General features: G+C 38.3%; 5 protein-coding genes across 7 annotated transcripts; all 5 read right to left on the bottom strand.

Annotated features, from left to right (window-relative positions):
* Positions 1 to 7,109: 7,109 nt before the first annotated feature.
* Positions 7,110 to 12,625, bottom strand: LOC143031382 (uncharacterized). 3 transcript variants are annotated; one of them, XM_076195120.1, is made up of 6 exons: positions 12,268 to 12,625; positions 11,465 to 11,561; positions 10,205 to 10,578; positions 9,407 to 9,630; positions 8,746 to 8,932; positions 7,110 to 8,051 (listed from the first exon to the last, which is right to left on the bottom strand). In XM_076195120.1, the coding sequence occupies exons 1-6, from the start codon at positions 12,491 to 12,493 to the stop codon at positions 7,912 to 7,914; spliced, it is 1,248 nt and encodes a 415-aa protein (XP_076051235.1). In that variant the 5' UTR covers positions 12,494 to 12,625; the 3' UTR covers positions 7,110 to 7,911. The 3 variants fall into 3 exon arrangements, with proteins under 3 accessions (XP_076051235.1, XP_076051236.1, XP_076051237.1); XM_076195121.1 differs by having other exon boundaries at positions 10,328 to 10,578; XM_076195122.1 differs by having other exon boundaries at positions 10,427 to 10,578.
* A 2,667-nt stretch (positions 12,626 to 15,292) lies between these two features.
* On the bottom strand, positions 15,293 to 18,115 carry LOC143030670 (uncharacterized). Its single transcript, XM_076193847.1, has 3 exons — positions 17,752 to 18,115; positions 16,948 to 17,044; positions 15,293 to 16,059 (listed from the first exon to the last, which is right to left on the bottom strand). The coding sequence occupies exons 1-3, from the start codon at positions 17,975 to 17,977 to the stop codon at positions 15,591 to 15,593; spliced, it is 792 nt and encodes a 263-aa protein (XP_076049962.1). The 5' UTR covers positions 17,978 to 18,115; the 3' UTR covers positions 15,293 to 15,590.
* A 2,661-nt stretch (positions 18,116 to 20,776) lies between these two features.
* LOC143030668 (uncharacterized) lies at positions 20,777 to 23,596 on the bottom strand. Its single transcript, XM_076193846.1, has 3 exons — positions 23,233 to 23,596; positions 22,430 to 22,526; positions 20,777 to 21,543 (listed from the first exon to the last, which is right to left on the bottom strand). Exons 1-3 carry the CDS (start codon positions 23,456 to 23,458, stop codon positions 21,075 to 21,077), a joined length of 792 nt encoding a protein of 263 aa, XP_076049961.1. The 5' UTR covers positions 23,459 to 23,596; the 3' UTR covers positions 20,777 to 21,074.
* A 17,204-nt stretch (positions 23,597 to 40,800) lies between these two features.
* On the bottom strand, positions 40,801 to 46,913 carry LOC143031380 (uncharacterized). Its single transcript, XM_076195118.1, has 4 exons — positions 46,782 to 46,913; positions 46,147 to 46,531; positions 45,069 to 45,862; positions 40,801 to 41,882 (listed from the first exon to the last, which is right to left on the bottom strand). Exons 2-3 carry the CDS (start codon positions 46,513 to 46,515, stop codon positions 45,497 to 45,499), a joined length of 735 nt encoding a protein of 244 aa, XP_076051233.1. The 5' UTR covers positions 46,516 to 46,531; positions 46,782 to 46,913; the 3' UTR covers positions 40,801 to 41,882; positions 45,069 to 45,496.
* Positions 46,798 to 69,253, bottom strand: LOC143031381 (uncharacterized). Its single transcript, XM_076195119.1, has 5 exons — positions 68,812 to 69,253; positions 51,231 to 51,397; positions 49,451 to 49,682; positions 47,129 to 47,398; positions 46,798 to 46,970 (listed from the first exon to the last, which is right to left on the bottom strand). Exons 2-5 carry the CDS (start codon positions 51,375 to 51,377, stop codon positions 46,933 to 46,935), a joined length of 687 nt encoding a protein of 228 aa, XP_076051234.1. The 5' UTR covers positions 51,378 to 51,397; positions 68,812 to 69,253; the 3' UTR covers positions 46,798 to 46,932.
* Positions 69,254 to 72,089: the final 2,836 nt, after the last annotated feature.

The raw sequence follows: 72,089 nt of genomic DNA, 5'->3' as shown, positions 1-72,089 counted from the left end.
TAACATCTCATTATTTGTGCAACGTGCACTTAAAGAATTAGACTTAAGAAGGTGTGTAAGAACCGGTTACTGTGGTGTGATGTCACGTCACCTCTAGGCGCCAGTCTTGGTCCGATCTAGAAAGATGTACACACCCCACGCCTAGCCAAACAATGTAAGTCTTAAAACTCTTTGTATTTGAGGTTTAGAGTATTCTAGTGCATCCTTTGTAATACCTTTTTCTTGTGTAGCCTTTAGCCTATAGTAATTATAGTACTTTTACAGTTTTCATCAATTCCAACGTATTATCGAACGATGGATCAGATCTGCATTAAATACGCATCAAATATCCCCGTGATTCTATAACCTTCAGTCCCAAGTCTGTCTACGTCACGGATACTAGATGCAAGTGCCATTTGACCTGCGCAGCCCCAGTTTTGGCAGCGCCAAAATTAATGTATTTCCTCGTTATTTACTTTTTTATCTACCAGTCTCTGCCCATGACGTCACGGCGCATGTGCAAAAGTCAACAAACCCGAATTATTTCTCCTTCTTGTCTTTTTCTCTTTTCTTTGTTATTTAATGTTATGTTTTATCTTTTTTTTTTTTTCCTATCAATCTATTTCTTCTGTCTTCTGTCTGTTCGGTATGGACAAGCCAGGGAAAATGAGACTCACAATAATAATAACAATAACTAAGGTTTAATGGTTAATACGCTCGGAGGGAACGGACGTAGTCTCGTTGGGAGAAGTTCCAGAGTGATTGCTGGCCTCATCGAACGTCGTGGCTGTGGGCGAAGAGCCACACACAGGAGGGAATGAGACGACTTGCTGGCGGCAGCTTGCTGGAGAGAACTGGTCCCGAGGCAGCTTGCTAGGGAGAAATGGTCTCAAGGCCTCTTGCTGGAGAGAACTGGTCCCGAGGCAGCTTGCTGGGGATAAATGGTCTCAAGGCCTCTTGCTGGAGAGAACTGCTGCTTGGACCTTTTAAAGGAGGCTGGCGGGAACGTTGGGAGCTTTCAAAGTTCCTGATTGGCTGACCAGCGGCGCGTCACCACACCATGACGTCACGTCGCAAAAGACAATAACAACAAACCCGAAGGCGACATACGATTAACCTAAAATTCAAAATGAACTCGTTCTTTCTCCTTCTATTCTTTCTCTCTTTTCTTCGTGATTTAATTTTTTTTTATCTGCCAATCTCTGTCCATGACGTCACACTATAATCTTACAAAATACATACATTTTAATTGTTAAAATGTGTTGCTTTTATGGTGAACTAACAAATGAAAAACTTATCGAATTGGAAGAGGAACAAGTGGCTGCAGAGGAGAGAAGACAGTCAGAGGACGAAGAAGAAGAGTTGCCATTAAGGAAATTCTCCACTATGGGATTATCAGAAAGCTTCGCTACAATGAATCAATTCCCTAAACAGTTGGAAGAAATTTACCCCAACTTTGAACACTATACAAGGATTAAAAGGATGATAAATGATGCAGTGCATCCATATTGTAAAATTTATGATGAGAAAAAAGGCAATCAATCCAAACGATGTTTACAATGTTCTGCATGAAACGCATAACTCTACCAGTGACTCCTACCATTGTCCCTGCTGCCACCTTACCAACCGTTACCCTGTAGTAGTTTTAGTTCGGAACAACGGCAGGACAAATGAAAATCAACACAAAATATCTAATCTCTTTCTTTTGGTAATTAGCCACAAGGTGCGACACTAGAAGCGTCACATGAGAAATATAGGTGAAGCTCGGACTAAGGCCACTTCTTAGTGGAGCTGATTAGTTGTAGATGGACGGGGAGCCTAACGTCAGCGAGGCGGGCGGTAGCAGATGATGACGGCGAGGCTCGATGGGACGGCTAGAAGATTGGACGAGGAGATGTTGTTGTGTGTGCTGGTCGGTACTGTTCTGCCCATCTCGGCGAAACGCCGACCTTTTAAGGGAGGCTGGCGGGAACGTGGGGAGCCTTCCAAGTTCCTGATTGGCTGACCGCTGGCTGGCAGGGACACCCTTGCGAACTACGCTTGCCAACTACAGGAACTTGGAAAGGCTAGTTCCGAAGACTTCTTTGGTCAGTGTGTGACGGGTCGTAGGATCCATCACGTCACTACATACATAAACATAAGTGTTTTAAAATACTTATAATTTACCAATAGCTTTAAGAGTGATATTATATATTCTTTATTATATTATTATAAGTAATATTCAAGCCAATAATATTACACAAGCTCGTCATCTCGATGTTTATTCACGATGTGGTTGTGTGTATGTGAGATTCTCCCTACGTGCACAGAGTGAACTGACATGGTTTTTCTTTAAATTTAGATATTGGTTGGTTGATCATTCTCACTCTTTCAGTACGGGAAGAGAACAGGATCATTTCTTTAATTTAAAAGAGTGCCTTTCGACCCCATAGTAATTTACTGACCCCTTTCGACCCCATAGCAATCTACTGACCCCCTTTCGACCCCTTGGCTATTTGTTGACCCCTTGGATGGTCTCATCGACCCCTGGGGGTCGATATCGACCACTTTGGGAACCCCTGATCTAAGTAGTCAAAGACCACTTTCATTGATCTTAGTAAATTGACTATTTTGTTGATATATGTGATGCCATGCCATTGCTGATAATTACTCCTAGGTCCCTTTCCGAGTTGACTTTTCTTCTTTTGTACCAATTCTACATTATCCCGATATTCTATTTCTACTTTTTCCAAATTCCATTACACTACATTTCTTGATGTTGAAGTTCACACTTTTGACTTCATTCCCAGATTTTATCTAGGTCTTTTTTTTTTTTTAGTGATTTACAATCCTCCTCTGTACTTACTCTTTTTAGTGTGTGTGTGTGTATTCACCTCCTCGAATCTGCTGCAGTCTCTGTCGAGAGAGTCAGACACCACCCTACGGCAGTGAGCTCAGAGCTCATTATTTGTGTGTGTGTGTGTGTGTGTGTATGAATGCATGTGTTACGATGATAATACAGCACCCTCGTAACGATTGTTTGTGAATGTGTTTTGCATGCGCACATATCTATGTTACAATTTCTTAGTGAGTGCTGTGTACCCCAAATCCTTCAGGGTTGGACGAAATCCATCCCAAGACTCAGAATGCAACCCATCTGTTGACTCGTGTAACCGTACCTTTACATGGTACAGGGCTAGAGGCACCTGAAACTATGGCAGAGAACGAAAATTCAGGAGGAAAGGAAATGCAAACAGTGTATTAAGGAGGGGAAAGACCTGTTGCACTTCATGATTCACTGCCAGGAACTGTAAGTAGAGAAAAATAATATAATGAATTGAAAGGAGACATTAAGAAGGAAGAGCAAGATGCAGGGAATTTTCTATTCGAAAAATATTAAACATAATAGACGAAAAGGAAAAAAAAATGCACTAAATAAAAAGGGTAAAGTTTTCGAAGTGAACAGAGACAAATAAGTATAGACGACGAAAACAAATAAAGAAAATCGAATAAAAAGGAAGCGTGTAAGGATGCAGGTAATTATGACAAAACTGAAGAACCTGAGAAATAAGGAACAATGTGAAGCAATATCTGAAAGTAGCCTAGCAGGGTTGGAAGAATAATTTGAAGTTACTTGGACATTTCGCTTGTTTGCGAAAACGTCGTCATAACTCTAAATATCGAATTTTTCAGGAGAGGCATTCTAAAGTTTAAAAACGCTCTAAATATCATAAAAAGCCCTCAAACACCATAGGTGGGACATTTTTTGGAGCATCAAATACGCCTCTAAAGTTCATAGAAGTTGAAACAATCATAATCTTTACTAAGTCTAAAATATTTGTTGGAACAAGTTGGAACATGTAAGGTTATGTCGTTGGGACATTTAGCACTCCCTAGCGGTCAATTTTTGAGCTACAGAATGATATGATATGATATGATATGCCGGAGCGGCACGAAGATCGTAGCCAATTATAATGAAAACCACATAGGTATTGCAGACGGTCGTGTTAGTTACAGTCTACGTGGTTACATTGATACCTGGAGGTTGCATGCCATTACGGTTGTAGCTGTTGAGATGTTGGATACTTTGAAAAGACTGCTGTAGGTCAGTAATGAGATCAAATTAGATATTGTTATGTTGTGAGAAGCCCAGTGTTTCAAAACTTGTGGAAGAGGTCTGTGGGGACGGAGGTAAACTTCCTTTCGGGTTGGGATACACAAAATGCAGAGAAAACATTTCAAATAACAATAGCCCTCTAAGAACTATCAAATAGTTTACATTAATGATGTTTTATAACACTTTCAAGAGCTAATTGAAGCGAAATATAACTCATAAAATTAAGTAAAAATATAAAGTATACCATTCAATTTTTTGACAATCGTAACTGGTGTTTCAATTATCAGTTTGTTGTACAAACAACTGAGGTTAATTCAGAACAATAAGAATTAATAATATAGGTAAAGATTGTAGGTGTGAGACCACAAATATCATTGTAATATACCAAGACATTCGCCCATCTCAATTTTCTAAAAATTATTACCAAAATATTAATTTGCATTACTTATATATGGAGTTTGAAATGCTCAGAATAATAAGAACTTGGCAGTGATATAGGTAAGAATGGCAGCTGTGAGCCCTAGCCTGGTAAATACAAAGGTAACCACCCATCTTTATAAAAAAAAAATAGTATAGCTTGAATATTTTGATATACACACACCAATATCCTTAAATGATGTGTAAATTTGAATAATATATTTGTTTTTCACCATATTCTCTTTTAGTGTATTGCATGAAGCTCATGCAGACCAGTAAAATGATATATTTTTAAGCTGAGTATCACATATGTGCAAATGATTATTGCAGTTTTTATTAGTGGTGAGAACCCAGTTAGATTGTGGATCCTACAGATATTGTTTTCACCAACATCAGTTAAAATGTTTTTGCTGAGTACATTCCCATGCCATGTGTATTCTTTTCCATGCTGTGCTAATTGTTTTGACTGGAATCCAATAAAAGTCAGTAAAATTGATATCTATCATAAGGACATCATTATTAGAAGAAGCATATATAGCAATGTGCTTGGGTATCATTGAATGGCCAGAATAAATTACAAAGCAAAAAAGCTGTCTCCAAAGTTGTCATTGCAAGTATCCAGGGGGTCAATAAATGCTTGGGGTCAGTGAATACCCAACCTAACATTTTGGAGGGATTACTTCCAACCACCATCAGCTGCTCCACACGCATGTCCAACAATTTCTCTCCACTTTTATTTCTTCTTGGCATACTATATATTCAAACTCCATCATCAAATTCTTTTTTACCAACTCACACTCTCAAGTCACCCAACACCACCACTGAACAGTTTATTCTGAAATTACGCATACAATCCAAGAAATCACCCCAGAGGCTAGAGTAGGGACCAGGGACAAGTAAAGTGAGAGAACGGCCATCCAGTTTTACATTTCTGTGTGCTGTATTGTACTATGCATTATTAAAATGTTCCTGTAGCTTTTTATATCTCAGTATCAAATAAAAACTTTTGTATGGTAAGTTGAACAAAGGTCTTGCTTAAATGGGTGATGCCTTTATTAGTGTACTGTTTTAACTTGGTGGGCACCCAGTAAACATGCCCGAAATGGCCCGCTTTATGCCCATTTCTGGTTTCCCTCTTAGCCAAAAGTGGGCCTATTCAGGCTTGCCATTATGCCGTAACGGTACCATTTTGGAACCTTAATGGCACCGGCAGTGTTTGCACACAGGCTTTTAAACGGGCCGGTTATGGCTGCCGTCATTGGTCAACGAAGGGACCAGTTCTGGCCCCTTTCAGGTTTTCCTTAATGGAGCCGGTTCAAGTCCAATAACGGGCCGGTTACGGCAGCCGTAACTGGACCACAACGCGCCGGTTCTGGGCCTTTTTGGGATTCCCTTAACGCAGCCATTTATATACAGGTACGGCCCAGTTATGGCAAATGTTATCCCCCCCGGCAACGGTTTCACTAATTGCCGAACAAACCGAACAAAATAACAAAACCCAAACAAGGACGGGTTTTGCTCAAATGCACACTTCTATATATATATGGTTGCATTATTTGAACTATTTTCTTTAAAATGTGTGATTTCCATGTAATATGATCAAAGAGAAGTTACGTTTTTATCCTCTGCAATTTTACCGACCCCAGCTACGATTCGTCCAGCCCGCCGTCTATGATCACTGGTGGTATGGATCAAACTACACTCTTTTAAGTTTCTTACTGCTGGGTAGAGTGAGAAATAAGGAGGTGAGGAGGAGAACAGGGGTGAAAAAGGAGCTGGGAGATAGGGTTGATGAAAGAATATTAGGATGATTTGGACACATGGAAAGAATGAGTGAAGAAAGACTAGTAAAAGAGGTATGGAAGGCAGATGTGGAGAGAGTGAACATGAGGAGACGTCCTAGGATGAGGTGGATGGATGGGGTGAAGGGGGCTTTGGGGAAGAGGGGAATGTCTGTTGAGGAAGGAAGGGAGAGGACGGAAGACAGAGGTGAGTGGAGAATGGTTGTATATGGATGATGTTGTGATTGCATGAGGAGGAATGGGCGGGGGTGGGCGGTGAGGTAGTATGTGTGAGCAAATTCTGACGCAGCCCGAAGGGATTTCTCCCCGTCCCCTCCTTATATGCAAGGGGGGACGGAGAGGGGGGGTCGCCGATTAAATGAAGCGGCCTTGCTGTTGATGTGCTGTGTCTTGCGACACTGCTTCTGACCCAGGGCGGTGGGCAAGGTGCAGGGATGACCCGTCATCCAAGAGGTGCTCAGATGAGTGGGAGGGTGGGAGGGGTGTGGAGTGTATTTAGGGATGAAATGGGTGGGAGTGTTTTTATGCCTTTCCCTTTTTGGCTACCTCCCTTGTAAGGGGGAAAAAGCCTTGGTATATGTATGTATGTGTTAAATTACATGAAAATCACACATTTTAAAGAAAAGAGTTCAAATAATTCAACTATATGCAGTCTATTATACTAATAACACAACAGTAAGAAACTTAAAAGAGTGTATAAGTTTGATCCATACCACCAGTGATCATAGACGGCGGGCTGGACGAATCGTAGCTGGGGTCGGTAAAATTGCAGAGGATAAAAACATAACTTCTCTTTGATCATATTACATGGAAATCACACATTTTAAAGAAAATAGTTCAAATAATGCAACCATATATATATAGAAGTGTGCATTTGAGCAAAACCCGTCCTTGTTTGGGTTTTGTTGTTTTGTTCGGCTTTTCTCGGTTTTGTTCGGTTTGTTCGGCAATTAGTGAGACCCCCCGGCAATGGCTCATTCACGGTTAACCACAAATATCACCGGTGCTGAGAAATCATATTTTCTAAATTTGCTAAAATTGTTTGAATAATTATTATATATACACGATGCCAAAATTGAATGTACAAACTATAATTATCAGCGACTAACACACACACAAATGATTAGTCAATGTTTATACAGCCTTTGTCTAAAACTCAGTCCGTTATAAACAGACATAGTAAACATGGCGTTTGTCTCTGATATTAATAAGCTTACATTTTGATATTTTGCATATCGCATATATCCGAGACATACACAAATTTGGAAACAAATTCTCAGCACCCGTTAAATTGGCCATATATTTCGGCAGAATTTCATTTTACATGTGATCATTTTAATTTAGTGTTTGGAATTAGGCAAATGCATTAGAACCAATTGTCATTTTCACAAATGTCTAATATATAGTAATAGCTGTCGATCACGAGTCCAACATGTGATCCAAAGACCAGGTGAATGAATACACAATAACAAAAAATATTAATTTAACAAATATTATTTTATTTGCAATTGTACAGAAGAACTATGTATGTTGTACATTATCTGACTTCTAGGTGTCGACTGGGTCTGATTTAATGGCATACTTATTTTAAACTAAGACCAATTAAGACTTCTATTATCAAACGGATGTAGCAGAGTCCTGCTCTCTCCTTTTTCTGCCTCCACATCTGTCTGAGGCATTTCTCAGATAAATCATGATTTCCCGCTCTACATGGGCTTGCACAGCACCTTCAATGCAAGTTAAACGGAGGATAGCACCTAAAAAATGGAAAGAATTAACTATGTTAATAGATATTTAAAAATCAGTTGAACAAATAGAATTGATAAGACATTCAGAACCTCTAAGTTAGTATTTTTCCTTAAAACGAGTGAAGAAAGCTGAAAAAGAAATAGACTTCGATCTACATAAAAGTTCAAAACGTTTATGGGGAATTATAAGTTTTTTGTACTAAGATTAGGTTTCAGTAAGTACTGCTTGCTAACAAGCTTGCAAGAAATGCATAGTATTAGAAATAGATCCAATTCGACGTTTATTTATTTAAATGCCTACTAAAGTAAGACACAAGGGATATAACAAAAAAAAAACAATCATGCAGAAACATGTGAAATAGACAGAGTAAACACCTATAGCTAATAACTTCAATAAATTACGTTAGTGATCATTGTGCCCAAAACCATATTTCAGCACCCTAACAAGTAAACCAAAATAGGGTCGATATTATAATAGAATCTTGACATTATTAAAAACAACCCCACAATGGCCCCCATATACCCGGGTTATACGTTTAATATAACAAGGGGCATCTGATGCACTTTCAACAATCTCAAACTGTAAATAAGAATAAAAAATTATTAACGAAAATGATGCTATTCATTCCTCATACATATCACTAGTATTTCGATATCAATATTCATTAAAAAATAGTTCTCTTAGACGAAAGATAAAACATACCAATCCAGACTGTAGACAGCGTTGTGGATTTGAAACCCCGTTTTGCCTCCGCATCATCCTTGCTCTTCCAGCCCTTTGTTCCAATCCAGTTGAATTTGACCTGGAGCAGGTGGCTTAGTAGCGAAGAGCCCATCCTCCTGACGCAGTCCCGTAGGTCAAAGCCTCCAATCAAGCAGAGCTTGTTCTCCTGAAGTAGAAGAGGTATTACACAGAAATGAACTATGAATGACAAACTTAAGCAGAGACAATTATTAGAAAGAGAAGCCGGGTTAGGGAGCAGGATGGAGCCTAAAAAAGTATTTAAAAGTCGAATAGCAATAATAAATTAAAAACAAAGAGACGTCTACTACAAAATAACTGCAGCAACAAAATATGCCCTCTAAAATGACACAATCGTAGTTGGGTCAGAATTACCAGTAACAATCCTTAAAATGCTATTGTATGTACTCGTGTAAAACATGACAATAAATAAGGTACGTTCTACAGACACTAGACAATATAAGAAACTTTGGTAAATACAATATTTGGACAGAGTCATCATAATTTTCTAACAGAAGTAATTGGCAAACGTTTAAATGCATCTGAGTGGTACTCCTTTTTTGTCGTATATTAATCTAGATAATTTCAGAAAAGCTAGCGTACATTGAAAAAACATTCTTACCAATATCTTTTGGTGTGTTTTATCTTCATTTAACCAGCCCTCGAATACGTCAAACTCCTCTAAGGAGGTGAGTGGCAACTGCATTGGAAGCTCAGCGTCATCAACCTTTCCGCTCGTTTTATTGAGCTTCTGCAGCTCTGCTCTGCAGGCTCTCACCTCAGCACGTAGCTCCTTCAGATCATGTTTCAATTCCATTAAAATGGTAAGAAACTCTACATCTCGCGCTGCAAAAAGGGTAAAATACGCAAAATGAATACCATAAACTTTTTATTTTTAAAATTATCTTGCATCTTACACAAAAAAATATTAACATTGTACTAATCTCATCCGGTTAGCATAAAAATAAATTATTTCACAACTTTTGAGAATGAGAAGTACATTCAAAACATTCATATGACAGAAATGATAAGCAGCCCTTAATTGAAATTAAGTAGAATCTATATTATCATCCATAGAATCTATATTATCATCCATTAGAATCTATATTATCATCTATAATCATCCAGAAGGGCTAAGATGGGAGGGAGGGTGGAAGGGAGTTGGGTGTGGGGATGGAAAGGGTGGGAGTGATTTTATGCCTTGTTCTTTTTTGGCTACCCCCCCTTAAAGGGGGAAAAAGCCTTGGTATATGTATGTATATTATTTGGAAAAGTTATTAACTGGCATAGCTTCAAACCAGTAAAAGTTACCACCAGAACTAATGCTAAGAATAATTTTTTAAAACAAAGCAAGAAATTTTAAATAGATTATTTTTTCGATAGAAATTGACTGAAATAGGTTTAACAGATAAACAGATACCTGAGTTAACGGGTGCTGTTGAAACAGGTGCTGTTGACGCTCTAATTGGGGTACTGGTTGGAGCTAGGCTGGATGTATGAATTAATATGTCAGACACACCTCCTGCATTGTCGAACATGATACCTGAGCTAACGGGTGCTGTTGAAACGGGTGCTGTTGACACTCTAATTGGGGTACTGGTTGGAGCTAGGTTGGATGTATCAATTAATATGTCAGACACACCCGCTGCATCGTCAAACGTGTCGAATTGTGGAATGTTCACTGACACAACTGATGGCATCTTTTGGATTGCAGGTGCTTTGGCCAACTTTCTTTTTGCTTTTGGAACATAGTCCTCTTCCTCGTCGCTACTAGGAGGGTATCTTGATCTAATCCTGCAAAAAATTCAAATCACCCCTATAATAAAGAACATGATTTTCACCATTCCTAAACAATACACAAAAAAACGTTTCTACATTAATATCCAATAAGGAAAATCACATCTGAAATAAGTAATGAAGCTGGGTATGCACCAAAAATATGGGCACACAAGTTCTAAAATTCATACAATGAATGAAGTCAATAATAAATGAAAAATGTATACCTATGAAAAGCAAATTAAAATCAATGTAATTCTACTGAATATTTTGGTCCACAATCATAGTAACTAAGTACACCTTACCTACTACAAGAACACAACAATAAAATCCGAATATTATCCCATTATATATCTCTTGTATATGGAGTAATATAACCAACTACTAAATATAAGGAATTATTTAAGGTCAGATATAAGCATAGGATTTTACAAGCAATACAAAAGTTACCCATCACCAATCACCTCCCACTAATTTATACTCACAAATAAAAAAATAACAGCTTCATTATCCTGCAAAATTAGGATAATATACTTACAATATATAAGGGTTTCAACCAAAATATTTCTGATAATATATATATTATCCAGAAAAGCCGGCACAAGATAAATCAGGACAGAAACTTTTCATTCATTTATTACCCTTTTTGAGGATGTCCTGTTTTGTATATCAAATCTGCCTATTATATATAGTTATTGCTCCATCTCAGTTCTTTATGTAATTCACATTGATTAAATAATAGATTGTAATATCTCTTTTTGGTTATGGTTTTGTCAATTTATCTCCCCTCACACTTCTCCTTCACTCTATTATGTAAATAATCATATTTTTGCTCGGAGTTGCAGATCGCAGCTATCTGCCAGCTATACCTGATAAGCTAAAAGTACATGAAACCAATTTATACCTTCTTGCTCCTCGTCCAAGCTCCTCTTCACCTTGGCTGACAGGGTTATCTGTCTCTTCAGCCTCCCTTGCTTTCCGTCTTCCATCTTCATATGTATCTGGAGGGCAAAAAATACAAAAAACCTCATATGAGTTTTATTGGAGAAAAATAATTTAAGATTATAGGAGAATTCTATGGAATTATTTCAAAATTGTTCAAAGCCAATGTGATAAAGAGGCACATGTTTTTTAACTGCCTTATCAATTACAAAACCTGAGAATATTTCAAATCAAAAGATACCATAACCCAAAAAATGAACACAGATACTTTGTAACTTACTATCAGCAGTTTTAAGAACAAAAGAAAAAATCAGCAAATGAACTGAATTCAAAGGGGTGATATAATAAATAAGGAAAATAGCTGTAAAGTAAAAAAAAACCCAATCAAAAGTTTAGTGGACACTTTATTATTAGAATTAGATCAAATGAAATCTTTGCAAATGAATGTATTCTAACATTCATTTACCACCAAAGAATATTTACCTTCAAGTCTCATCAAGAGATATAATTATGGGGGGAAACAATTATCTCTTATCATTTTAACTGACTGAATTTATTTATCAATTTACATATGATATATTTTCAGCATTTAAAATGTCTAAAAATAAGTTTTATACTCAATTGCAGAATCGGCAGCAACTACAATTACAAAAACTTAACTTGAATGTACCAAGGAAAATCAGAGAGGGGATATATTAAGAGTTAATCAGCCCATATGTCACAAATTTAATTATGTCATTCCAAGAATGATCAGATATTACGTACCTGCCGCACAGATGACACGCATCTTATGCCTCTCCCATGTGTGGTCTGGCACCACCCTATCTTTTATCATCTTTGTAATTGCTGTCAATGATTTACTCTTTGGCCACCACGTCTCATCCTGCCCCAGGATCCATCCACTGGGGACCATCTCAACAGTATTATTATTGGTGAATGCAACAATAACATACATTCTGTGGCAATTAAAGGCTAACATTAGCATAGGCATAGGTATTGTTTACAGCATAGAGAAAATTTCAAGTGGCAGCAAATAGTATTATTAATAAATCAAAATATATGATATAGTATCATAAAATCAATAATGACAGAAATATCTGAATGCAGATAAGTTCTAACCATGTTCAGAAAACAAATAATTATATTCATAGCTTACATTTTACAAGAGTTTAGTTTAACCTTGTTTTAGGCATTGACATTTGGTTAAATTGTGTATTACGTGAAATCATTTATTTGAAACAACAACCCTATCTATTTTTAAAATGATAATGTTTCTAGGCATCACCGAGTGAAAACTTACTTTTACTTTTAACAATAAACATTACTGGTAAAAGTGTGTATCTAACATTTGGATATTTTCTACTGCATTTGCACTGAACACTTCCATTTAAAGTTAAAATACCCACTAATAGTACATATATTTTTGTCTTTCTAAACACAGTTTAATACCTTTAATTATTACTATATTCTCAAAATATATAGAATGATGTAGATTAATTGTTTGGGTTCAAGCTAAATATAAGGTAAATACAGGCTTGAGGGGTAATAGGGCAAAAAATACTATATTAATCCATAGTATTATATTGGCATTTGACAGTTACAGTTCACTGGTAGATCGAAAAGTGGGTTTCAGACATTCTCAAAACATGACTATTTTATAATTTTTAGTAATACCTGATATGCATTATCCCAACCTTTGGTAAAATGATTCAGCCAAATGGTATAACACCATATATATTCATATAAATCTTAATAGAATAATACTATCTCATGAAACAAAGAATATATAAATTAAGACAAAATCCCAATTTCAATGTTCTAATGTAATTTTACATAAAAGATAAAAATGACAGCTAAAATGAATGTATTAGAGGAATTGCAGCAAAGTTGGCACAATTGGGCAGTAAGACATACTTGCCTGATATGACTTTAACATTTGCTACTAACAATTCACTGTGTAAATTAGAAACAGCATGAATATTCAATTTTGAAGATTCTACTGGATAATCAAATAATAAACCTTGAGTCATGAAATGTTTATACACCACAAAAATTTCATCATTTTGGCTAAAAATATTTTGAACCAAACATACTGTGCCTTGAATTTGAAAACAGTTGTTGCCTGTTTTTCTACTTATGACAAATTTCCCATTATGAAATTCAGTATACTGTTTATATTTTGAAAGTAGATACTGAGCTGGGACAGGTCCTTCATAATGTTGGCCTTTAGGATGAAAATGTGCAGCAACCTGAGGCTGCATTATATTTGAAATTTCTGTTAATCTCCTAATTATTTGGGGTAATGCACCACTAGGTTTTCTTAACATTCTCTTCAAAGCTCCAAGAAAATTCTCGAAAGGGAAGGATGAAAATGAATCTAGAGGTCCATGCAACTTTACATCATCAGGAAGATGCATTAGAGAATGTACATTATAGGTCACAAACTCTGAACCATACAATCTCGTGAAATGCTGAATAAATGACAATAGAAGCTGCTGTGCATAATCACAATGAGTTGAAGCTAGCTTGGGATTGGCTAAAATATGAACAGCAGCAGATAGAAGCATGAAATTATGATATATTTCTAGAGGAAGTCTGTCAATTAATGAAACCAAGCCTGTATATAACAGAAACAATCTATATTCAGTAGCTTTCCATCGATCAATATCATCTAAGCCACGAGGTTTTCTTGAAAATTCTCGAGGGATAAATTGTCTTAAACTTTGAAGTCTTTCAGATATACTATCTTTAACTTGTCTCCCTATTCTTACAGTCAATGGTCCTTTCAACCAAAGCCAAATCAGCTTCTTCATTACTCCTAAACACACAAGGTGCATGTAATCCAAAGGCACTTGAGACACAAGACCAACACCTAATCTTTTAAGAGGGGATTCTCCTTTGTGGTGGTCTCTATCATGCATTTCATCAAATGCTATGTCAGTGCGCAACTGTGCATTAGTATCTGGAAATGTTATTTTCTTCTCAAAAACACCAGACTGGTCACACTTTTCACATCCAGCATAGCCAGTGTGCCCTTTAATACATTTGATAAAGGATCGTGCTGGAGCATCACAAACAAAAGCCTTTATAACTACCTGATAGGTCTTATCTTCATATTTTATTCCATTTACCTTTAACTCTATCATTTCATCAATGAAATAAGAAAGAAATTCTTCAACACTACCTGGCTTTGAATCACCACAAAATATACCAATAGCAAAAGGTTGTGATTTTGCTGTTCCTGGAATTAACCCCAGAATAGGCCAAAACTGAGTTTTGGCACTTTTAAACAGTGGTAGACCATCAATGTTTATTTGTAACTTTAGTACGACTTGCTCCAGTAAATCACTACGGTATGTCAGCTGATTTAATATACCAGTAGCAACACCAAAATGATAATACTCACCACCTTGTATTTGCACAATTTTATCAATCTTCCCTATTTTAATTAGTGTTCTTGGATCTTTAGGGAGGTATGGTAGTTCTAGACTCAAAATTTTAAGTAGTTCTTTTAGTGCAATATGAGTTACATTAAACTGTACTGCCCATCTGGACAATAAATCCATCAACTCAATTTGAAAAGTCTGGTAAGAAACTCTACATCTTGCGCTGCAAAAAGGGTAAAATACGCAAAATGAATACCATAAACTTTTTATTTTTAAAATTATCTTGCATCTTACACAAAAAAATATTAACATTGTACTAATCTCATCCGGTTAGCATAAAAATAAATTATTTCACAACTTTTGAGAATGAGAAGTACATTCAAAACATTCATATGACAGAAATGATAAGCAGCCCTTAATTGAAATTAAGTAGAATCTATATTATCATCCATAGAATCTATATTATCATCCATTAGAATCTATATTATCATCTATAATCATCCAGAAGGGCTAAGATGGGAGGGAGGGTGGAAGGGAGTTGGGTGTGGGGATGGAAAGGGTGGGAGTGATTTTATGCCTTGTTCTTTTTTGGCTACCCCCCCTTAAAGGGGGAAAAAGCCTTGGTATATGTATGTATATTATTTGGAAAAGTTATTAACTGGCATAGCTTCAAACCAGTAAAAGTTACCACCAGAACTAATGCTAAGAATAATTTTTTAAAACAAAGCAAGAAATTTTAAATAGATTATTTTTTCGATAGAAATTGACTGAAATAGGTTTAACAGATAAACAGATACCTGAGTTAACGGGTGCTGTTGAAACAGGTGCTGTTGACGCTCTAATTGGGGTACTGGTTGGAGCTAGGCTGGATGTATGAATTAATATGTCAGACACACCTCCTGCATTGTCGAACATGATACCTGAGCTAACGGGTGCTGTTGAAACGGGTGCTGTTGACACTCTAATTGGGGTACTGGTTGGAGCTAGGTTGGATGTATCAATTAATATGTCAGACACACCCGCTGCATCGTCAAACGTGTCGAATTGTGGAATGTTCACTGACACAACTGATGGCATCTTTTGGATTGCAGGTGCTTTGGCCAACTTTCTTTTTGCTTTTGGAACATAGTCCTCTTCCTCGTCGCTACTAGGAGGGTATCTTGATCTAATCCTGCAAAAAATTCAAATCACCCCTATAATAAAGAACATGATTTTCACCATTCCTAAACAATACACAAAAAAACGTTTCTACATTAATATCCAATAAGGAAAATCACATCTGAAATAAGTAATGAAGCTGGGTATGCACCAAAAATATGGGCACACAAGTTCTAAAATTCATACAATGAATGAAGTCAATAATAAATGAAAAATGTATACCTATGAAAAGCAAATTAAAATCAATGTAATTCTACTGAATATTTTGGTCCACAATCATAGTAACTAAGTACACCTTACCTACTACAAGAACACAACAATAAAATCCGAATATTATCCCATTATATATCTCTTGTATATGGAGTAATATAACCAACTACTAAATATAAGGAATTATTTAAGGTCAGATATAAGCATAGGATTTTACAAGCAATACAAAAGTTACCCATCACCAATCACCTCCCACTGATTTATACTCGCAAATAAAAAAATAACAGCTTCATTATCCTGCAAAATTAGGATAATATACTTACAATATATAAGGGTTTCAACCAAAATATTTCTGATAATATATATATATTATCCAGAAAAGCCGGCACAAGATAAATCAGGACAGAAACTTTTCATTCATTTATTACCCTTTTGGAGGATGTCCTGTTTTGTATATCAAATCTGCCTATTATATATAGTTATTGCTCCATCTCAGTTCTTTATGTAATTCACATTGATTAAATAATAGATTGTAATATCTCTTTTTGGTTATGGTTTTGTCAATTTATCTCCCCTCACACTTCTCCTTCACTCTATTATGTAAATAATCATATTTTTGCTCGGAGTTGCAGATCGCAGCTATCTGCCAGCTATACCTGATAAGCTAAAAGTACATGAAACCAATTTATACCTTCTTGCTCCTCGTCCAAGCTCCTCTTCACCTTGGCTGACAGGGTTATCTGTCTCTTCAGCCTCCCTTGCTTTCCGTCTTCCATCTTCATATGTATCTGGAGGGCAAAAAATACAAAAAACCTCATATGAGTTTTATTGGAGAAAAATAATTTAAGATTATAGGAGAATTCTATGGAATTATTTCAAAATTGTTCAAAGCCAATGTGATAAAGAGGCACATGTTTTTTAACTGCCTTATCAATTACAAAACCTGAGAATATTTCAAATCAAAAGATACCATAACCCAAAAAATGAACACAGATACTTTGTAACTTACTATCAGCAGTTTTAAGAACAAAAGAAAAAATCAGCAAATGAACTGAATTCAAAGGGGTGATATAATAAATAAGGAAAATAGCTGTAAAGTAAAAAAAAAACCCAATCAAAAGTTTAGTGGACACTTTATTATTAGAATTAGATCAAATGAAATCTTTGCAAATGAATGTATTCTAACATTCATTTACCACCAAAGAATATTTACCTTCAAGTCTCATCAAGAGATATAATTATGGGGGGAAACAATTATCTCTTATCATTTTAACTGACTGAATTTATTTATCAATTTACATATGATATATTTTCAGCATTTAAAATGTCTAAAAATAAGTTTTATACTCAATTGCAGAATCGGCAGCAACTACAATTACAAAAACTTAACTTGAATGTACCAAGGAAAATCAGAGAGGGGATATATTAAGAGTTAATCAGCCCATATGTCACAAATTTAATTATGTCATTCCAAGAATGATCAGATATTACGTACCTGCCGCACAGATGACACGCATCTTATGCCTCTCCCATGTGTGGTCTGGCACCACCCTATCTTTTATCATCTTTGTAATTGCTGTCAATGATTTACTCTTTGGCCACCACGTCTCATCCTGCCCCAGGATCCATCCACTGGGGACCATCTCAACAGTATTATTATTGGTGAATGCAACAATAACATACATTCTGTGGCAATTAAAGGCTAACATTAGCATAGGCATAGGTATTGTTTACAGCATAGAGAAAATTTCAAGTGGCAGCAAATAGTATTATTAATAAATCAAAATATATGATATAGTATCATAAAATCAATAATGACAGAAATATCTGAATGCAGATAAGTTCTAACCATGTTCAGAAAACAAATAATTATATTCATAGCTTACATTTTACAAGAGTTTAGTTTAACCTTGTTTTAGGCATTGACATTTGGTTAAATTGTGTATTACGTGAAATCATTTATTTGAAACAACAACCCTATCTATTTTTAAAATGATAATGTTTCTAGGCATCACCGAGTGAAAACTTACTTTTACTTTTAACAATAAACATTACTGGTAAAAGTGTGTATCTAACATTTGGATATTTTCTACTGCATTTGCACTGAACACTTCCATTTAAAGTTAAAATACCCACTAATAGTACATATATTTTTGTCTTTCTAAACACAGTTTAATACCTTTAATTATTACTATATTCTCAAAATATATAGAATGATGTAGATTAATTGTTTGGGTTCAAGCTAAATATAAGGTAAATACAGGCTTGAGGGGTAATAGGGCAAAAAATACTATATTAATCCATAGTATTATATTGGCATTTGACAGTTACAGTTCACTGGTAGATCGAAAAGTGGGTTTCAGACATTCTCAAAACATGACTATTTTATAATTTTTAGTAATACCTGATATGCATTATCCCAACCTTTGGTAAAATGATTCAGCCAAATGGTATAACACCATATATATTCATATAAATCTTAATAGAATAATACTATCTCATGAAACAAAGAATATATAAATTAAGACAAAATCCCAATTTCAATGTTCTAATGTAATTTTACATAAAAGATAAAAATGACAGCTAAAATGAATGTATTAGAGGAATTGCAGCAAAGTTGGCACAATTGGGCAGTAAGACATACTTGCCTGATATGACTTTAACATTTGCTACTAACAATTCACTGTGTAAATTAGAAACAGCATGAATATTCAATTTTGAAGATTCTACTGGATAATCAAATAATAAACCTTGAGTCATGAAATGTTTATACACCACAAAAATTTCATCATTTTGGCTAAAAATATTTTGAACCAAACATACTGTGCCTTGAATTTGAAAACAGTTGTTGCCTGTTTTTCTACTTATGACAAATTTCCCATTATGAAATTCAGTATACTGTTTATATTTTGAAAGTAGATACTGAGCTGGGACAGGTCCTTCATAATGTTGGCCTTTAGGATGAAAATGTGCAGCAACCTGAGGCTGCATTATATTTGAAATTTCTGTTAATCTCCTAATTATTTGGGGTAATGCACCACTAGGTTTTCTTAACATTCTCTTCAAAGCTCCAAGAAAATTCTCGAAAGGGAAGGATGAAAATGAATCTAGAGGTCCATGCAACTTTACATCATCAGGAAGATGCATTAGAGAATGTACATTATAGGTCACAAACTCTGAACCATACAATCTCGTGAAATGCTGAATAAATGACAATAGAAGCTGCTGTGCATAATCACAATGAGTTGAAGCTAGCTTGGGATTGGCTAAAATATGAACAGCAGCAGATAGAAGCATGAAATTATGATATATTTCTAGAGGAAGTCTGTCAATTAATGAAACCAAGCCTGTATATAACAGAAACAATCTATATTCAGTAGCTTTCCATCGATCAATATCATCTAAGCCACGAGGTTTTCTTGAAAATTCTCGAGGGATAAATTGTCTTAAACTTTGAAGTCTTTCAGATATACTATCTTTAACTTGTCTCCCTATTCTTACAGTCAATGGTCCTTTCAACCAAAGCCAAATCAGCTTCTTCATTACTCCTAAACACACAAGGTGCATGTAATCCAAAGGCACTTGAGACACAAGACCAACACCTAATCTTTTAAGAGGGGATTCTCCTTTGTGGTGGTCTCTATCATGCATTTCATCAAATGCTATGTCAGTGCGCAACTGTGCATTAGTATCTGGAAATGTTATTTTCTTCTCAAAAACACCAGACTGGTCACACTTTTCACATCCAGCATAGCCAGTGTGCCCTTTAATACATTTGATAAAGGATCGTGCTGGAGCATCACAAACAAAAGCCTTTATAACTACCTGATAGGTCTTATCTTCATATTTTATTCCATTTACCTTTAACTCTATCATTTCATCAATGAAATAAGAAAGAAATTCTTCAACACTACCTGGCTTTGAATCACCACAAAATATACCAATAGCAAAAGGTTGTGATTTTGCTGTTCCTGGAATTAACCCCAGAATAGGCCAAAACTGAGTTTTGGCACTTTTAAACAGTGGTAGACCATCAATGTTTATTTGTAACTTTAGTACGACTTGCTCCAGTAAATCACTACGGTATGTCAGCTGATTTAATATACCAGTAGCAACACCAAAATGATAATACTCACCACCTTGTATTTGCACAATTTTATCAATCTTCCCTATTTTAATTAGTGTTCTTGGATCTTTAGGGAGGTATGGTAGTTCTAGACTCAAAATTTTAAGTAGTTCTTTTAGTGCAATATGAGTTACATTAAACTGTACTGCCCATCTGGACAATAAATCCATCAACTCAATTTGAAAAGTCTGGTAAGAAACTCTACATCTTGCGCTGCAAAAAGGGTAAAATACGCAAAATGAATACCATAAACTTTTTATTTTTAAAATTATCTTGCATCTTACACAAAAAAATATTAACATTGTACTAATCTCATCCGGTTAGCATAAAAATAAATTATTTCACAACTTTTGAGAATGAGAAGTACATTCAAAACATTCATATGACAGAAATGATAAGCAGCCCTTAATTGAAATTAAGTAGAATCTATATTATCATCCATAGAATCTATATTATCATCCATTAGAATCTATATTATCATCTATAATCATCCAGAAGGGCTAAGATGGGAGGGAGGGTGGAAGGGAGTTGGGTGTGGGGATGGAAAGGGTGGGAGTGATTTTATGCCTTGTTCTTTTTTGGCTACCCCCCCTTAAAGGGGGAAAAAGCCTTGGTATATGTATGTATATTATTTGGAAAAGTTATTAACTGGCATAGCTTCAAACCAGTAAAAGTTACCACCAGAACTAATGCTAAGAATAATTTTTTAAAACAAAGCAAGAAATTTTAAATAGATTATTTTTTCGATAGAAATTGACTGAAATAGGTTTAACAGATAAACAGATACCTGAGTTAACGGGTGCTGTTGAAACAGGTGCTGTTGACGCTCTAATTGGGGTACTGGTTGGAGCTAGGCTGGATGTATGAATTAATATGTCAGACACACCTCCTGCATTGTCGAACATGATACCTGAGCTAACGGGTGCTGTTGAAACGGGTGCTGTTGACACTCTAATTGGGGTACTGGTTGGAGCTAGGTTGGATGTATCAATTAATATGTCAGACACACCCGCTGCATCGTCAAACGTGTCGAATTGTGGAATGTTCACTGACACAACTGATGGCATCTTTTGGATTGCAGGTGCTTTGGCCAACTTTCTTTTTGCTTTTGGAACATAGTCCTCTTCCTCGTCGCTACTAGGAGGGTATCTTGATCTAATCCTGCAAAAAATTCAAATCACCCCTATAATAAAGAACATGATTTTCACCATTCCTAAACAATACACAAAAAAACGTTTCTACATTAATATCCAATAAGGAAAATCACATCTGAAATAAGTAATGAAGCTGGGTATGCACCAAAAATATGGGCACACAAGTTCTAAAATTCATACAATGAATGAAGTCAATAATAAATGAAAAATGTATACCTATGAAAAGCAAATTAAAATCAATGTAATTCTACTGAATATTTTGGTCCACAATCATAGTAACTAAGTACACCTTACCTACTACAAGAACACAACAATAAAATCCGAATATTATCCCATTATATATCTCTTGTATATGGAGTAATATAACCAACTACTAAATATAAGGAATTATTTAAGGTCAGATATAAGCATAGGATTTTACAAGCAATACAAAAGTTACCCATCACCAATCACCTCCCACTAATTTATACTCACAAATAAAAAAATAACAGCTTCATTATCCTGCAAAATTAGGATAATATACTTACAATATATAAGGGTTTCAACCAAAATATTTCTGATAATATATATATTATCCAGAAAAGCCGGCACAAGATAAATCAGGACAGAAACTTTTCATTCATTTATTACCCTTTTTGAGGATGTCCTGTTTTGTATATCAAATCTGCCTATTATATATAGTTATTGCTCCATCTCAGTTCTTTATGTAATTCACATTGATTAAATAATAGATTGTAATATCTCTTTTTGGTTATGGTTTTGTCAATTTATCTCCCCTCACACTTCTCCTTCACTCTATTATGTAAATAATCATATTTTTGCTCGGAGTTGCAGATCGCAGCTATCTGCCAGCTATACCTGATAAGCTAAAAGTACATGAAACCAATTTATACCTTCTTGCTCCTCGTCCAAGCTCCTCTTCACCTTGGCTGACAGGGTTATCTGTCTCTTCAGCCTCCCTTGCTTTCCGTCTTCCATCTTCATATGTATCTGGAGGGCAAAAAATACAAAAAACCTCATATGAGTTTTATTGGAGAAAAATAATTTAAGATTATAGGAGAATTCTATGGAATTATTTCAAAATTGTTCAAAGCCAATGTGATAAAGAGGCACATGTTTTTTAACTGCCTTATCAATTACAAAACCTGAGAATATTTCAAATCAAAAGATACCATAACCCAAAAAATGAACACAGATACTTTGTAACTTACTATCAGCAGTTTTAAGAACAAAAGAAAAAATCAGCAAATGAACTGAATTCAAAGGGGTGATATAATAAATAAGGAAAATAGCTGTAAAGTAAAAAAAAAAACAATCAAAAGTTTAGTGGACACTTTATTATTAGAATTAGATCAAATGAAATCTTTGCAAATGAATGTATTCTAACATTCATTTACCACCAAAGAATATTTACCTTCAAGTCTCATCAAGAGATATAATTATGGGGGGAAACAATTATCTCTTATCATTTTAACTGACTGAATTTATTTATCAATTTACATATGATATATTTTCAGCATTTAAAATGTCTAAAAATAAGTTTTATACTCAATTGCAGAATCGGCAGCAACTACAATTACAAAAACTTAACTTGAATGTACCAAGGAAAATCAGAGAGGGGATATATTAAGAGTTAATCAGCCCATATGTCACAAATTTAATTATGTCATTCCAAGAATGATCAGATATTACGTACCTGCCGCACAGATGACACGCATCTTATGCCTCTCCCATGTGTGGTCTGGCACCACCCTATCTTTTATCATCTTTGTAATTGCTGTCAATGATTTACTCTTTGGCCACCACGTCTCATCCTGCCCCAGGATCCATCCACTGGGGACCATCTCAACAGTATTATTATTGGTGAATGCAACAATAACATACATTCTGTGGCAATTAAAGGCTAACATTAGCATAGGCATAGGTATTGTTTACAGCATAGAGAAAATTTCAAGTGGCAGCAAATAGTATTATTAATAAATCAAAATATATGATATAGTATCATAAAATCAATAATGACAGAAATATCTGAATGCAGATAAGTTCTAACCATGTTCAGAAAACAAATAATTATATTCATAGCTTACATTTTACAAGAGTTTAGTTTAACCTTGTTTTAGGCATTGACATTTGGTTAAATTGTGTATTACGTGAAATCATTTATTTGAAACAACAACCCTATCTATTTTTAAAATGATAATGTTTCTAGGCATCACCGAGTGAAAACTTACTTTTACTTTTAACAATAAACATTACTGGTAAAAGTGTGTATCTAACATTTGGATATTTTCTACTGCATTTGCACTGAACACTTCCATTTAAAGTTAAAATACCCACTAATAGTACATATATTTTTGTCTTTCTAAACACAGTTTAATACCTTTAATTATTACTATATTCTCAAAATATATAGAATGATGTAGATTAATTGTTTGGGTTCAAGCTAAATATAAGGTAAATACAGGCTTGAGGGGTAATAGGGCAAAAAATACTATATTAATCCATAGTATTATATTGGCATTTGACAGTTACAGTTCACTGGTAGATCGAAAAGTGGGTTTCAGACATTCTCAAAACATGACTATTTTATAATTTTTAGTAATACCTGATATGCATTATCCCAACCTTTGGTAAAATGATTCAGCCAAATGGTATAACACCATATATATTCATATAAATCTTAATAGAATAATACTATCTCATGAAACAAAGAATATATAAATTAAGACAAAATCCCAATTTCAATGTTCTAATGTAATTTTACATAAAAGATAAAAATGACAGCTAAAATGAATGTATTAGAGGAATTGCAGCAAAGTTGGCACAATTGGGCAGTAAGACATACTTGCCTGATATGACTTTAACATTTGCTACTAACAATTCACTGTGTAAATTAGAAACAGCATGAATATTCAATTTTGAAGATTCTACTGGATAATCAAATAATAAACCTTGAGTCATGAAATGTTTATACACCACAAAAATTTCATCATTTTGGCTAAAAATATTTTGAACCAAACATACTGTGCCTTGAATTTGAAAACAGTTGTTGCCTGTTTTTCTACTTATGACAAATTTCCCATTATGAAATTCAGTATACTGTTTATATTTTGAAAGTAGATACTGAGCTGGGACAGGTCCTTCATAATGTTGGCCTTTAGGATGAAAATGTGCAGCAACCTGAGGCTGCATTATATTTGAAATTTCTGTTAATCTCCTAATTATTTGGGGTAATGCACCACTAGGTTTTCTTAACATTCTCTTCAAAGCTCCAAGAAAATTCTCGAAAGGGAAGGATGAAAATGAATCTAGAGGTCCATGCAACTTTACATCATCAGGAAGATGCATTAGAGAATGTACATTATAGGTCACAAACTCTGAACCATACAATCTCGTGAAATGCTGAATAAATGACAATAGAAGCTGCTGTGCATAATCACAATGAGTTGAAGCTAGCTTGGGATTGGCTAAAATATGAACAGCAGCAGATAGAAGCATGAAATTATGATATATTTCTAGAGGAAGTCTGTCAATTAATGAAACCAAGCCTGTATATAACAGAAACAATCTATATTCAGTAGCTTTCCATCGATCAATATCATCTAAGCCACGAGGTTTTCTTGAAAATTCTCGAGGGATAAATTGTCTTAAACTTTGAAGTCTTTCAGATATACTATCTTTAACTTGTCTCCCTATTCTTACAGTCAATGGTCCTTTCAACCAAAGCCAAATCAGCTTCTTCATTACTCCTAAACACACAAGGTGCATGTAATCCAAAGGCACTTGAGACACAAGACCAACACCTAATCTTTTAAGAGGGGATTCTCCTTTGTGGTGGTCTCTATCATGCATTTCATCAAATGCTATGTCAGTGCGCAACTGTGCATTAGTATCTGGAAATGTTATTTTCTTCTCAAAAACACCAGACTGGTCACACTTTTCACATCCAGCATAGCCAGTGTGCCCTTTAATACATTTGATAAAGGATCGTGCTGGAGCATCACAAACAAAAGCCTTTATAACTACCTGATAGATCTTATCTTCATATTTTATTCCATTTACCTTTAACTCTATCATTTCATCAATGAAATAAGAAAGAAATTCTTCAACACTACCTGGCTTTGAATCACCACAAAATATACCAATAGCAAAAGGTTGTGATTTTGCTGTTCCTGGAATTAACCCCAGAATAGGCCAAAACTGAGTTTTGGCACTTTTAAACAGTGGTAGACCATCAATGTTTATTTGTAACTTTAGTACGACTTGCTCCAGTAAATCACTACGGTATGTCAGCTGATTTAATATACCAGTAGCAACACCAAAATGATAATACTCACCACCTTGTATTTGCACAATTTTATCAATCTTCCCTATTTTAATTAGTGTTCTTGGATCTTTAGGGAGGTATGGTAGTTCTAGACTCAAAATTTTAAGTAGTTCTTTTAGTGCAATATGAGTTACATTAAACTGTACTGCCCATCTGGACAATAAATCCATCAACTCAATTTGAAAAGTCTGTGAGTCACCATTTCCATCATTATCGGATGATACATAATCATAGTCAGAAGAATCATAATTATTATGACAATCACTATCATGCAGGATAGTATTGTCTTCCTCAATTTCAAAGCCAACCATTTCTTTATAAGACTCTTGTGAAGTTTGATGTACCTCATTACTATCTTTATATTTAACTGTATTTTGTACATAAGTAGAACTAGATGGCAAACTATGTGCTACTTTCACAATGTTAACATTTTGGTTATGACTAGAATCAACAATATCCACATTTTCTGAAGACTTCTTCATAATATTTTCTAAATGATGATTTACATCATTTTTTATTTTTCGACGTTTTGTCCAAATTGACATTGCTAATTTTTAAAAATATTGAATACTAAATTGTTTAATACTTGAATTATTTTATACAGCTCTATACAGCACAATAAACAAATAACTCAGATATGCTTCAGTAATTATACCTAACAATAAATTTATAAGTAGAGCTCTAGCCTTACCCAACACAACTCACTAGTATTAGTAACAGTAACAAGTAGTATCAAATAGAGCCCACAACTGATATCAAAAAGGCTGTGGTTGAGATGTTTTGACTATAGGCCTACTAGTTTAGTAATATTAATAATAGAATTATTCTAGTGTAGGTGTAGAATTGTTTTTTTGGAGTTTTTAATAACTGTTAGGCCTACAGGCTTTTAATAAACAACACTATACATGATAATATTGCTTAACCTATTTTCAACATTCAGGAATTAAAATAAAATTTACTTAAGCTGGCGTTGATAGCTTACAACGTTATAGGCCCAGTGTCTGATAAACTGATAAAGTGCCAGACTTACACATTATCGCTCACCCAAGGAAATTTAATGCAACAGACCCGCTATATAAAATCATTACCAAACAAACTGCTGCCACTGAAATGTAATCACTATGCTATAATGTATACGTTATGCCATTGCTTTGTTACCTGGTAATAAAGAGTGGAATCGACACAGCAAAATGAAAAATATATCAGCCCGTGAAAAAACACTCCGCTCTTGTAGTTTCTTTGGATTCAAAATGCGAGATCGGAACTCTTGGGACCATGCGTCGAAGGCTCGGACGTTATAAACACTGCATAACGAGATGTAACGTTATAAACAATGCAATCTACCTTAACCGGGCCAGAACTGGCCCATTTGTACGTTATGATTAAACGGCAGCATTCTGGTATGATAACGGTACAATTTAAAGTCGGTTATAAAATGGCAGCGTATAATTGGCCCCGTTACGGTTAGCTTAAGGCAAAACAGAACCCGAACTGCCTTGACATGCCGCAAGGAAACCAGAAACGGTCCGTTTTAACCATGTTTACTGGGCAAGCAGGAACTGGCTCGTATATAATGGGAGGGGTGATAGAACAATGTTGGCCTGATAATCTGACAAACATGTAAGAGAAATAAAAAGACAATAGAATATATGCTGTAACCTCATACTGGGCTTGGAGGGACCATAATGAAAGAAAAGGTAAGACAAAAACAGAGACATAAAAGGTAATTACTTACTCTTACTCTGTTGGTGTTTGGGCCACTTGTTGACCCCTCACTGCCTATACTATCTGCCTCCATTGTCATCAGTTTTGCACACTTGTCATCCATTCTTCCAAATTCTCCATCCCAGCACTTCTTAGGTCTTGTTTGATGTTATTCATCATCTTCCGGATCTTCCTACTGATCTTCTTCCACTGATAATTCTTTCTGTCATGACCTTTCTTGGAATTCTGTCCATTTCCATTCATGCAACATGACCACATTGCATTCGTCTTACCTTTATTGTGTTTACGATACTTCCTTGATCTGCCAACTCTCTCAGTTCATGGTTGTGTCACCATCTCCATGCTTGTTCATGTACATCATACACTGGGCCAAATGTCTTCCTAAGGACTTTATTAATTACTTTACATAATTTACCAGTCATCTTGGCTGTGATATGTGCCTTGTGGAATGATGCTTCTGCATTCCTGGTGGTGTTGGGTGTCTGTCTTCTGAGTTCTCATACCCAGGCACCGCCTCCATGGTGCTGCTTCATGCAGGTGCCTGTGGGTGCAGAGCAATGGCATGCCACTCCAGTCAATCCATGCTGCATATTGCTGGCATGGGCAAATCCCAACCAATATGCCTGTCTTCCTCCAGGTTTTGTGACTAGATCCTAAGCCCAGATGCAGGCCTCTGACTGCAGCGGGTGTTGTCTGCAGCATTGACCACCCCTCTGCTCCAACATGCCCTTTTGGTGTCAGACTATTTGCTTGTCCCTCATCAAAATTTGCCACCATTGAAGATTGATTTTGTAGAGCTGCCTGGCCATAAGTATGCTGTCCTGCAGCTGCCTGTAAGTAGCTGGGCTGCATACCTGTCAGTACTGTAGAGAGGGATATTCAGATACTAGAACAGGACAAAGCAAACCTTATCATCATCCAAGCTGCCACCAGGCCCCATCTGGTTTCCACAGCACCCTTTTGGCAGTCTTCACTGCAGCCTTGGCTCCCATTGGATTGCAAGCACTGTATGGAAGAGAGATGGGTCATGACACCCCATGGTTTGAAGAACAGGTTTCTGAAGTGCACTGTGAGGAGGTGGCCAGGGTGTCAGTTGGTTCGCAAAATCAAAATATGACTGCACATCAGTGATGGAGGGCTGCATGAACAGCTTAAATTTTGTAAAGACAGCCAGTCTTCTCTCTGTGTTCAGAGGTGTTATTTGTGATTTTTTTCAGTGCAAAGTTTAACCCTTGCAAGAATGTCCTCGAAGAAAAAACGCAAGAAGACAGGGACAAGAGAAGACAAATGACCATAGAAGTGAAATGTGAAATCATGGAGAAACGAGAACGAGGTGTGAGTATAGCTGATGCTGGAGCGCAGAGATACTCAATAGAGAGGACTTACTAAACTGGGACAAGAGAAACACAAGAGGACATGGAAAGAAAAAAAAAAACATAGCTACAGAAGAGAACTGAAGAAAAACAGTTTTCCACATAGAGTAGTGGACACTTGGAACAAACTGGATAATGAAATAGTATGTGCAAAAACCATTCATGAGTTTAAAAGTAAACTAGACACTGCAAGATACAAAGGCGGGACACCACGAGCATAGCTCCCCTTCCCGCAAAATACAACTAGGTAAATAAACTAGGTAAATACACATACAATTGGACTACATCAACAATTTGCACTATCCTCAAGAGCAAGGATAAGATTAAGGAAATAGATATTTCAAAGGGAGTGACAAGAATATATATGCAATGGCCATGTATTCTTGATGGTGTTGAAAGGTTGCTTTACATATGGATCAACAAGAAGCAAATGCAAGGTGACACAATTAACAAGAGCATCATTTGTGAGAAGGTGAAAGTGATTTTAGCCGACCTTGTTCAGAAAATGCCAGGATCAGCAACGGACAAAGATGAAGCACTTAAGGCAAGCCATGGGTGGTTCGAAAAGTTTAAAAGAAGAACCTATATCCCCTACGTTGTGAGGCACATTGAAGCAGCAAGCTCTGACACAAAGGCAGCAGAGAAACTCATCGGTGACTTTAGGAAGCTTGTGGATTCTGAGGGTTACCTGCCGCAGCAGGTTTTTAATTGCAACGAGACGGCTCTTATCTGGAAGACACCGAAGTGAACTTATATAACAGCGGAGAAGACATTACCCAGCCACAAGCCAATGAAAGACCATCTCACTCTGCTGTTTTGTGCCAATGTAAGTGGCAATTTGAAAGCAAAACTGCTACTCGCTTACCATTCAGAAAATCCGTGAGCCTACAAGGAATGTAAAGTCCAGAAGAGCAGGCTAAGTGTGATGTGGCGGTCCAACAGCAAGGATTGGATGACACATGACATTTTTACCAATTAGTTCAATGAGGTGTTTGGTCCATCTATGAAAAAAATATTTGCTTAAGATGAATCTGCCACTTAATGTTTTGCTTGTTATGGTCAACATTCATGCCCGTCCTCCAGGTCTAGAAGATGACCTCCACGATGAATTTCAATTCATCAAGATCCAATTCCTGCCTCCTTACTCCATTCCAGCCCATGGATCAGCAGGTCATCTCAAACTTTAAGAAGCTCTACATTAAAGTGCTCTTTGAGCATTGCTTTGTGGTGACTGAGGAGACCAGTCTCACTCTCAGAGAGTTTTGGAAAAACCACTTCCACATTGTTGCCCCTCAAGATGATTGACAAGGCATGGGAGGGGGTCACCAAAAGAACCCTTTCTTTGGCTTGTAAGAGGCTTTGGCTTGACAGTGTTATTGAAGGTGACTTTGAGGGTTTTGAGTCAGTGCTTGTGGAGCCTGTAGTTGATGAAATTGTGTCTTTGGCGAAGACCAATGGGCTGGAAGTGGATAACAATGACATCGATGAGCTTGTGGAAGAACAAAGACAGAAGCTGACCACCAAAGAGCTTACAGAGTTTGTCTGTTTCACAGCAAGAAGTTGTGGATGAGATTTCGTCAGGGGAGGAGTAGGTAATAGCCTCAGCAGAATAACAACTTTCTAGTGCAGTAAGGGAAGAGATGCTTAAAGCATGGAAAACTGTTTCATCGTACATTGAAAAGTATCACCCTACTAAGGCAGTGGCTATGTGCAATACAAATTTAACAATAATGCTGTATCACATTTTTGCCAAATTTTGAAGCGTAGACAGCTTTCTAGTGGAAAAGGATTCTAAAGAAAATGCCAATTATGCCAATGTTTCTAAAATATTTAAAACTAGAGTCAGTCGAGATTATTATAGCAGCGAGTGAAGAAGAATCTCCCTTCTTGAAAGACTCATCTTAACCTCAATAATCGTCCCCCTGTCTCCTTCTCCCTTGTACCAGGAGCTACTTTTTTGAATTGCAACAGTATTTTATTTAGCTAATTATTCTTTCCCGGGTTCATTAACTGCACATAAGAATATTTTTAGTTTATGTGTTAATAAAAAAATATTTTAGATATTACAAATTATTTTTGGGTATTTTTCTTTAGTATGGGATGCATTTTCGTATTTTAGATTGATTGCTATGGGAAAAATTGTTTTCTTAATGAATGTTTCACATTACAAGTAAGATTTGAGAATGAATTATACTTGTTAAGTGAGGTTCCACTGTATATAATAATAATAATAATAATGATAATAATAATTCTTGTTTGCTCCTTTTACCCCCTGAATTTAGGTTTGGTATCGAAATTTGGGGTAATGCAAATGTAGTGCACGAGTGTAGTATAGGGATCTAAGAATTCAGCTTGTTTGTCTGCCTGCCATCGTTTGTCTGTCATGAAACTCTAACACTGTGGGACCAATTGCTGCCAAAATTGGAAAGTAGAATTGTCCTTATATCTGTAGATTGATTATTTTATTTATGCTAAATGACAACAGACTTGGCTCTCCTTCTGCTTCCTAGGAGTGTTGGAAAGTATTTAGTAAGAGGGAATTGGGTTTGCCAAATGACAACTAATGTATTTTTTTTTCATTATTTCATGCAACATATGGATTTATCATGATTCATTTCCACTTATTTTGAATTTGTTATGTTGAATTAAAACTTTATATTCAATGTTTAATCAAAGTTTTACAAATTTTTAAAAGCTTGTGTTTTTGTTTTCAGGCCCAGGATTTAACAATCCATATTACATTTGGAGAATTGCGCTTAACCACTTCAGTACAAGTCAAATTCTTGTGCATAGCATCGGATGCCATATATAATGCATCACACTAATTGCATGATAAAACATAAAGTCATTGCTCTATTACTCATTCTCTATTACTCTGAGTAATAGTAAATACAGAAAATGTGATCAAACCAGTTCACAGAATCCAGGGGTAACTCATATACAACTACAGAAAATATATAACCAAGACGCCAATGCCAGCATCCTTGTGTACCCATTCATGCTTCATGACTCCTACATAGGTGTCCTTTTACCGGAGTGGTTAAATTCTGTACATTAACTATGAATGCTGGAAAAAAAGCATTCCAGTTTGGCTCATGATTTGCAGGTTTCTTTCTCCCAGAAGAGTAGTCAGTCTCAGCAGGTAGACAACAATAAGCCACATGGGAGGAAAACCTTTCCTGTGTGGTGACCTTTGTGACACAACTTTGACAACAAAGGCAAGTCTGATGTCATGTGGTAACCTACACAAAAGAGAGACCTATCCAGTGTGAACTTTGTAATTCAACTTTTAAGGGAACAAGTAGTCTTAGTTATCATGCAATGATCCACACAGGAGAGGAACCTTTCAAGTGTGACCTTTGCAATGCAACTTTCAAAGCAAAATATCACTTTAGAAATCACAAAAGGACCCATGAGAACAACCTTTCTAGTGTGACCTTTGCAACACAACTTTGAAGAGAACAGGTGGTGACCCACACAGGAGAGGATACCTTTCAAGTGTGATCTTTGAGAAGTAGTTTTCTGATGAAAGACAAGTCATCATTGTCACATGATGACCCACACAGAAGAGGAACCTGTCCCGTTTGATCTTTGCAATGCAACCTTCAAAAGAACAAGTGGTCTCAAATATCATGTGGTGAGTGACCCATGCTGGAGGAAGCCTTTCCAGTGTGACCTCTGTGAAGCAGCTTCCCTTCCCGTAGAATACAACTAGGTAAATACATGATGACCAACATAGGAGAGAAGCATTTCAACTTTGATCTTTGTGATGCAGTTTTGTGAAGTAAGCATACCCTCAAAAACCACATGACAACCCATGCAGTAGATAAACTTTTCCAGCCAGTGTGATCTTTGTGATGCAGCTTTCACAACAAAGTCAAGTCTTCAATATCACATGATGGCGGCCCACACTAAAAGGAAACGTTTCCAATGTGAGGTTTGCGATGCAACTTACAAGGGAATGAATGGTCTCAAATATCACATGATGACCCATACAGGAGAGAAGCCTTTCCAGTGTGGCATTTGTGAAACCACTTTCACATATCAATCAAATCTTCGATGTCGTGTGATGACCCACACAGGAGAGAAACCTTTCCTTTGTGACCTTTGTGATGCAGCTTTCACAAAAAAGTCGGGTCTTCGAAATCACGTGATGACCCACACAGGAGAGAAGCCTTTCCAGTGTGACCTTTGTGACGTAGCCTTAACAACAAAGGCAAGTCTTCGACGTCACGTGATGACCCACACAGGAGAAAAACCTTTCCAATGTGACCTTTGTAATACAGCTTTTACAATAAAGTCAAATCTTCGACGTCATGTGATGACCCACACACACTAAAGAGAAAAATGACCACTGTGAGCTTTGTGGTGATGCAACTTTCAAGGGAACGAATGGTCTCAAATATCACGTGATGACCCACACAGGAGAGAAGCCTTTCCAGTGTGACATTTGTGAAGCAACTTTCACAAGTAAATCAAGTCTCCGAGGTCACATTATGACCCACACAGGAGAGAGACCTTTCCACTGTGACCTTTGTGATGCAGCTTTCACAAAAAAGACAAGTCTTCAACGTCACGTGACAGCCCATACAGGAGGGAGAGAAGCCTTTCAAGTGTGACCTTTGCAACACAGTTTTCACAATAAAGTATAATCTGAAAAGGCACATGGCGACCCACCCACACAGGAGAGGAGGAACCTTTCCAGTGCAACCTTCCAGACGCAGTTTTTAGAGAATAAGTTATGTATCATTGTACTGTCCTTGTGGCATGGGGTCATTGTGTTTCACAGTGCTGAGTAGATGTAAGTCTGGTTTTCCTTTGATGCATCAATTAAGGTGGTCAATTCAGGACACAGGTTATAAACCAAGTGTTTGAGACGAGCCAGGTGTAGGTTGGAATGACTAGACTGTTAGCTCTGGGAATTCCTTGTGCAGTGTCTCTCTGCCATGCCCACTACCCTTCATGGAGTTGGTCAGAACCAAGTTGAGTACTATTCACCTTCATTGGTGACTCATTGAATTATGAGGTGTAATACTAATAGGGTTATAAATGCAAAGTTTGAGAAGTGAAGCTGGAACAGATTGGATTGTAGCAAGGGAGAAAAGTCCATTCCTGCTCTTTATTGAAATTTAGTGAGGTGGCATCAATGGCTTGGTGCCATGGGCCAGATACGAACAGAGTTGGTAGTCGATAAGTAAGAGAGTAAGAGTCAAGTTTGGAGTTGGGGAGTTGGAGATCCCGCCTGGAGTGGACTCTATTGTCCCAGCACTGGGTGGGTGGGTGGGTGTGCTTGGGTGGTTCAATGCCTGGCCAAGTGTACAATTAAGTAGTTCTTTTGTCTATGTGTGTATGCATTGTTGAGGTATCTCAATTATATATGATTTCTAGTACCAATAGTTTAATAAAGGCGAGTCAAAGAAAGCATAATTTCCCTTAGTTATCCTCTCTGCTGCTTATTGAAGACAGGGCATAACATGATATTGGAAAGTATTCCATAACCCTTGTGGACATGTGTACAGGTGTGCTGTATCAGGTATGTTTAAGATGCCAAACAACGATTCAGGGTACTTAATATTTTATGATGAAATGAAATGCCCTGACCTTGTTTTGTGTCCAACTTGTATTTTGCTCAATGTAGGTCTTCTGAGAAATCTTACGAGGCCAAACTAGGTTATGGTTGTGGGATCGAGGGGGAGTCTCAACAATGTAGGATCATCCTCTTAATACTCTTTGGAGATGGCAAATGTTAATCTGCTTAGCTGTGGTGAGCATACAAAATTTAGTTTAAAAAAGTATGACTTGAAATGCAGAAAAATGACTTGTTTACTATTAAGAACCAAGGGGATTTGATTGTTAACAATGGAAATAATCTAATTCTAACAACTGGATCATATACTTTGGTAAATACACACACATACACATGTGTATATATATAATATATACATATGTACATATAGCAAGGATTTTCCCCCCGTACAAGGGAGGGAGGTAGTCAAAGTCAAAAGGTATGAATCCACTACCATTCACCACCTCTCACTCCCTCTTGGTTCCTCCTGGATGATGGGTCATCCCTGCATTTCAGCCACCATGCTCGATCAGAGGCAGTGCAGCAAGACAGCACATCCATACCAAGGCCACTTCATTTAGCAACGCCTTTCTCTGTCCCCCCATATATATATATATATATTGTGGTAACTGTTATTGGGAATCTTAGTGTTTACCTTAGTTCAGGAAACTTTCCCTCAAAGTGTTATTTTCTTCGAATCAGGAGCCTTTCCTGAAACTTCGAACCATGCCTATCATAACTTTAAATAAGATATGATTAAACTCCCCTCCCTTTTATTTTGTTTACTAAATCTATGTAACAATTTTGGTTTAATAAATCGGGAATTAACTTTGAGAAATTACTAAAAGTAAATATTAACCCATGGCCTTCTGAGCTTTTTTCAAACTCGTGATCGGAACAGTGATCAGATTACCCTGAGGTCAGGGAGAAGAAGGACTTCTTTTTTGGAAACCTTTAACCATGGGATACGTCTTCGGTTCAGAAGGCCTTCAAGATTTTCAAGTTTCTAAAGTACCTTCATTTAGAGAATCTACGCTGGTTAAAACAAAGGTGACCGATAAGTTTTCAAATGTATTCCTGAAATGTTAAATCGTAGTTTTCATATTATATGTATATAATATAGGGGAATTCTCTATCAGATCAGCAAGTGCCTAACACCCTCATCTCTCCAATTTTGCTGAAAATTGGTTTATATGTAGTTTTAGAGCTCTGAAATTTCTGAGATTTAAAGGTCAATCTGAATAACTTTTCACGAGATATAACTTCTGATATTTTGAGGTCACTTAATAACATTTGGTGACCAATAACTAGGGTTATAAGTCATAGTTATATAAATGTATTCAGAATTGAAAAAAGACAAGGAATCCAAATATTATAGTTTTAGAACTCTAGGTTGATCAATAATAATAAAAAAAATCCCACTTTAGCAACAATTTGAGGTCAAGATTTCATCTCTGGGTATGAAAAAAAAATAAATACCTATAGATAAAATAGAATGAAATAAAATAAAATATAAGCTTTGGCTATTAGAATCAGTAAAAAAAAGTTTGTTTAGGCTAATGTTTTTCACATAAGTGTGAAAAATAAGCACGATCAACGAACATATATCAAATGTGCTGATATGAAAAATGCAAGCATAAACTTTTTTTTACTGATTCTAATAGCCAAAGCTTATGCCTTCATTTTTCTCATCTATATATATATATATATATATATATATATATATATATATATAGTAATATATATATTCATATATGTATACATCTCTACATTTTTTTTTATACCCCAGGGGTCAGATATTGACCTCAGATCTAATATAGGATTTTAATTTTTCAACCTAGAGTTCTAAAACTCTAATATTTGGATTTCTTGTCTTTTTCTGATGCTAGATATTTATTCATTTATATAACTATGACTTTTATTACCCTAGTTATAGGTCACCACATATCAGTGACCTCTCATATGACCTCAAAATATCTGAAGTCATATCTCCTGAATGGTTGCTTGGATTGACCTTAAATTTCAGAAATGTGTTTAGGCCCCTAAAACTATCTATAAACCAAATTTCAGCAAAATCGGAGAGATGAGGGTATTCATTTGAATTTTCTTCTATCAGAGAATGCCCTTATGTATGTATGTATATATATATATATATATATATATATATATATATATATATGTATATATATACAGTAGATATATATGTATATATATCTATGTATATAATATATATATATATATGTATATATATATATATATATATATATATATATATATATATATATATATATATATATATAATATATATATAGACACATATATACAGTGGTACCTCCCAAGTCGAACAAAAATTTTGGCACAATTTTGCTTTCTGTGTCTAATATCGCTCCTTTCTCAAATGTTGTTGGCCAACAAAACCCAACATCTTGAACAAATGTCTGCCAACAATGGCTGCCCAGTCTTGAGCATTCTCCTGTGCTGTACAAATGGTCTGTTTTGCTGACTTTTTATTTTACATGAAGTGAAAAGTGACAGTGCAAGTGGTAACAGGATAAATATGCATTATAGTATTCAGCTGAAGCAGGAAATGATGAAGAAAAGAGAGAGTGATGTGTCTATTAGTGACCTAGCCAAAGTGTGTGGAATGTCCAAGTCCATTATTTGTACATTTATGAAACATAGACACTAAAGACTACTGATGTGGCTAAAGGAGTGTTTGGGAAATCAAATAAAAGGCTACAAAATTGATAAAAATAGAACAGCTGCTCTTAGTTTGGATGATATACAATTGAAAGGAGAGTGTTTCTGAGGTCACAATATATGTAAGAAGTTGCACAGTGATTTAGTAGCTAAAACACACAGTACAAATGACTCTGATACTCGAGAATTCAGAGCAAGCAGAGGTTGGTTTGACAAGTTCCGCAAATGAAGTGGCATTCATAGTGTTGTAAGTCAGGGTGAGGCAGCAAGTTCTGATAAATATGGTGCTGAAAAGCTTGTGGGTGAGTTTGCTGCTTATGTACAAAGTAAAGGTTACCTCCTACATGTTTTTAAATGTGATGAGACTGAACTATTGTGAAAAAAAATTGCCAAGAAAAGTCTACATTACTCATGAGGAAAAGACACTTTCTTGGGACAAGCCAAAGAAAGACAGGTTGAATCTTTCATTAATGTGTGCTAATGCAAGTGGGGACTGCAAAATAAAACTACTTCTTGTCTACCACTCTGAAAACCCACAGGTCTTTAAGAGGAACTATGTGCACAAATCTGCATAGCCAGTAATGTGGAGGTCAAATTTAAAGGCTTGGGTGAAGAGAATTCTTTTTCTTCAATTGCTCAGATGTTTCAGGCAGTTGCTTGATAACTTGTCTAAGCCAGTGGGCTAGGGGCTGGACCAGGCATAATTATCTACTTGAGTCCTTACACTTCACACATGAGTATGAAATGAGTATGAGTATACAAGTTTTTGTATTTTTGTTGGAGAAAGGTGGAGTATTTTGTGTGTCTAGTCTCATCTTGCATATCTCAGATTATTATCCTGGAGTAGCTTGGTAGGTTCAAAGATTGTTCTGAAGTATTTGTTGCATTGTTCCTTGGTTAATGTCATTCTGTTTTTAGTTGCAGCTACAGTTTTTGTGGGTGGGGGTGGATACATATCCTTGAGTTTATATATACAGTATATATATATATATATATATATATATATATATATATATATATATATATATATATATATATATATATATATATATATGCATTAAAAACCCATTATTATTTGGATTTAAGAAAAGAAGGAAGTAACGAATTTCCGTATATTTCGATCACTTACTGTGATCCTCTTCAAGCGGAATACATAGACAAGAGAACATACATATCTTATATACAGATGAGAGAGGTCAAGTTAGGGAACATGGACAAGACATCTCATGTGACATCTATATTGTTACGCGGGTTATGTGGTAAATCGTCCGCTTTTACAATGTAAGGAAATAATTTATGAATTGCCAAGGTGGTTATGTAATCTGGTGACCATTGGTCTTTTGAGATATTGAAATTCGGGAATTGTTTTATTAAGGAAGATTCAATAATTTTCCTTTTATAACTACATTTGGCAGTTCATAAATTATTTCCTTACATTGTAAAAGCGGACGATTTACCACATAACCCGCGTAACAATATAGATGTCACATGAGATGTCTTGTCCATGTTCCCTAACTTGACCTCTCTCATCTGTATATAAGATATGTATGTTCTCTTGTCTATGTATTCCGCTTGAAGAGGATCACAGTAAGTGATCGAAATATACGGAAATTCGTTACTTCCTGCTTTTCTTATCTAAAATCCAAATAATAGTGGGTTTTTAGTGCAATTACTAATGTGTAATGACATTACTGGACAGTGATATATATATATATATATATATATATATATATATATATATATATATATATATATATATATACATATATATGTATATATATATATATATATATATATATATATATATGAAGTATTTTTTTTAGTCAACATTTATTTGGGGTTTATGGTTTCTGCATATCTTTCCCAATTTTCCCTCTTCTGTTTTTTTTTTTTTTTTTTGTGATGTCTATTATGTAGATGTAGATGTTCTCTTTCTTGGTATGTATTCAACTTCAGTTGTTTCTCTCTAGTGAGTAGTTGGGGTTGTATTCTATTTTACCTTATTTATATACTTATCCTATCAGTTCATTTATTTTCTATTTTTCATTTTTATAGCTTCACAGTGATCATAAATGCAGGTATAATGTTGACTATTCATATATATATATATATATATATATATATATATATTTTTTTTTTTTTTCATTGCCTATAGGCAATTCTTGGTTGTATACTACAACACTTCTACCCCCAAAGTGCATGTATGCTCTTTTATTTTATTTTCATTCCCCTCATATCCTTTCATTTTCTCTCCTTCAGAATGATCCTCGTAAAGGACATGACCTTGCCATGACCATGGACTATTGTCTAGATGTAGCCAAACTTGCCAAGCCAAGCTTGTGGAATTTTCTCACAATAATATAAATGAACTGTCATAATAGCTCAGCTAATTATCTTCTCTTTTTTCTTTTCATGATTTGCTATACTAAAATTCATTCACTTGGTATTAATATACAGTACTAGTAATCTCAGACATAGCTCCATAATCTGATGTTGAATACTCAGGAAAAGTATCAGGTAATGATGAAGTCTTTATTGATACAACATTTCATTCATTTGAGCTGTGTCAAGTGCATGTACTTGATAAAGCTCCAGCCTCAAATGGTTCTTTTCCTGACTTATCATATAACCCATGCAATGTATAAGACCAGTTTCTAGCCCTAAAATATTATTTCCAAAATTTGGGAGGGGGTCTCATATATGGGGTCTAAGAAATGAGCTTAAAAGTCGTCCCCATATTTATCACATTCAATGTTAAAGTTTAAAACAAAGCCAATTATTCATCTTTCAGTGATACCACATAATTCTAAGATATATATCAACTTCATATACTTACTGATTTAAATGATTTGTACTGAATTTCAGAGAAGTACTTTTAAGTAAAAATCGGATGCAAGGCTACATCTGAAACATGCTGCTTTTTTTTTTTTTTTTTTGGCCACTTGAAAAAAGTTAATGGCTGCTCAAGACATCTTGAGACTGATATGCTTTCTAAAATAACATATGCCTATATTTCAACAAGAACCCACTGTGTTGGATAAGAAGAAATGAAATAGATGGTATCCATATATTTCGATCACGGACTGTGATCCTCTTCACTGAAGAGGATCACAGTCCGTGATCGAAATATATGGATATCATCTATTTCATTTCTTCTTATCCAACACAGTGGGTTCTTGTTGAATTTTTACGAATGTGTTATGACATTACTTTTTAGATATGCATATACTTATATTCAAAAAAAAAAAAAAAAAACTGCATAAGTTTCAACTTTCTTGGAGCCATTGAAACGGAGTACAGTATATATATATATATATATATATATACATATATATTTGTGTATATATATATATATATATATATATATATATATATGTATATGTATATATATATATATGTATATGTATATGTATATATATATATATATATATATATATATATGTATATGTATATATATATATATATATATATATGTATATGTATATATATATATATATATATATATATATATATATATATATATATATGTATATATATATTAATATATATATATATATATATATATATTCCCATTAGCAATTACCAATTTGCCAGCTCGTTAAGTCCAATTCAATTATCCTATTTGGGTGCCAAAAATCTAAGTCCAATTAGAGATTATCCAATTTAATTTTTTTTTTTTTCAAAAGTGATTCAATATTTTTAAACATGATCCAATGTTTTTAAAGTGATTTTCAATGTTTCTAAAGGGAATTTAATGCTTTTTTACCTTAAAGCCATTTCTAACTAATACAAAGAGAAACCAAACTTTTAAGATGAAAAATAAGCATTTTATTCTAATTAAAATATAAAAAATTAAACTATACAGTACATGTTACACAAAATACACATAGTAATACTAGTATATTCTCCCAGAAAAAAAAGATAGGGTTAATCAACAACTTTGTTCCATATATACCTTATAATATTTAAAGCTTTCTACACATAGTAATACTAATATATTCTCCCCCCCCAAAAAAGATAGGGTTAACCAACAACTTTGTTCCATATATACCTCATAATATTTAAAGCTTTCTACTCTAAGCCCTCCAGATTAGTCTTCATTTTCCTCCACCTCCTGGACCTTCTTGAGGAGGTGGAGGTTGCCCTTCACGAAGACAAGGGCCTCAAAGTTTGGTGCAGTAAGGGCTGCCCTCTTAGGCCTGCGGACATCCGATCCATAGCTGAACATGTGCTCAACTGAGGCAGAACTCGGGAGTGGCGTGTTATACTTGAGGAAGAGGGTTACCCAAGCATCACGGAACTTGAGCGGGAAGAGATTGGGCGAGAGCACCGGGTTCCCCCTCAGCGGTTTCTTCGACCAGTTGTTGACCTCTTCCCTGACCTTCTCCTTGAGGCTCTCTTCTTGCTGCTCATCCAGGTAGTGGACCATGCTGCTGGAGTCTAGCTGGGGTCCCTGCTGGGGGGCAGGGGGGTCCAGGTGCTTGTCAGGCCAGACAAGGGCGAGAAAGTCCCTGAGGAGCTTGTCTCTCACCAGGTCGCAGTAGACCTCATTGTCCTACAGTCTCCTGCAGATGGCTCTGACTGTGGCAAGCTTGTGGTGGGGGTGCAGCGCTGTAGCCATCAACAGGTCCATGTCCATAAAGAGGTGGCTGAACCTGGAATAGAAGGAAAGTAAAAAATAAATATATAAGATTCGTCAATTGAAAAATTAAATTTCATTACACTGATTTCAGTTCATTTCAAATGTATCATTTGACCAGCAAGGATTAATGTGGATAAAGGTGAAACTGGGAAGGGAGATGTGGGTTTTCGTGAGTGCATATGGGCCTGGTAGTCAGAAGAGAGTAGAGGGGAGCCTTGTTGGATAGATTCAAATGAGTGCACAGAGGGATTAGGGAGAAATGTCAGTGTAGTGGTATTGGGAGACCTAAATGCTAGGGTATGAAATGAACCAATAGATGGAGTGGTTGGTAAATGTCAAGTTCCAGGAAAAAATTGTAGTGGAGAGTGGATCATAGCAAATACAGTGTTTAGGAAGAAAGTCAAGCATAAGTACATATGGGAGAGGGTGGTAGATAAAACATCAATGGACTATATAGTGGTAACCAGGAGCATAGTAGGAAGAGTTAAAGATGTACATGTTCTAAGGGGAGAGAGTGGGGGAATATCAGGTAATTTTTTGGTGGAAGGTAAGTTGAGAGTGGAGGATAGATGGAGAAAGAGGAAAAATGAACAAGCAGGGAGGTGCTTACAGTGAACTGCTTAAATGAGAAAAGGAAAAGGAGTACAAGAAGAAGAAGCTGAGAGAGGAGTGAAGGACAGAGTAGAACTAGGATTGGAAGAGGAATGGGGATGGTTCAAGGAGGGAGTCACAAGGTGTGCAAAGATGGTGTGTGGAACAAGGAGGACAGGAAGAAATAGAAGGAAGGGTAATGAGTGGTGGGATGAAGAAGCGAAGAAGGTTGTAGAAGAGAAGAAGCAGGCTTTCACAGATTGGTTACAAAATAGGACGAGAGAATCATATGAGAGGTACAAAGAAAAGAGAAGAGAAGTAAAGGGCAAAATGAAGAGGGCAAAGAGGAGAGCAGATGTGAAATGGGGTAAGAGGGAGGGTGGAAGGGTGTGGAGTGTATTCAGGGATGGAATGGGTGGGAATGATTTTATGCCTTTTCCTTTTTGGCTACCTACCTCCCTTGTAAGGGGGAAAAAGCCTTGGTATATATGTGTATGTATGTGATAAAAAGATGTTTTGGAAAGAAATAACAGAGGAAGAGGAAGCGAATCAAGTAGAGAAGAAAAGGTAAAAGGTGCAGATGGAGAGATGATAATAGGAGAGAGAGCAGTAAGAGGAAGATGGGCAGAGTATTTTAGGGAGTTGCTAAATGTGAAGGAGGATTGGGAGGGAAAGGTAGTTGTAGTGGGAAGCACTAAGAAAAAGAGTGATGACTAAGGAAAATGGAGGAGAAATAAGGAAAGATGAGGTGAAGGCAGTTGTTAAGATGATGAGAGCAGGTAAAGCACCTGGGTTGGATGGGTGTCATGCAGAATGTCTAAAAAAAAGGAGGTACAGTGACGGTGGATTGGCTGGCTGGTGAGGTTATCTAATGTTTGTTTAAGAGAGGGTAGAGTGCTGGAGGACTGGAGGAGTGCCTGTATAGTATCACTTTACAAGGGAAAAGGGGACAAGTGTGAGTGTAGTAGTTTCAGAGGGATCAGTTTGTTAATTGTAGTTGGGAAGGCTTATGGGAGGATCTTGATTGAGAGGACTAGGAGAGGAACAGAAGGAGTAATTGGTGAGGAACAGCATGGGTTCAGGACAGGTAGGGGTTATGTGGATCAGATCTTTGTAGTAAGACAGATATGTGAGAAAGCTATAGGAAAAGGTTAGGATGTTTTTTGAGCCTTTATGGATTTGGAATAGGCTTATGATAGGATAGACAGGAAGGCAGGCACTGTGGAAGGTATTGCAAATATATGGGATAGGAGGAAAGCTTTTAAGAGCAGTCAAGAGTTTTTATGAGAGAAGCAGAGCTTGTGTTAGAATCAGAAATGGAGAGAGTGAATGGTTTGAGGTAAAGGTGAGACTTTGCCAGGGGTTTGTTATGTCGCCCTGGCTGTTCAATTTATACATGAATGGGGTGGTGTGAGAGGTAAATGCAAGGGTAATGGGTCGGCAATTGGGGATGGTTAAAGAAAATGGAGAAAAGTAGGAGATAAGCCAGTTGTTGTTTGCTGACAATACTGCACTTGTAGCAGGATCAGAGGAGGAATTGAGGGAGTTAGTGACAGAGTTTGGGAAGATGTGCAGAAGGAAACTGAAGATAAATGTGGGTAAAAATAAGGTGATGAGATGTACAAGGGGAGAAAGTGGCAGCAGACTGAAAGTGAGTATTAAGGGAGAGCGACTGGAGCAAGTGGATAGCTATGGATACTTGGGTGCAAATGTGGTGGGAAAGGGAGGAGTAGAGGTGGAGGTAGAATGTATATTGGGAGAAGCAAGTAAATGCCTTGGGAGATTAAAAAGTGTAATGAGAAATAGATATTTGGGAATGGATGCTAAGAGGAGATTATATAAAGGAGAGGGGTTACTAGACTGGATAGAGTGAGAAACAGGTGAGGAGGAGGAGAATGGGGATGGAAAGGGAGTTGGGAGATAGGGTTGACAAAAGAGTATTGGGATGGTTTGGACATGTGGAAAGAATGAGTGAAGACAGATTAGTAAAAGAGGTGTGGAAGGCAGAGGTAGAAGGAGTGAACATGAGGGGATGACCAAGGATGAGATGGATGGATGGATGGGATAAAAGGGGCATTGGGAAAGAGGAGAATGTCTATCGAGGAAGGACGGGAGAGGACAGAAGATAAGAGTGAATGGAGAAGGGTTGTGTATGGATGATGCTGTGATGCATGAAAGGGAGTGGATGGGGGATGAGGGAGTATGTGTGAAAAATAAATGGATGCAGCCTAAAGGGATTTCTCCCCATCTTCTCCATTTCTGGAGGAGGGGATGGAGAGGGGGGGGGGGTCATTGATTTAATAAAGCGACCTTGTTGTGGATGTGCTGTCTTGTGACACTGCTAACCCAGGGCAGTAGGCGAGATGCAGGGGTGACCTGTCATCCAGGAGAAACCAAGATGAAAGGGAAGGAGGGGGGGTGGATAGGAATGGAGTATGTGGGGATGGAATAGGTGGAAGTGGATTTTATGCCTTTGATTTTTGGATACCTCCCTTGTAAATGGGAAAAATCCTTTGGTATATGTATGTATAAGAAGAAAAAAACACTTATTGAATCTTAACTCACTGTGATAAAATATAATAATAAATAATAATATAATATGACTAACCTGCCATCAAAGCCCTTTGTTCCTCCAGGCTGGTGAAGGAGGTGGGTGGGCCACCAGGTTCTGGGCATGGACAATGCTGTCATCGCATGACAGCGCCTCCAGGGAGTCTTTGAGCACCTGGAGGTGGGGGAGAAGGCATCCCATGTATGCCCTCTCCTCCCCCTGGAGTACATCCAGGCAAGCAGCGAGGGGGGTAGTCACCTTGACGTACTCCGACCAGATCTGCACGTCGTCCGTCCTGCGTGATGTGCGGCAGGGGGTGGGTGGGGGCGCTCCCGTTGACAGATCTGGTTCAGCTTGTTCCTCTTGTCCAAGTCGAGCATCTCGGTCATTAGGCACTTGTAGGCGTCATGGGTACAATTCCACATGGTGACGCCCGCCGGGGGTAAGAAGCTTCTTGCCCAGAGCAGATTTAATGTCATTTGCGGTCACTGTCTTTCTGTTCTGGGCATTCCACATGCTCTGGGCTTTGGCGGCTGGCTCGTTGAAGACCGGCCTGCTGGGCTGGGTGGTCCGTCCAGCCGGGCACGTTCTCCACATCCATGGAGGACCTGTAGCAGGTTTATTGTGTGTGCCGCACAGCGGTGATACTTGGGGAGATGCACCACCTCTTCCTGCTGGTTCACTTCCTCCAGGGCATCTGCTACCAGGATGGTGCTGGTGTGCACCACCTCTGGGTCCATCACCTCTGGGTTCACCACATCTTGTTCTTGGTGCTCGGCATCCCGCTCGATGTTCCGGCTAAAGGTGCTCACGTAGTTGGCGCCGCCATTATCAGTGGTGGTGCTGACAACCTGAAAAACAAAATAAAGTTTCAAAACAAAGTTTAATTTCATTTATCAGTATATGAACTTGAAGAAGAATGATTCTAAATTCAATTGACGATAGTGATCACTTCATTATTTTTAAGGACTCCCTCAGTTCTCTTCAAAGTATTAACGACAAATGTACAAAAATATATTTCACGCAGACTACAGCATGAAATTCATACAGTATTGCAAAGTAGAAATGTAGAATTTTGCTGGATACCTGGGCAAATACAAAGACAAATATGTATAAATTCTTAGAGTTTGCACACCTTTCTTTTGATGCCGAATTCGTCATGCAGCTCAGAGATGGCCTCTGCCAGATAGGTCCCTGTCTGGTTCGTGGTGATCTCCTTGATCCCTAGGACGGCAGAGTGCCTCTTGAAGGTGTCATTGTCCAGCCATGTCACCGATGTCATCCCCAGGAAGGCCCTGTTGTTTACCAACCAGCTGTCGGCTGTGGTGGCAACGAACTCCCGTTTGATGAGGAGATCTGTCAGGTCGGCCTTGGCCTGGTCCCCCATCGCCCTGATGTCACGGGTGAGTTTCTGCCTAGAGGGAACCTTGAACTGTGGACAGGCATATGCCCACAGGGCCTTATTGTGCTTATTGTCTGTCTCTGAGGCTGAGGCAGGCTTCATGCAGTCAATGAAGGACCTGAAGCAAAATTAGAAATCTGAGAATAAATTTAGAATTACAAGATTTTTTATTCATTATATAATTTTTTACATGAGTGTATGAAACATAAGTTGTTAAAACATGCTTACGAAGTAAAAACAGAAAAATGTTAACAGTTTAAACCATCTATATTGTTCAATCATTCAGTGTCTAAACTGAGTTTCACAGTTTTAAAATCAAAACAAAAAATATATTGATACTTTTAAGTTGAAAAATGAAAATGACTCACCTATAGTACAGGTCAAGGCACTTCTTCTGGGAGAATTTCTCCTTGAAGCTCTCCTCCTCAATGCTGGCCTGCCTGCCTCTTGGTCTCAACTACATCCCGGGAGGACTTGTGGCGGCCCCGTTTGCTGACGCTCTCGAGAGCTGCCTTGAGGTCATGGACTTGACCAGGGTGGTACCTCTGGTAGTGCACCTAAAAAGTAAAAACAAAAATAAATTAAAATTCATATGATAAAAACTAAAAGTAAATGCCTAACTTTAACTCTTTTTATTCCTTGTCAAATATAAATCCTGGTAAAAAAAAAAAAAAGTCTTTCAATAAACTGTTAAATAAAATGAATTTAAAGTCACCTTCAGGTTGGAGCCTGTTGTTCCATGCTGAATTTTGAGTGTCTTTGATCAGCACTTGGTGCAGGTAGGTAGCCTTGTTGTTGTTCTTCAGGACCCTGAAGAACAGGGCGATGTGCCTCCAACTGTTCTCCTGGCTGAGGGTGGAGCAGCTGTCCGTCTCCATTGTGGCTTTGCTCTCAGCTGACACGTTCGAGTCAAATGACATACTGCTTTGGGTCAGGGTGTCCTCCACGCCCCCCATGATGTTATCGTTGTTGCACACACTAAATTCTGTAAAAAAAAAATCAGTATTTAGAACCAAAACTACAAAATACACAAATAAATGCTAAGTTGAATGTACAAATGAATGCTAACTAGCAACAAGCAAGTGCGCTGGTGTGCATGAATACATGATGAAACTTGTATGAAATGGCTAATTCATGAACTTTAAGCTTGATTTATCGTTACTTTATGGAACTAATAGTCTAGATATGAATACCATTAGAACGAAATAGAAATACTAAATCCAAGTATTAATGTTGTAACTTACTGGCACTGAGGTCCGCAATAGCAGGAAAATGAAAACGGAAGGATTACTTCGAAGTGTTTACAAGTGGTGACAAGGGAGCAGCGCAGCAGCTGCTTGCTCTTACAATGACTGGCTCTAAACTGGTGTGGCGCGTCACCCGATATGAGATGCGTACGAAAAACCAAAACTAAACACGTATTATACCTACTTTTTATTTGTAAAATGTATCTTTTTTAAGATATATTATTTAATTAATCATGATATTTTATGCATTATATTATAGAGAATATATGAAAGTATGAATAGAAAAGAATATAACAAAATATTTATTTGAGAAAAATATAGAAAAAATTATAAAAATACCACTATTGAGAAAAAACAAAGACAACGTCGACCTGGATCAATCATAAATTGCTTTAAATTTTCAGCAGTTTGATTGCAATTATCTGATTTGTTTGGTGGGGGTTAGTCTAATTTGATTATCTGATTCGAAAATACAAATCTGATTAATCGGATAATTGGACTTCCAAATCAGACTGCCCACCTCTGTATGTGTGTATATATATATGTATATATATATATATATATATATATATATATATATATATATATATAATTGGTGAAAAATGTAATAATACATTTGTAAATCACAACTGACACCACAGTCCGAAGAGTTGAGTAAGTGAATCTATATATTTTGATTGCTAATTGGAATCCTGTATGGTAATACAAAGTGTGAGGAGAATGCTATCTTAAATAGCATCTTCTTACAAAGGAAAAGGAACTAGGAAAAGAGTATATGTCACTATCCTCACTCTCTGGTGACCTGAGGGTGACATGAGGTCAGGTCAGGGGGAGGGGGAGGATACCTGTTAACAATATGTTTTGTTATACATATCCTGAAATTATGTCAGGGGTCCATTGATCTTTAGAAATATTCATAGCAGGAAGATAGTCTATTAAAGTGGATTCTACCATTTTCCTTCTGAACCCACAACCAGATTTGTAAATAAGTTCAGATTTGTCCCAGTCCATCCAGTGATTTAATTTATTCACCTTACTTTCAACCACATTTGCCTTCAATTTTCTCTACTTACACACCTTACCAAACTCCATCATTAATTTCCTTAATCCCTTCTCTGATCCTGCTACAAGCACAGTGTTATCAGCAGGCTTCAACTGGTTTACCTTGCATTTTTCTCCATTTTCTTTAACTATCTATCTCCAATCCCTTGCTGCCCATTATCCTTGCATTTACCTCCTGCACCACCCTGTCCATGTACACATTGAACAGCCATGGTGACATGATACATCCCTGGCACAGTCCCACCTTTAACTCAAACCACTCACTCTCTCCATGTCTAATTCTAATACAGGCTCTACTACTCTCATAAAAACTCTTGACTGCTCTTTGAAGTTTTCCTCCTATCCCATATATCTGCAATATCTCCCACAGTGCCTTCCTGTCTACCCTGTCATAAGCCTTTTTCCAAATCCATAAAGGCCCCAAAAACATCTTTACCCTTTCCTAAAGCTTTCTCACATATGTGTCTTACCAAAACATCTGATCCACACAACCCCTACCTTTCCTAAACCCACTCTGTTCCTCACTGATTACTCCTGTTCCTCTCCTAATCCACTCCACTCCAACATTCATTACCACATATATTCAAAACTCTTCATTCCCTCCAGCCTCTCATCTTTCACATTCACCAGGTATAACATCTAAATATCCTTGACTTACTAGTAATCAATCATATTTTCCATTCACTACATAAACACCTATTGCATCATAAGATACATAGGGAACATACCTAATGCTGCTGCCTCCATTTCTTTTCCTGATGGTCTTTTCTCCTGCTTAATTTGTACCATTCCTGCTGGCAAACTTGAAAAATCATGTTCATTAAATAATTCATCTTTTTCCTCCACTGCGTCTTCAAAAGTTATTTCTTCTTTCACTTCCGCTGCCTCCTTTACATATGGATACTCCTTTGTTGCAATCTCAAGAGGGTCATCTACAGTTGCAGCTGGAACACAGCAACCCTATTGAATAGAGCAGAGCTCAGTCCGATATGCCATGCCATGCCAATGCCTTCTTTCAATCATGGTATAACCACTACTGTATCCAACTAAAGATATATAAAAATACAACCATTACTTAATTCAAAACTCCTCATTTGGAAACCTTTGATTCAAGGTCTTTCATGTAAAGGAAACCACTATGCATTGGCATCCCAACACAAAATCATATCATAAACATACATACATACATACATACATACATATACCAAGGCTTTTTCCCCCTTACAAGGGGGTAGCCAAAAAGAAAACATAATACAGATAAATATCAATAGCATCATGAATAAACACATGGAACTGCTTCAATGGTGTGGCAAAGGAAATAAATACAAGAGCTTGGAACTGGTGAGTGAGAATGGAAGGTGGAGAATGCATCAAGTAGCTGGTGATCCAAGTTGGCAGTACATGTGTAAAGAAAGTTACAAATGAATGTAGGTAAAGTTATGAGATGTACGAAGTAATACTGACAGTGGCAGGTTGATGATATGTGAAATGCAGGAGGGGCTGAAGAGTTCCATCTGGGGTCACATATAACAGTGAATAGATGAGTGGATGTGGAGGTGAATTAAAGAGTAAAGGAAGAGAATAAATGCCTGTGCGGAAAAGCGTGACCAGTATTTGGGGATGAGCACAAAGAGAAGGTAGTGTGAAGGTGTGACTGTGACCAAGGTGCTGTGTGAGAGAAGAAAGGGGTTGACAACTTTTAAGACAACATGATCAAGATGTATGGTAGTTGCTTCAATAATAACCATAAATGTGGCCTGCCTTTAATTTCAGTAAATGAAAATCTGCTGCCCCACAGTGGTTAGCAATATTTCTTGGGCCCTCTCATTGATCTGATTTGGAAGAAAAATGAGACAATCGTCTATTGTGTTTTGTATTAGTGTGGGATGTTTCTATGTCACTGGCTTATAGTAGTAGGAGGGGAGCAGGCACCAATTGTCAGTTCTCCTTGTGTAAAAAAGTGGAAGAAATATAGCAAGTTGACAGAGAGCAAGATCTTGGGCCCAGTCCAGAGATTGAGTGTTGAAGGGTTTAAAGACAGGCAGCATGGAGATGATTATCTATCAATATCCATCTTCCAGGGCCATCATTTGAAGGTATCAATTGTTGGCCCCTCATTGTTTCAAGAATGGACGAACAAATGTAGTTTTTAGAAGATAATTGTCTAGTAAGATAGACCCTGAGTGTTGAGGAGGTCTGAGCATATGGGAACAATGAGGAACAGCTAGCAAAGATAGAATGAAAAGCAGAAGTAACTAGGGTGAGCCTAAAGAAGGACTAGAATGATATGGATGGATGGGGTGAACAGAGCTTTGGATGACCCTTCACCCCTGATGTGCTGAGATAAGAGTGGGTGATTAGGTTTTTCAGTGTAGGTATCAGCCCCACCCTTTACAAGAGGGAGAGGGGCACTAGTAGTATTATCTGTTCCCTAAAAAAAAAATTCTCTGTCATACCAGTCTCATACTTAAAACCTTGTATTCATATAAAGATTCAAATACCCCTCACCTCCACTGTTCCTGTTGGCAGAGTGAAAAGACCAGGTTTACAGAATACTTCATTTTCATCCATTTCCTCCTTAACATTTACTTCTTTTATTATTGTACTTTTCTCAATCAGGCCTTCCATGATAGCAGTTTCAGGTGGGGCTTCCATAGTGGCCTGGACTTGAATTCCTGGAGAACAAAGCGGTACTCAGACATGTTTATCTATTCCTTTAAGACATCATCTTAATTATGGATTTAATATATAGTACATATTGATGAGAATGATTAGGAAACTGACAATGTGATGGAGACAAAGCTAAGGACTGCACAGAGGAAAATGGGGAGATCAATGGTGGGAATAACACGGAAAGACCAAAAGAGAGCAAGTTGGGTGACACAACAGACTGGAGTGAAAGATATTGTGGAGTTGGTAAAAAAAATGCCGCAAGATGACAAGTGTGCAATAGGGACACCAGATAGAGGGTGGATAGATGAGATAGAGAATTTTGCAGGAGGGATGTGGCAGAGGTTTGAAGTCATGCACTTCATGGAATGCTACGAAAGGGGCTTTTGTTCAGTAGTGGACTCAGGATGGCTAATTGATTGATGATGATGATATCATTTATCACATTCCCCACAACAATGATCTACAATAAACAGCCACAAATGTTCCTTCCTCAACCCCTTTATTGCACAACATTCATCACTCAACATCATCAAACATTTATGTATATTCTTTGTAAACATTCACCATCAATCCCCAGACACTACTCTCCTCAGATATCTTTGCTGCCCACACTCCAGGGTAACATTCTGCGAGGCATTTTTTCATCTCAGCAAATTTAATTTTTGTAAAGTAGTATCTTCCTTGTCTGTACATTTCCTCTCTTAATTCTGTCTTCCATATTTGCAGCATAAATTAAAAAAACCCAAGATCACTCTCAATGAGCACTAGTAATTCAGTGATTCAATCACCTCAGGTTCCTTTCATAAAATCAATTTAGTCTTCCAAGTTTATTTTCACCTCTATACCATGTTGGCTTTTTCACCCCCTAGGTTATTACATTAGCCATTGTTTTATTCAATATGCTGCCCCTTGATTCTTCACTTTTTATTTTGTCTCCCATTCCTCCCACATTACCTCACCAGAACTAAAATTACTATACATCATATTCTCACTTTTTTCTGTAAGCCTTTTCAGCTCAGGCATGTTATTTATTGATTATCTGTAATCTGTTTCATCCCATTCTTGTTTTTAAGGGGTTGTAGGCCACAGTAATGTCTTTTCTTCCACCTTCTTCCACTTTGATGTTTCTCACTGTTATCATCACACCTCTTATGGTTCCTCTTCTGTCCCTCCTCCATATACCTTCCCTCACCCACGAGAACATCAACATTTCCATTGAGCTTTAGTGTGTGTGTTTACCTAGTTGTATCTTATGGGAAGGGGAGCTATGCTCGTGTTGTCCCGTCTTTACATCTCGCAGTGTCTAGTTTGCTCTTAAATTCATGTGTGATTTCTGCAAACACTATTTTTTTTTTGTCCAGTTTGTTCCAGATGTCTACCACTCTGTGTGGAAAACTTTTTTTTCAGGTCTCTTCTATAACTATACCTTTTGAGCTTTCTTTCATATCCTCTTGTGTTTCTCTTGTTCCAATTTAGTAAGTCCTCTCTATCAAAGACTTCTGTGCCTTTCATGTTTCTGTAGATGGTCAGTAAGTCGCCCCTCTCTCTTCTTTGTTCTTAAGTCAGTAATTTCCACTTAGCCAGTCTCTCTTCATATGACAGGTTTGAAAGTGCCGGGGACATTTTTGTGGTTACTCTCTGTATTCTTCCAATTTTCTTTATAAATTCTTTTTGGTACAGGGTGATCATAGTGTCACAGCATACTCCAGTCTAGGCCATATTAGTGTGAATAACATTTTTGTTAACCATTTCTTCATCTAAATAGGTAAAAGCGACTTTTATTGACCTTAGCAAGTTGTAGGATTCTCCGACAATTTTGTTTATTTGTTTATCAGGGGACAAGTCATTTGCATATGTGTGAGCATGTGTGTATTTACCTCATTGTAGTACAGTATACAGCAAAGGGGCAATGCTCATTGGGTCCCATCTCCTACCCTCCAATCTATCACATACCTAGCTGCCTCAAATTCATATACAGTACTGTACAGTTCCAATTTAATCTATATCCTTGGTTTCCATGACCATATTTAGATTTGAATTCATGTATTGTTCCAACTTGGGCTACATCACCTAAGCTACGCCAAGTATTTATGCATCTACATGGAAAATTGCATTTCTTCACACCCTTTATACATGTAGTCTTCCCTAACTTGTTTTCATGACCTCTTAAAGCCCTCATATCCCTAATCAAAAGGTCTCTTCTGTCAATGCAATTTATCCCCTTTAGTGACCTGAATATTGTAATCATATCACCTATTTCTCTTTAATCTTTCAAAGTTGACAGACTCGGTGCTTTTAGTCTCTCCTCGTATGATTTGTCTGCCAGGCTGGGAACTAGTTTGGTTGTTGCTTTTTGTATTCTCTTGATCTTGCTTATATCCTTCAATCTGTGTGAGAACCATACCACTACTGGATAGATCAGGGTTTCAATGAATATTCTCATCTCCACTCGATCAGAAAAGCCACTTTAATCTTCTGCAGCAGTCCAAATGAATCTCCAACATTTCTGCTGATATGTCTGTCAGATATTAAAGGGTGCTTTTTTATCGACACTTGCAAATCTTTCTCCTCTTTTGCATTTGTAATGGATTCACTTCCTGAGGAATAGTTTAAAGATGGTCTTTTGCAGCTATTGCCCATGTGTGTCTGTATTTTCATCTAATTGTATTTACCTAATTGTAATATACAAGAAAGGATCATGCTTATTGGGTGCCATTTCCTATCTTATTCTCTAATTTTTTAACATACTTGGATTCATATTCATGCATGGTTCCAAATTAATCTATATCCTTGATTTCCAATGATCATATTTAGTTTTGAACTCATGTTTTGTTTGAACTTGGGTTATATCACCTTCTAAGCTTTTCCACTTATTTATGCATCGTTATGGAAAACTGTATTCTTTACATTCTCTAGACATGTATTCTTAATTTATTCCCATGACCTCTTAAGGCCCTCCCATCTTTAATCAGGAGATCTCTTCTGTCAATACAATCTATCCCCTTTAGTGACCTGAACACTAATCATATCACCTCTTTCTCTTTGATCTTTCAAAGTTGGTAGACCCACTGCTTTTGGTCTCTCCTCATATGGTTTATCTGCCAGGCTGGCTGGCTGGGGACCAGTTTGGTTGCTGCCCTTTGTATTCTCCCAGTCTTGCTTATATCCTTCACTTTGTGTGGGGACCATACCACTGACGCATATTCCAGTCTTGGATGTATCAGGGTTCTGATGAATGGTTCTATTATACCTTCATCCATAGTGTGGAACGAACGCCATTTTAATCTTTTGCAGTAGTCCATATGTGTATCCCATAATCCTGCTGACAGACATGTCTGTCAAGTGACAGGCTGTCATTGATCAAGACTCACAAGTCTTTCTCCTCTTTTGGTTTTGTAATGGATTCACTTCCCAAGGAATAGTTTAGGGATGGGCTTTTGCCACTATTGCCCACTTCCAGTATTTTGCATTTCTTTGGTATTGAACTTCATTTCCCATTATTGGCTCTATGCAAAAACAGTCTCTAGATCTTTGTGTTATAGTTTGCTATCCTTTTTTTTTATTCTTCTCATGATTTTTGCATCATCTGCAAACATGTTGGCATAGCTTGTTGTTCCATGTCATTGGCATAGACAAGAAACATAATTGGTGCAAGGGGGGGAATGGGGAATGGGGGGGAATCAAATGAGTAAAAGATGGGTTGGGTGTGCCCTGGCTGTCTACCTTTCTTATAAGGGGTGAAGAGGCCTTTGGTATATAATGATAACACAGGATATGTTAGAAACGCAGGAAGATGTCAATTCCCCCACGGTTTCTCCGGCCGGGCGATTGCCCATGCCGACTTGCCTCAGCTTCTTCATGGGCTTTTTTCTTCGTCTCCAGCGAGAGTTGGCTATTGTGATCAACACCCAGGAAGCGTGCCGCCGTATGCCCATGCACCCAGAGTTCCTTTCCATTAATTACGCTGTTCTTGACCGAGTCTCAGGGAGCAGTCGCTAGCTTGACGACACAAAGTCATTCTAGCGATGACACCCCACGGTTCTCCGACGTCGCCTAGTACCAAAGACTCCTCCCTCCTCCTCTTCAATCCTGCATTCACTGCCCCCATGTCTCACAGCCGTACAGTAAGGCAGGGAGTACACGCAACTTGAAGATTATTCGGGGTCCTGCTCCTTCTATACTCTTAGACGCAGGCGAGGCTCCACAAGTCACGTCCTGTTGTATATTGGTCACCTCCGAGGTCCCTTACGTGTATAACAAATAGGTGACGGCGCCGCGGTCTTCGCCTGCCGAATCGTTGATGCAGACACTGGTGGTGAGTTGCTTATCTTCACGCAGTGTGCGTGAGGCAAGGAAAGTGCCCATCCCTCTCCAGGCCAGCCCACAGCCAACCGATTTCCTTCATCGTGTGCGGCTCGCCCTGGCGGAGCTACCCAATAGTCGTCGGGGTTCGCCTGGGAAGCGTGGAGACCACGCCTGGCCCGTGGCCTTTGACTTCTCCGTGATAGACCTTCGACCACCGAGGCCGTGCTGACGTCATTCTCCTGCATGCTTCAGCCCCACCAGCAACAGCAGTATGTGAGAGATTAGGGTTTGGGTGAAGACCAGTCCCCTTAGGAATCCCCGAGTGGACGGGGAGGCAGGCAGTAGGCCACGCCGAGCACCAAAAGTAACTTACCTTTGTCCAGAGCGCACACCATGGCTCATGGATCCCAACCGATGATCCGTCGTCGTCGTCCACATGGACTGCCTTTTGCCAGCGCTTCTGTCCTTATGGACACTTTCGCGCTGCTGTCGTGCATTACCTTGTATGTTGTTTCAGTCAAATACATATGTTTATAGTTTGGTTAATAGTCCTGCTTTCTGTAGGAACCTGAATCTTGAGACTAGCTTTCGTTTCAAAATAGGCTGTTCAGCAGCAAGCTGATGAACAAGCTGGTCAAAATTCACTGTGGAAAACAGGATGTTTGGGTGGTAGACATATACAAGATCACTTTGGTAACATTTATTCTCAGCGCAGCTGTGCCAAGCTGCTTCAAAATGTCACATGTATCCTTGGTACTGGTACGTATGCCATACACCTAAACACAACACGTCTGGGATGGAGGAATTCTGGCTCCTTGTCAAAGCCGCAGGGGCGGGGGGGCTGCCCAGCAAGCAGCAGCAACAGCAGTGGAGCAATTCTCTTCTACATCGTAACTAAAATCTTTAACTCTTTCGCCGTTTTCGTTATTTTTCCTAAATGCTGACCAGCTATTTCATATAGCCGAGGAATACACCCCTTTTCAGCAAAGGGGTTAATACAACTGTTCCTCTTACAGACTGCCCATAGCTATCAAATGACCTGGACCTAGAGTCTCAACTAGTTATCTCGGCATGCAAACACACTTTGACAAAATTTCTTCAAGACGTGGGGTCACCGATGGGCATCTGCATGTGGTGGTTCTGTAACATGGATGTCGGAAAAGAATCGGCTCCCCACTCCTCGTCTTCAAATCCCACGAACGCCCTGAGCACCTGCACGTACAAGTGCAGGTCTGAGAGGCCAACACTCAAGTCTCCGGATGAAGCCTAAGGTCTATGTCAACCCAAGCTGTTTTTCCTCCACTATTTCCCATACAACTCGTGAGTGCTCCTTTCCCCTCCCTCCCTACAAGCCGGCGATATGGAGGCAGATCTACACGAGTACGATACGAACAACAGTCCAACACTTGTTCATAGAGATCTGCGAGAGTGCCCAAGGACAGTTGCTGACTTCTATTGGGTTGCAGGTTTCCAGTTAGTGAAACTCGAGAAGGCAACATCATTTATCATCATCACCATCATTATTCAAGATCCACACAGCTTCTGACCCAGGGCAGTGGGCGAGATGCAGGAATGACCCGTCATCCAGGAGGAGCCAATATAAGAGGGAGGGAGGGGGGTAAATGGGAGTGGAGTATGTGGAGATGGAATGGGTGGGAGTGGATTTCTATGCCTTTGTTTTTTGGCTACCTCCCTTGTAAATGGGAAAAAGCCTTTGGTATATGCATGTATTATTCAAGATGGTTCCACCCGATTCCATTCAGCTGAAAGGCGGTAGGTCCGAACTGAGAGGGTTGTTGTAACAGTGTCTCCCGATGCTGCCAGCCGCATCTGCTTTCTCCTTCATCACTATCTCTTCCTCCAGATCATGTTCCTCAATCTTGACTTCGATGACTTCATCGTGAGGAGCCAACCCTATTCCCACTACCGATGACGACGACGACGACGACGACGACGACGACGACGACGACGAGGGGAAGGCGGAGGAGGAGGGAGATGTTCCTCCTGCGGCGGGTGAAGGGTCCGCGCCTCCGTGGTCCCACAGCGGCGGCGGCGGCGGCGGACTTCCACCTTCCCTCTTGACTTCGGTCGCCATCATTACGCGCTGCCTCCTGCCGTTGTTCTTGCCGTGTGTGTCTGCGTGTTTCGTCAGGTCGCTAGGCAGGCAGAAGGAGGCTCCACAAAGGGTGCACTTGTGAGGCCGCAGCCCTGCGTGTCGCCGCAGGTGTCGCTCGAGGTGCCTGCGACAGGAGAGAGCCACGCCGCAGTGGGTGCAGCGGTGGGGTCTTTCGCCCGTGTGGCGGCGCAAGTGGACCTTGAGGTTCCCCCTCTGCGCGAAGGCTGCTGGGCAGAAGGAGCAGCGGTGCGGGCGCGCACCTGTGTGCGTGCTCATGTGCGAGCGGAGGTGGCCCGCTTGCGCGAAGGCGGCCGGGCAGAGGCTGCACGTGTGAGGGCGCTCGCCCGTGTGCGTCCGCACGTGGCTCCGGAGGTGGCCCGTCTGGGAGAAGGTGGCGCCACACAGCGAACAACCATAAGATCTTTCCCCCGTGTGGGTCCGAAGGTGTCTGTTCAGCACCCCCTTGAGGGCAAACGCCGATGGGCAGAGCGGGCACTTATGGGGCCGCTCGGTGCTGTGCGTCTGGAGGTGATTGTTGAGGCTGCCCTTTTGGGAAAAGGCCGCCGAGCACAAGGGGCAACGATACGGCTTCTCGCCGGTGTGCGTCCGGATGTGGTTGCTCAAACTGCCTCGCTGGCTGAAACCGGCACCGCAGAGCGAGCACTGGTGAGGGCGACGGCGTTCTTCTACCTTCAGGTCCTCCTCCTCCTCCTCCTCCTCCTCAGCCGCTGAAGGAGGAAGGGCCATGACGTCGATTCTATAAGACCCTCGAGCGAAGGAGCTACTGAGAGGACCTCGACACCGCTACTCCCACCCTTGATGATGCGGCCGCCTTTGCTCACCTGTCTACAGTATGTCCAAAACCACCGTTTCTGCAAAGCAAAGAGAAGGGAGCCATTGCACACACAAAAGAACCCAAAAGGCATGCCACAAAAGGGTGATTGACATAGGGAGCCAATACAAATTACTGAACTGAATTATGGGAAAAAATGAGATGATTATCATAAACACTTTACATCCTACAACACTCAATTAGGTGAGTTAATTCAACTTGGTGAATAAACACACGCGTACACAAATTGCTGCCCAGAGTATTCAGAGGCCCAAGCCACCAAAGTGCTCTGGAGGTATTATTTCAACTTTGAAGACAGAGAGTGATATATAACAAATAAACATCACTTAGTCCCTAGAATTTTGTGTCTGGCTTGTGGTATAGTGTACAGATGGCTGATGGAACAAATATGTAATTTTAAGCAATCTATCACCCCCAGGAGACCTACAGCTCCAAAGCAAAGCATTGAGAAGAATAACAGGATGCATCAAAACCACCCTGATACAACACTTGCGCACAGAAACCAAAATCCTTCCCATAGAACACCACATGAAAATGATAGGTACAAGAGCCTACAGTACTCATTGATCTGATTACATCGCACAATCACATCCTACTAAATACATCAAGAAAACTAATACAGCAGTATGCATCTCAAGCATTTGCAACCTGCACCTGTCCTATAAAACAGAGAGGACTGGGTTGACAGTGTAATTGGTAACTGAAATCAGCCACTGGTTTGGCCAAATGTTAAGTCACTCAGGAGAGAAATATTGTGTTCTTGTTTGAGTGTGGCTTGGGTGGGGCAGTGTGTAAAAGGAAGTGTTCAGTGTCTTCTGCATGATAGTCTCTGTGGCCATGCCTATACTCTATGTTGGCATTATTTCAGTGCTGTTGCATGGTGACCTTAACCCATTCAACTCCGATGACAAGATGTCTTGTCATTTGGTCAAATAAAACAAAAAATCATAATAAAACAACAAAATGTTTGATGATCAAACAGCACCAGAAAAATATGACGTCATCAGTCCTCCTCGAGGAGGACTGATGACGTCATATTTTTCTGGTGCTGTTTGATCATCAAACATTTTGTTGTTTTATTATGATTTTTTGTTTTATTTGACCGAATGACAAGACATCTTGTCATCGGAGTTGAATGGGTTAACCATGCTCTGGAGGTGTAGCTGGGTGTGGTTCTCAGGAGCTGCCTGCAGATTGCAATCGGACATTCTTTGACATTGGTATGAGTATGTGTTAAGCAGTTGTCCTCACATCATCCCACTACCCCTGGGCTCGCATGATGTCCCTTGGGAAGGCTCCTGCATCCCATCTGGCCGCGTAGGGTCAGATAAAGCTTCCTTGAGGTCAGCAGGTGGGAGAACTGAGTCTCGTACCATTCCACAACCCATTGGCTTGCATGAAGTCTCCTGGGAACGCATGTGTAATTCCTAGTTCCATCTAAGGTTCATCCCAGCTCAATGTCCTGGGAACGTCCTGGCATCTTCCCAGGGCGTCGACATTCCTCCCTAGCGGACAGAAATCGCCGAAGATTCAAACCGCCTTGGGGCACCACTTGACTAGCATTGTCGTCACCTCCCTGGCCGCCCCCCCCCCCTCACTGCCTGAGCGAGCCATTACCATTCTTTTGGTGCCAACTTTAAAATAACAACTTCTTCCCATCAATGTTTGCCTTCCATCCAGGCTGCATCCTCACAGTGTGTTTATTTAATTGTTGATTTTCACTGTCAGACCTTTGATATATGGGCTGGTATCAAAACTGAGGCCCAGAATCCCCAGGCTCTCCTCTAATGAAATGGTTTGGTTATTCAACCCCACCAATGGGTGTTTACCTGAGCCATGGCTGTCCACAGTGAGCAATGTTACTAATGATTTCTGGAGTGAGGCCTCCATTCTATTATCTCTAAGCCACTGTTCCAACTTATCTAAGTAAGCAGGGGTGTTCTTTGCTATCATTCTGTAGTTGCTATGATGGGCTATCATCATCAGTTCATGTACATGGGGAAATGCTTTAGTGTTATGCATTGTATCTGATGTTGGGAGATCACTTGCAAAAAGGTTGCATAGCATAGCATAGGTGAAAGTATTGCTCCTTGGAGGGACTCCACTGTGCCATGAAAAGGGCATTATTGGCAAATGCAGATAGATAGATAGATAGACAGATAGATAGACTTTATTTGGCAATAAATCAATGTACATCAAGTGCAAATAATGACAAGAACACATAGTTCGAAATAATAAATGTAAATTGCCGAGGATAACACAAAAAGCATGAACGCTTATTTCCATTGTGGTCCTCATCAGGTAATTTTTCTACATTAAGTCACACGGACAAAAATTAAACTAAACTATTCTACAAGTTTATTAATGACAGGATGAGGTGCATGGAAGGAATCCCTAAATGGAAAGCAGAGAGAAAAGTTTATAAAAAGAAACATTAAAACAAGCTAAAATTATGTACAGAAGTTTCTGATGAATCCTCAAAAGAATTTTTTTTAGTAGCTAACAGAGAAATACTGTACATGTAAAATTTTGTCAGTTTGTATGAAACAAATGTGGAATAAAGGAAGCACACAAACTAATGTAAAATGTACACAAGAAAAAACTCCAGGATCTATTTGTATCCGAAATTAGATACTTAATAAATGCCGAGATTAATTCTGGTTTCCGAATAAAGGGATAGTACCAATTCATAAAGGAGAAAGTAAGGACAAAACCACTCAACTACAGACTAGTATCACTGACTACCATGATTGCTAAATTATGTGAGAAAACAGTCAAAGGGTTAAACATACTGGAGAAAAACAATTTGGCAAAAACACAAACAATTTGGTTTTAGAGATCAAAGACCATTATAAATATCAAATGAACCAAATTTTGACTCAAGAGTGGTTCATGTCCTGCAAAACAGAGAGTAATGAGTTAATTGTGTATATTTGGATTTGGAAAAAACATTTGATAAATTGACTCATCATAGACTTGTAGGGAAACAGGAACATTGGAAGACTTCTAGGCAAAACTGTTTGAATGGATCCTGAACCAATTTGGAAGATGGAAGATCATCTATTATTTTTTTCCTTAAAAGTGGTTGATGTGCTGCAAGACAGAGAGGGTTGGGTGGACTGTGTGTATCTGGATAAAGCATAACAGGGTACCACATAGTAGAATTTAGTGTAAATTGGAATACTGGAGGACTAAATGGTAAATTCCTTACATGGATCAAATATTTCCTGAACAACCAAAGCATGAGAAGAGTAATGAAGAACCAGATGTCATGATGGAAAGTGGTGACCAGCAGAGTTCCACAAGGGTTGGCCACAGCACCTGTAATATTGTGTATATGCATACACAAATGACATGATGGAAGATATGAAAAAAAATGTACATCATGATGACTGACAATTCAGTTTAACATTATGGAACTCCCCCATTAGGAGGCTGGGACAGTGCCCCTCTCAGAGGACTTTGTAGTGCGGAATCTAATGAACCATGCCCTTGGTCCAACTCGCTGGCAGCAAGATTTAAACTGCTTTGAATTTTTCAATTCTTTACACATTTTTCTAAATGATTCATAATCAACATTTGTTACTTATATTCTAGTATTGTTTACATAGTAAGATTTTGCTGAACTTATTCTGGCATATCTTCATTAATGTTCTATTATTCATCCATATTAATTTACCTCATGCTATAATTGTTTAGATTTTTTTTTTCTTGGACCTAACTTTTGTATAAAATGTATTTATTACTATAATTAAGACCTTATACATTTGTGCCCCTTATGTGGTGGGAGTGTACTTGTCTTGGTTTGTAGATTTTGGTATTAACACTACGGCTTGTCTGGGGATAAACCACTCGTCTTGCCACACTGTCATTCATATACACTGTTCCAATCACCAAGTCCTTAACCCACAAACTATGCAATAGGGTTTCGGCAGTCATACCCATGTTGCACAATTATTGGCATAAAAACAAAAACAAAAAAACTTTTAGTTATAAAATGAAAAATTGCACAGAAAAGTAACGGAAAACCAAATATTAGGTAACAATTTGCTTTAGTTAAGGTGTACTGGTGTAACAAAGTTGTGTAATTTGTTACTTGGAGGTAGTGGGCAGTGGTTATGCACTTTGCTGCTAACCGCTGCTGTTTGAATTGTCCCTTTTTTTTTTCATAGGAATAGTTTTTGTGTAAGTTATCTTACATCTTTCACCATGAGAAGTAGAGGGTTACGGGTTGTGAGGAAGTGAGTGACTTGCCTTTTCCACAATGTCTGAGGAGAATTAAGGGAGGTATGGGTGGGTAGGTCTCGTGTGTGTGCTTGTTCACCCTGTGATGCCAAACTTCATTTTAAGACACATGGGGGTGAAATATAGACCACAATGTTTAAAAAAGCCTTCACATCATATAATGTATGTCGCAGTTACACACTGTTATCATATGATGTATGTTGCAGTTTACAGGTAAATGGGGTTCAAAAGTTTACTATATCCTGCACAGAGGTCAAGCTAGTTGAAAAGAATGGGTCAGAAGTAAACATACATACATATACATATACCAAGGCTTTTTTCCCCCTTCCAAGGGAGGTAGCCAGAAAGGGAAAGGCATAAAAACACTCCCACCCATTTCATCCCTAAATACACTCCACACCCCTCCCACCCTTCCTCTCATCTGAGCACCTCCTGGATGACGGGTCATCCCTGCACCCTGCCCACCGCCCTGGGTCAGAAGCAGTGTCGCAAGACACAGTACATCCACAGCAAGGCCGCTTCATTTAATCGGCGACCCCCCCTCTCCGTCCCCCTTTGCATATAAGGAGAGGACGGGGAGAAATCCCTTCGGGCTGCGTCAAAATTTACTCACACATACTACCCCACCCCCACCCCCCCGACCATTCCTCCTCATGCAGTCACAACATCATCCATATACAACCATTCTCCACTCACCTCTGTCTTCCGTCCTCTCCCTTCCTTCCTCAACAGACATTCCCCTCTTCCCCAAAGCCCCCTTCACCCCATCCATCCACCTCATCCTAGGACGTCCCCTCATGTTCACTCCCTCCACATCTGCCTTCCATACCTCTTTTACTAGTCTTTCTTCACTCATTCTTTCCATGTGTCCAAACCATCCTAATATTCTTTCATCAACCCTATCTCCCAAATCCTTTTTCACCCCTGTTCTCCTCCTCACCTCCTCATTTCTCACTCTATCTAGCCTAGTAACCCCCACCATACTTCTCAGACACCTCATCTCAAACACATTCAAACTCCTTCTCTCTTCTTCTCTTATGTTCCACGTTTCTGCCCCATACAGTGCTGTTGGCACAATCACTCCTTCATACAGTCTCCTCTTCGCATCCATTCCCAAATGTCTATTTCTCATTACACTCTTTAAACCACCAAGGCATTTACTCGCTTCTCTCAATCTACATTCTACCTCCACCTTCACTCCACCTTTTCCTGCTACACTTGCACCCAAGTATCTAAAACTATCCACTTCCTCCAGTCGCTCTCCCTTAATGTTCACTTCCAGTCTACTGCCACTTTCACCCCTTGTACATCTCATCACCTTACTTTTACCCACATTTATCTTTAGCTTTCTTCTATCACATACTCTCCCAAACTCTGCCACCAGCTTCCTCAATCCCTCCTCTGACCCTGCCACAAGCGCAGTGTCGTCTGCAAACAACAGCTGGCTCACCTCCCACTTTTCTCCATTTTCTTTAACCATCTCCAATCCCTGACTCATTACCCTAGCATTCACCTCTCGCACCACCCCATCCATGTATAAGTTGAACAGCCAGGGCGACATAACGCATCCTTGACGAAGTCCCACCTTTACTTCAAACCACTCACTCTCTCCATTTCCAATCCTAACACATGCTCTACTACTCACATAAAAACTCTTGACAGCTCCCAAAAGCTTTCCTCCTATCCCATAAATCTGCATAACCTCCCACAGTGCCTTTCTGTCTACCCTATCATAAGCCTTTTCCAGATCCATAAAAGCCCAAAAAACATCCTTCCCCTTTCCTATAGCTTTCTCACATATCTGTCTTACCACAAAGATCTGATCTACACAACCTCTACCTGTCCTAAATCCACACTGTTCCTCACCAATTACTCCTTCTGTTCCTCTCCTAATCCTCTCAATTAAGATTCTCCCATAAGCCTTCCCTACTACACTCAACAGGCTAATCCCTCTGAAATTACTACATTCACACTTGTCCCCTTTTCCCTTGTAAAGAGGAACTATACAGGCACTACTCCAGTCCTCCAGTACTCTACCCTCTCTCCAGCAAACATTAAATAACCTCACCAACCAGTCCACCATCACTGAACCTCCCTTTTTCAGACATTCTGCATGACATCCATCCAGACCAGGTGCCTTACCTGCTTTCATCATCTTTACAACTGCCTTCACCTCATTCTTCCTTATTTCTCCTCCATTCTCCTCACTCATCACTCTCATTTTCTTCGTGGCTGAATATCTGAACATTTACAAGAAGCAGAAGTTGAGTTTTGTATAGCTGTCAGTGTAGTTAGTTACAATGGTAGAGTGTATACTGACAAGCTCATTGACATATCAAGAGTAGTCAGAGTTGACACCATGTGATGATGGAACCTTTATTATATGTACATTTCACTTGTGGAAGCTTTTTCAAGTACACAGATGCAGGATACAACCTCATGCTATTCATACATCTCAGAATGGATTCAGAAATGTATAAATGTTGTACATTTAATAAAGGTTCCACCCTTACCATTCTATTGGCAATTGCCATTTCAAATCGTGTCAAGAGTACTTACATTAGTGTAACAAAAATAAACATAATGATAAGAAAATATATAAATGAATAAATCATATTGGCTCATGAATCAACAAAACTTCTTGGGAATTGTTAGGATGCAGCACACCTACAGTATACTACACAAACACCTACAACAACCTATACCACACAATACATGCACCCAGATCACAAAATGGACTCTTCAAGACAGATTACCAAACTTAATACTCCACTCCCCTTACATCTATATGATAACAAATGCAAAAGTGTATATGTGTATCTGTCCATGACCCTACAATTATTATTATTATCATGTTATTATTATTCATAATTATTTTATCTATATATTTGTTTTTTCGCATCCGATCAAGATATGGACCAAAAGGTCTCCTGTCGGCATGCATGCTATTCCTTTGTAATTCCCACATACTTGGCCCAAGGCCAGCATATTATACTTTTTTTGGAATCAGCTAAACCTCGGTAACCAGGCTGGCTGTGGCCATGGCCACCATGATAGCCATGGGACAACATGGGAGTCCATGGGCACAATGGGGATCCTGTCAAAGTGTAACTGTGTGTCTTTCCATGACTCTATGTTGGCATTGGAAGAAACCTCTTCAAACCACCCCCAATGGCAAAATAGAAAATGTCGTCTATCTTACTGCCTTAGAGTAAATGCCTTATAACATACAATAGTTTGTACCTGAGAATCAACTGTGGTGCCATGCAATACTTTTAAAAATTAAATAAAATGATCACTGCACAACTTAATGCTTTATATTTTTACTTTTCACTGTGCATTTCAAATTATTCAAGGGACAAAGACCTTTAATGCCCTTTGCAGGAGTTTGGTTAAAATTCTGCCCCATAGGGTGACTTTAAAGCTAGTCAGCTCTAAAACAATACCATCACAGAATAAGCTTGGCAAAAATTAAAGTCTACATACTGCAGTCCACAGGCCCCATTATCTTGTTATTAAATGCTGGTGTGAAAGCATACCACAAAATGCTAAGCAATTGCTAATTTCATCTAAAAAATATATATACAAAATAAAATACAAAAGTGACTGTATTGGAAAAGGCATCTCTTAACCACTTTTACATCTCATCATACTTGTCCTCTTAAATCCTTCTAGCTTAACACACTTGAAAATTGCACCACAATTCTTCTCCAGCAAGCAAGTCATCCTCAATACATCCCTCTTATGAAACAGGTCCTTTTCTCAATCTACACTCTTCTCCAACTCAATTTATTCATGCACACAAGTGCTTCATTGACATTTTGACCATGAGCTCTAATAGCATCATTCACTCCATCCATATTTTTCTTCATCTACACTTTGCTCTCACTCCCGGTAACAATAATTCAAGAGTCTTTTGAGGATATTTACTCTCATTCAATTTCATAACATGACTTGATCACCTCATGTTGACCTGCTCTATTTTTTTTTTTTTTTTTTTCCATCAGTCCCCTCTGCAGTCCATTCACAAATTGTCAGTCCTTGTTATATTTCTTAACCATGTACAGAGTCCTTAAACACCGAATTTCTATTGCTTCTTCACAATATTCTTTCTGAATATCTGAATATGGTTGAATACTGTATATGAATATTTTTGTAGGTGAGGCCTCAATGCCCTCACCTGCAACCATAACAATTGACACAATGACTGCTTAATCCACTCCTTTCACCTCTTCTACTGAAATCTTTTCCTCCAAAATAAAGAATAAGCAAATTATATCTCATTGAATGATCTTTTTTCTATACATTCTTTCAATGGAAAAAAAAAAAAAAAAAATTATACACATTGCCATAATAAATGCGGTAAACTGTGGGCAGGATTTCAGCATACGTATGCATTCATTTAGAATTATTTTTTGTCCAGTTATACAGAGAAAATATTTAACCTTTGAGAGCATATAGTTACATCTAGCTGCATTTTGATCAAATTTCCCCCAATTTCTGCTTGCTAATATACTGTATTACTTCCTACCTTGCATGATAGTGGTCTGAATTTAAATTCACTGACTAGTAGTGTCTGCCACTTAGCTTGGCAATCTGGTAAAAATGGGGAAAACTGACACCCTCCATTGCAGTCAAATAAACATGAGTATCAACTGCATCAAAATTGGTAATCGTTGCTAAGATCCCCACATGCTAGTCAGTGTAATCTGGTTGCTGCCATAGAATTTTATTCAGCTATAAGAAACCCACTTTGCGGCTTTTCTTGATTCCCAACCCATTCACAACATTGTACAACTTTAGTCATTGATGTGAGCTGCTGCAGATACTGCTGGCCGATATTATTCAGTTGAGGAAAACCCCCCTCTCTAGCAAAATTATTGAATCTAAAAATTAATATTATATTTTACAATAACACATACAAACTTTCTCTAAGTAATCTAAGGGCTGAGCCTGTGATCACAGCTGGTTACCTGGTGGGTGAAGATCTCCTGCAGAAGAGATCTGGGGCAACTTAGACTGATAACACATCCCCGACCCGGACTATAACGAACAAAGCATCACCTGGTGTATAGGTTCATCCCAAACAGTTACTTAAAACTTGTCAGGTGCAAAAGGGTAGTTAAAAACCCAGTTTCGGCTATGGCATTCGATACCAGGAGACAGCACCTAACCTTTTATTCCAGCCGCTCCTGTCACATAATTTCATTACTCTTTAAGGCACCCTTTTGATAACAAAGACATTAAAAAAAAAAAAAAATACATTATATGACTGCCTTGAACAATGGAAGGGAGGCTTCCTTCAGCTGAATAAAATTGTCTATTGGGGCAGCTACAAGTAATGTACAAGAACCCCCACCCTTCCCTGGTTGAGACATGTTTAACCTTTAATGGTGGCAGGGTTCCCTAAGATAAGTAAAATACCATAGTAGCAGCAGTAGCAGCCAGTTATTATGATACTCTGTTCGAAGAACCTAAGCTTTCTCTCTGGGTGATTCCCTCCATACTGGTTGGCACTTTTTTCTTTTATTCTGGCTGCTCCCAGGCAATTTCATTAATTTTTCTGTCACCTCTTCAATAGTGATACGGTTATCCAGTTTCTCAGCATAAGTTCAGGTGTCTAACGAATTTTCCTACATACTAAAATGATCAACTGACATTTTAGCATAAGTCCATTCTCTTTGTTAGAGGAGGTTAAGAGACTACCCAGGCTAATGCCATTTAATATTGCTTTGCGAAGGGGCAGTCACCACTGTGATGGGATTGAGGATGGCGGCTACTTTCGATTTCATTCATCAGAGCGAATTGTGTATTTCTGTACCTGGTGCAAAAAGCAAGTCCGGCTGGGTGGAACTGAGGTAATACCAAAGGAGGAATGCTTAATGAACTGTACTTACTATTTAAAGATGATCATATGACGTGGCTAGCATGAGTACTCCCGATAGAAGAAACCGCTGATTACGCCGATGTCAGATCCTGAAAATTACGTGTAGATGCTAATTATATATAAATGACGAACAATATTTGCTGTGAGGAATTAATATTGAAGTGTACCTCATTGGTTTCAGAGTTCTATCGTATTTTAAACAGCGTAATGATCAGTCAATGAACAAACTAGCATTTATGATTGTAAGTTTAGTGACGATTTGAATTACTATCGATTTTATTGTTTGTTTTGAGACGCTAGCATTCGAGAGAATAAAATATTTTGAACATGCGCTGTTATTGCCATTCACGTCATCGACTGCCATCTTCACAAAACTGCACAATGTTAAAATGTTTATTTGTCATCTTATTAATTAATATTGGAATCGTGAAATATCCCCCTCTAATACTGCATGTGACGGTATGTTCTAAATTCCTATGTCAGCCATGCTTTTGTTTACATGGCAATATTAGACATTGAGTACAATGATAATCAATTTCATATCCTACGATAATCTAGATGTAACACAACATGAGAACATAAGAATGAAGGAGTCTGCAAGAGACCATAATGCCTATACTGAGAGTTCGATGTCCATTACCACAATGGAAATATGCTTACATGCTTTTTTTTTTTTTTTGTTATCCTTGGCAAATGTAATTATTTCGAACTGCGTGCTCTTTTCATTATCTGCACTTCATGTATATTGATTCATTGCCAAATAAAATTATTGTTATTATTATATTACTATCATCCCCACCTATGTTTACATATTGCCTTTACTTCTTAAATCTAACTTTGTCCAATTTAAATCCATTACTGCGAGTCCTGCCCTGTTGTCTTATTATGATGACCTTGTCTGCATCTCCCTTGTTAAAACCCTTGATCCACTTGAACACCTCTATTAGATCACCCCGCACTCTGCATCTTTCCAGAGAGTGTAGATTAAGATGCCTAAGCTTATCCTTGTAAGGTCAATATCCTCTACGGATTTTAGTGAATTGATGTCCATTCTACAGGACGGAGACCAAAACTGCACCGCATAGTCAAGGATGGGTCTAACTAACGCCAGATATTTTGGCAACTACCTCTGCACTTTTATTAGATACGATCCTACCAACTACACCTAATGACCTGTTAGCTCTATTTCTGGCGTTAATGCACTAGAAAACGCAATGAGAAACCAATCTGTAAAGTACAACTTTATCTCAATAAACGAGACAAATATACCGAGCTTAAAGAATATACAATAATAAAGATTGCGAGGAAATTTCCATTACTTAGCAATTACAGGTTTGATATATTGTTGCTATGAATATTTGTAATGAGAAAGTGTATGACGCATATTTTAGTTTCGTAGACATGGCAGGGCGGGTTCGAAATTCAGTATTATTTGGAATAAGCATTTGTGAACGACGTAAAAAAAACTATTACGATGCGCAAAAATAGAGCTAATCTCAAATCCTACAATTCTTACTTCAATATTGTTAATATGTATTTTATAAATAAAAGGGAAATAAGTTTCTCTAAGGATACGTCAGTTTAAGTTTTGACTACGATTTCAATCGTGTGACGATATTTACATGACTTCTTTTCAAATTTTGATCACCTTTCAAAGTGGCGAGTGAAAAGGAAATTCTACAAGTCAGCGTGTGGTTATATCACAGCTCTTGTCTTTTGGAAAACTCTCATATGGAAGGTAAATCAGTGAAGTTGTAGATGAATCATCATGTGCCCCCCGAGGTGCGTAATAGATTGGAGAATAGGCGTGACACTGTAGTGACGTGATGCATCCTACGACCCGTCACACACTGACCAAAGAAATCTTCGGAACTAGCCTTTCCAAGTTCCCGTAGTTGGCAAGCGTAGTTCGCAAGGGTGTTCCTGCCAGCCAGCGGTCAGCCAATCAGGAACTTAGATGGCTCCTCACGTTCCCGCCAGCCTCCCTTAAAAGGTCGGCGTTTCGCCGAGATGGGCAGAACAGTACCGACCAGCACACACAACAACATCTCCTCGTCCAATCCTCTAGCCGTCCCATCGAGCCTCGGCGTCATCATCTGCTACCGCCTCGCTGACGTCAGGCTCCACGTCCAGCTACAAGCATAAGCTCCACTAAGCTGTGGCCTTAGTCCGAGCTTCACCTATATTTCTCATGTGACGCTTCTAGTGTCGCACCTTGTGGCTAATTACCAAAGGAAAGAGATTAGATATTTTGTGTTGATTTTCGTTTGTCCTGCCGTTGTTCCGAACTAAAACTACTACGACACCACAAGTTGGTCCTTGCCTGCATTACTACAGTAACAATTAGGTATATATAGGAACTCTTAAAAGACAAATTGAGAGCAGTTGCACATGAGAACACTATGAAGAAAAAAAATTGTGTGACAGCTGGAAACAGGCAGATTTTGAAGAAGCTTGTGATGACAGGTATCGTATTAAAGTCGTCAGCCTAAAGTTTCAAATTCATTAGTCTAATGGCGCCTCTGGCAAGATGGAACCTAGGAATCCAACTGGGGGGCTATATACATTTTTTTTCCCGGGGGGGTTTCAACGACACGGAGCGAGGGAGTATGGCGACGCGCCACCAGTCTAAACCAGCCTGGCCGTGACTTTTATATGTCCCATAGTTGGCAAGCATAGTCGTCAGCAAGGACGTCCGAGCTCAAGGCAACTGACCAATCAGAAGCTCGGAAAACTCGCTGGAGACCGGTCGGCATACGACTCGACTTAGGTCTACGTACCCGCTAGCTATAGTTGGCAAGCGTAGTTACCAAGAGTGTCCACACCAAAACTAAACGGACCACTCAGGAGCCAGGACAGTTTTTTTTTAGCAACTTTCTCTGTTGTGGATTTCCGCCAAGAAGAGCGTATATAATGTTGATGTGTTATAGTTTACAGAATATTTAATTTTCTATTGCTCTATCTCTATCACGTGGGTGTGCACTTCTAAAACTTCCCTCTGTGTCCTGCAGAGCATCCGAGGGGGTCTTTGAGACGAGCGTTCCAATACGCGGCTTTTTAACATAGTATAATGGAATTCAATAGGGTCTTCCACACGACGCGAGCGTTACACGCTCGTACAACGCGGCGGTGCAAACTCCCAAGGAGTCCGGTCAAGGTAGTGGCATACGTCGTCAGCCACCTTACTTGACCCTCTCTCTTATTTATTCATTTATTTATTTTCGTACAGTACCACGAGTATCATTTTTTGTGTGCTGTTTTGGTATGCGATCTCATTTACGGCGTGAT

Source organism: Oratosquilla oratoria, chromosome 12 (genome assembly GCF_046742065.1).
Source record: "Oratosquilla oratoria isolate Oo_2021 chromosome 12, ASM4674206v1, whole genome shotgun sequence".
Taxonomy (NCBI): domain Eukaryota; kingdom Metazoa; phylum Arthropoda; class Malacostraca; order Stomatopoda; family Squillidae; genus Oratosquilla; species Oratosquilla oratoria.
This window is presented reverse-complemented; position numbering and strand designations above follow the sequence as displayed.

Bases quoted from the DNA above. Each gene is read 5' to 3' on its own strand.
- LOC143031381 (XM_076195119.1), bottom strand. From the start codon at position 51,377: ATGGAAGCCCCACCTGAAACTGCTATCATGGAAGGCCTGATTGAGAAA. The intron at 49,683-51,230 runs GTGAGGGGTATT...TCTATTCAATAG, and splicing joins TGCCAACAGGAACAGTGGAG to GGTTGCTGTGTTCCAGCTGC. The intron at 46,971-47,128 runs GTGACTTTAAAT...TTTACTTTTTAG, and splicing joins CAACAGGCTCCAACCTGAAG to GTGCACTACCAGAGGTACCA.
- LOC143030668 (XM_076193846.1), bottom strand. From the start codon at position 23,458: ATGCCTATGCTAATGTTAGCCTTTAATTGCCACAGAATGTATGTTATT. The intron at 22,527-23,232 runs GTACGTAATATC...TTTGCCCTCCAG, and splicing joins GCGTGTCATCTGTGCGGCAG to ATACATATGAAGATGGAAGA. The intron at 21,544-22,429 runs GTATAAATTGGT...AATTTTTTGCAG, and splicing joins CTTGGACGAGGAGCAAGAAG to GATTAGATCAAGATACCCTC.
- LOC143030670 (XM_076193847.1), bottom strand. From the start codon at position 17,977: ATGCCTATGCTAATGTTAGCCTTTAATTGCCACAGAATGTATGTTATT. The intron at 17,045-17,751 runs GTACGTAATATC...TTTGCCCTCCAG, and splicing joins GCGTGTCATCTGTGCGGCAG to ATACATATGAAGATGGAAGA. The intron at 16,060-16,947 runs GTATAAATTGGT...AATTTTTTGCAG, and splicing joins CTTGGACGAGGAGCAAGAAG to GATTAGATCAAGATACCCTC.
- LOC143031380 (XM_076195118.1), bottom strand. From the start codon at position 46,515: ATGAAGCCTGCCTCAGCCTCAGAGACAGACAATAAGCACAATAAGGCC. The intron at 45,863-46,146 runs GTGTGCAAACTC...TTTGTTTTTCAG, and splicing joins AATTCGGCATCAAAAGAAAG to GTTGTCAGCACCACCACTGA.
- LOC143031382 (XM_076195120.1), bottom strand. From the start codon at position 12,493: ATGCCTATGCTAATGTTAGCCTTTAATTGCCACAGAATGTATGTTATT. The intron at 10,579-11,464 runs GTATAAATTGGT...AATTTTTTGCAG, and splicing joins CTTGGACGAGGAGCAAGAAG to GATTAGATCAAGATACCCTC. The intron at 8,052-8,745 runs GTATGTTTTATC...TCCATTTTTTAG, and splicing joins GCTGTCTACAGTCTGGATTG to GTGCTATCCTCCGTTTAACT.